The sequence below is a fragment of the Heterodontus francisci genome, unplaced genomic scaffold, assembly GCF_036365525.1.
Source record: "Heterodontus francisci isolate sHetFra1 unplaced genomic scaffold, sHetFra1.hap1 HAP1_SCAFFOLD_75, whole genome shotgun sequence".
Classification (NCBI taxonomy): Eukaryota; Metazoa; Chordata; class Chondrichthyes; order Heterodontiformes; family Heterodontidae; genus Heterodontus; species Heterodontus francisci.
This window is the reverse complement of record NW_027141820.1, coordinates 3,873,210-3,945,298: the sequence shown is the minus strand read 5'-3', so window position 1 is coordinate 3,945,298 and position 72,089 is coordinate 3,873,210. Positions and strand designations below refer to the sequence as shown.

Genomic DNA, 72,089 nt, shown 5'->3' with positions numbered 1-72,089 from the left:
ACATTCACCAAGAATAGACTGAGCTCAGACTCTTGTGACTTTGCCTTCTTCACATGGACAATACAGTAGTGGAATAGAGAGCCAAGCGTTTATTCACCACAAGGTTCTCCAGGATCAATCTCTTTAGCTGTGCATAGCAGAGACTCGGCCTGTCTGTCTAACGGGAATGCTGGACACAACACTCATGCATCCATGCACAGCAGTTCCTTGGATACTTAATAAACTTAATAAAACTTTTCAATAATTAAACCCAGAATTGTTGAGGTTTTGTTTTGCATATTAATTCACCGACTTTGCAACTGCACTTCAGATATTCAACTATGGTGGTGGGGGGGGTAGAGGGAGGGTGGGTGAAGAGGGGGAGGGGTGTGGAGTACGGGGAGGGGTGGGGAGAGGGAGCATGCAAAATGCAGGGTCCAAACAGTTGCAATGCCTGAAGTACTGAGGAGAAGTAGAGAAAGCAACTGGGTAGGGGAGAAAGCAACTGGATTGGGCATCCGCAGCTGGAGGGAACGGCTGAATGGAGAGGGCCGGAAGCGAGAGGCCGTAGAGAGCCGCGGGGAGCGAGGGTGCGAAGACCTTGGTGTCACCGGGTCCAGGGAATGGCCAGTAAGTATTGTGCTGTTGTGCTTATGGCGCTTGCACTGAAAAAGGCACTCCCCTTCCGTTCCGCTGCTACCCCCCACTCTCTCCCCTTCCTCCCTCTCCCCCAGCTCTCCCCCTCCCCACTCTCTCCCCTTCCTCCCTCCCCACAGCTCTCCCCCTGCCCCCTTCCTAACCCCTCCCTCTCCCTCTTTCTCCCCCTCCCCCTTCCTTACCTCTCCCTCTTTCTCCCCCCCTCCCCTCCCTCTTTCTCTCCCCCTCCCCTCCCTCTTTCTCTACCCCTCTCCTCTCCCTGTTTCTCCCCCTTCCTTACCTCTCCCTCTTTCTCCCCCCCCTCCCCGGCACCGTTACCGCTGCTCTCCCCGGCCCCCGCGCTGATCTCCCCGGCCCCCGCGCTGCTGTCCCCGGCCCCCGCGCTGATCTCCCCGGCCCCCGCGCTGATCTCCCCGGCCCCCGCGCTGCTGTCCCCGGCCCCCGCGCTGATCTCCCCGGCCCCCGCGCTGATCTCCCCGGCCCCCGCGCTGCTCCCCCCGGCCTCCGCGCTGATCTCCCCGGCCCCCGCGCTGCTCTCTCCGGCCCCCGCGCTGATCTCCCCGGCCCCCGCGCTGATCTCCCCGGCCCCCGCGCTGCTCTCCCCGGCCCCCGCGCTGATCTCCCCGGCCCCCGCGCTGCTCTCCCCGGCCCCCGCGCTGATCTCCCCGGCCCCCGCGCTGCTCTCCCCGGCCCCCGCGCTGCTCTCCCCGGCCCCCGCGCTGATCTCCCCGGCCCCCGCGCTGCTCTCCCCGGCCCCCGCGCTGATCTCCCCGGCCCCCGCGCTGATCTCCCCGGCCCGCTGCACTCTCTCACTCCGGCCATTGTATTCTACCACGTGTTTGTTAGGTTTCATCTCTGTGATTTTTTGAGCAGCGCCATATTTAGTCCTGGCAGCTGCTGCAGTCACACGCTGTGACGTTTTCGTGGCACATGCTGTATCTGCGCATGTGCCAAAACAGCGCCACCTACCGATCGCGTTGTCAACAATTGCTGTCATTCACAACAGTCAATTGACCGAACAATCTGCAAGTCTTTGGCTGTGCGAGGAAAACCACGCAGTCACAGGGAGAACTCAAATTGCGAACAGACATGACCCAGAACTGAACACGGGTCGCTGGAGCTGTGAGGCTGCGGTGCTAAACACTGATCGCCCAAAATGACCATGACAGGATTCGAACCTACAATCTTCTGATAACCTCGTAAAATCCACTGAAGTCAGACGCCTTATCCATTAAGCCACACAGCCAACACTGAAGGAGTGGAAAAGTGCTGAACCTCTCTGTTTTCGGTCTACACAAACCAAGTTCAAGGCCTGAATAATGAACCGATTGCCTCATTAGTTCTGTGAATAATACAATGATTTAATGGACAAAGTTTTGAAACATTCCTGCTCATAAATTTTGATAAAAGAGTGTGTATGGATCTCCTGACTCAGAATGTTTAATGGATACAGTCCTCAGATCCGACAAGGAAGCCCTGAATATCCACAGTAAAGACAGTGTGGATGAGGAAATGTAAGAGCCGGGAGCTGAAACTCAGGGACGGCCGAGCTCTCCTGTCATTGAGCTTGTGTGTCTGCACTGCTCGCCGCACTTCCGGCTCTACTTTGTTTCCAATGAAAAGATGAAAAGGGCCGTTCGGTTTTCCTCTCACTGAGAGCGTGTTTCACTCGGGTTAAAATAACCCGGGACTTTTGCTGCTGAAATGAATTCTGCAAGGTCCCAGCAAACACACCGGCTCCCTCCTTTCTCCCCTCTTTCTATCGGATTGTTTTACCAGGAGGGGCTCAATAATAACAAACCCCATGCAGGGAATGACCGCAAATTGAGCATCTAAATGGGGCAAGTGGGAAGCTTTCTGGGTTCGAGGTTCCCCCTACCCCGCCCCTCCCTCCCTCCAGTCCAAGCCCCTCTTCACTTTCTTTGGGACTTTGATGAGGGTGAAATGGGGAAAGTTCCCATTAATGTTCGAATGCTGAATTGCTGCAGGGTTCTGCGCACGCGCGAGATAGCCCCGCCACCCCCAGTGGGACGTCACAATGATGAGTGGAGCGCATGCGCATCCTTTCCCCAACCCAGTCTGTGAGGCCATTCACTCAATCAGGGGAAGATGCTTTAAATCAGCTGCTAATGGAGACTTCCCGGGCCCGGGGGAAGGGAACAAACAGCTTCTGCTTCCAGCAGCCACTGCTTTGGGAGCGTGTCCGCAGATGTGCTCAGAAATTAGCATTGAGTGGTGGGAAGTTGAGGGGGAGTCGGGGAGTGTTTGTAACAGACACTGTGGAGCAGGAGCTGCTCCGGAACATGGAGAGAGCCGGGGACACGGGGAAGGGAGAGTTTATTATCGGACAGTGTCTGTACAGGCTCAGGGAGACACAATGGGAAGAAATCACTATTGAAAATCACTGACAATTTCACCACCCAAAGGAGAGGGAATTTTCCTGCTTTAGTTCCAGTCTCTCACTGTTTGTTGGATTGTGAACAGTGGGGGGGGGGGGGGGGGGGGGGGGGGAATAGCCGCAAAATAACGATGTGGACAGTTAGACAAAGAACATTTATTGCAGACACCAGGTGAGAAGTGTGAAAGGCACATTTTAAATAGTGGCTGCTTGTTTTCTGTTGAAATAGAAATGTGACTGTGTGAAGGTCACTGCTCTATCGGACAGTCCCAGTCATTGAGCAGTGCAGGGCTTGTGTTGTTTCTGAATGTCACAAACTTGTTGCAAAACCACTGCAAACACCTGGTAAACAGAAGCTGAATGCTGCAGTACTGCAGTGGAGTCAGACACTGACACTGTTTGTGTTCCTGGTTTTCATTTCGCGATTGTTCATAATGATTATTATCGGGACGATTACATTAATCGCTTTTGCATCTTCTACCTCACCAGTTCTTTCATTCCAGCAGGAAAATACATGAAGGAACCTGACTGGATGTGGTGATTCTTGGACACAAAGAAAAGTGCAGCGAGCTCATTCCAACACACAGTCGGTACAGGATCACTCCCAAAGTACAGAGATACTGCCAGCTCATCAGTTCCACTGGAACAAATAAAAGAAGTAGTCAGACAGACACTGATCCCAAAGTCGAGAGACACATTTTCAAACCAACATTCAAACAACAGCAGGAGAGACAGAAGTTGTTTCCATTTCACTCCAATTCAGTACAACTGACAGGTTGATACATCAATCGCAGTCCAAAAACAGACCCACTATCAGATCTCAAAAAACTCTGTCACCATGGTTACATTTTAAATATAAAACTTGAAACAGAACAGACAAAATTTACCTTATTGAAAGGTACAGAATGAATGCAAGGAGGCTTCAAGGGGATTTGGACAGGGTACGTGAATGGGCAAGAACATGGCAAATGGAATATAATGTGAATAAATGTGAAGTTCTCCACTTTGGTAGAATAAACAGAAAGACAGAGTATTTCTTAAATGGTGAGAGGTTGAGAAGTGTCGATGTCCAAAGGGCCCTGGGTGTCCTTGTTCATGAGACACTAAAAGCTAGTGTGCAGGTGCAGCAAGCAATTAGAAAGGGAAATGGTATGTTGGCTTCATTGAAAGGGCATTTGAGTGCATGGTTAACCATGTATTGCTTCAATTGTATAAAGTCTAGCTGAGACTGCACCTGGAGTATTCTGTACTATTTTGGTTTCCTTATTGAAGGAAGGATAGACTTGTCACAGTGGCAGTGCAACAGAGATTCACCAGACTAAGCCCTTGGGATGGTGGGATTGTCTTATGATGAGAGACTGCAGAAACTGGGCCGAAATTCTCTGGAGTTTCGAAGAATGAAAGGTGATCTCATTGAAACTTACAAAATTCTTACAGGGTGTGACAGTGTAGATATGGATAGGATGTTTCCTCTGCCTAGTGAGTGTAGAACAAGGGGACACAGTCTCAGAATTAGGACAGGCCAGTTGAGACTGAGATGAGCAGGAATTTCTTTACTCAGAGGGTGAGAAATCTGTGGAATTCTTTATCCCAGAGGGCTGTGGAAGATCAATCATTGAACATATTCAAGACAGAAATCGATAGATTTCTAAATACTAACAAGATCAAGGGATATGGAGATAGCAGGGAAAATGGCGTTAGAGATAGATGATCAGTCACGATCTGTTTGAATGTTGGAGCAGGCTTGATGGGCTGAATGGCCTAATGCCCCTATTTCCTATCATCCTTTGAATCCCAATAATGTACATCAGAACGTTAGACCAAGTTATGCATTACATACCAGTTCAAAAATCCCACAGAGATTAAGACTGAAAGATACAGCATCAATTCCATTACTACAAAATGAAGGACTTGGAGCTTGCAGACCAGCCCATGTATATGATTGAAAGTTATATTTTCATTCACAATCGTTTTCACAGAGCTAAATATTAAACACCAATCCACAACTTGTACAGGACTACCAAATAAAACCTACAACTGTAAAATACAGTTAATCCATATTTTAAATTCAACACAAGGCAAATAAATATTGATACATTAAGAGAGCTGGAAACAGTGAGAGCAGAGTGGAGCATAAAGAGCCCAGGAGAGGGAGCAAGAGTTCACTCGGAGAGCAGGGAACAGCGAGAGCAGGCGTCAAAAAAGGCAAAGGAATCCACAATTAATGGGAGAACACTGAATGGTGTAGAGAAAGTGAGGGACGTTGTAGTGAATGTCCACAGATTCCTGAAGTAGCAGGACTGGTCAATAAGGTGGTTCAGCAGGTATATGGAATCCTTTCCTTTATTAACTGAGGTACAGAATACAAGGGTGACGTGGGTGCCCATGTCAATAAGTCACTGAAAGCTAACATGCGGGTGCAGCAAGCAATTAGGAAGGCTAATAGTATGTTAGCCTTTATCACAAGAGGATTTGAGTACAGGAGTAGTGAATTCTTGCTTCAATTGCATAGAACCTTGGTTAGACTGCACTTGGAGTACTGTGTGCAGCTTTGGTCCCCTCCCCTCAGGAAGGATATTATTGCCATCGATGGAGTGCAAAGAAGGTTCATCAGACTTGTTCCTGGGATGGTGGGACTGTTCTATGAAGAGAGATTGGGAAACTGGGACTGTATTCTCTGGAGTTTTGAAGAATGAGAGGTGATCTCATTGAAACCGACAAAATATTTAAAGGACAGTCAGGGTAGATGCAGCTAAGATGTTTCCCCTGGTTGGGGAGTCGAGAACCAGGGGACGCAATTTCAAAATAAGGGGCAAGCCACTTCAGACAGAGATGAGGAGAAATGTTGTTCCTCAGAGGGTTGTGAATCTTTGGAATTCTGTAACCCAGAGGGCTGTGCAAGCTCAGTCGTTGAGTATGTTTAAAGCAGAGATTGACAGATTTCTAAGTACAAATGACATAAGGGAATATGAGGAAAGTGTGGGGAAAAGGGCATTGAAGTGGATGATCAGCCATGATCATATTGAATGGTGGGGCAGGCTCGACGGGCTGAATGGCCGACTCCTGCTCCTATGTTTCGATGTTCCTAATTCCACATGATCGGCGAGACACAGCCTCAGGCCGACTTGTCCGGTGTTGCAAACAGATAACACTGCTTCTGATCTTCACCAGAACAGAGAGTGAGATGTAACATTGATGATCAAACAGACTGTGAGAGAATACAACAGAATAAAACACATGCAGAGACGCTGTGGAATAACAAATTGATTTGATTGGAATTTTGAATTTTGATTGGAATGGATAAAACACCAGAAACAGCAGATTAAATTGGGATTCTCATCATTATATTGATCTGAGACAGAAAAGAGAAACTGATGGGAAGAAGGAAAAGTGGAACTGTTCAGTTTTTTTGAGTTTTTCACTCACCCATGGAAGCTGATTAAAAAAAGATGCAAATAACAGAGAATTTCACCAAAAAGGGAGATTAAATGCTGCTGAAACCTTGGATCGAAGGATGCCCCAACAGGTCACCTGTTTAACTGTCTCCTCACTGGGGGATTTCAATCAGTGAGGAATATTATTCTCGACCTTTTTTTTGTTAAATGAACCCAGAACTGTCACTTGGAGTTAATATCTGCATTCCGACTCCTGAATATTTTCTGGACACATTTCCTGCTGAAAGAACGAAGAACTCTTTTCTAATTTACACAATACTATATACACATTCATCAAACCTCTTAAGCTAGCATCCTTGGTGCTGCTCTCTCTTCTCCCAAACCTCATCTCATGTGACTGTTACATCATCACTCTGACAGTGGGAGGGGTTGATCCCACTATCTTCAGCATTAACCCTTTACATCCTGATACTGCACTGTCTGTCCAAACAAATGGGTGGAGGCAACTTCCTTCATTTATTCAAACACTTGAAAATCAACTCAAAGCCATCAGAGAGAGAGAGAGAGAGTGTCAGAGAACTTCCTGCATCCAGTCCTGACCCTGTCACACTCAGCAGCTGCTCACCCAGACCCCACTCTCATCAACACTGAACATTGTTACAGAGACCCTTCAAATAATGTTTATAAAAGGCGGAAAAATACAAAGTTCATTGCAGCCGGATTGAATGTAACAAAGTTTAATATCTTCTCACCGTCTCTCAATACCCACGAGACAGAGGTTTTCTTATTTGGTTCCTTTGATTTTTCTTGTTCCTGATTGACAAATATTCCAAACCACGGATCAACCCTCCTGCTTGCGTCATGTCCCAGTCTCGGTTGAAAGCAACACATAACGACACAGACACTCGGAAACATACCACGCGGTCACACTTTCCTTCAGTGAGATTAATGTCGAGCTGTTTTCCAGATTGAATGTAACTGTGAAAAAATTTGTATCAAAGAATTTGCCTTTGGTGCATCAGCACTGAATTTCTGGACAAGGAGGAACAGCCATTCCCAACTCACATCCTTCACAAAGGCTGTTTTCTCCTGTGACTGAAATTCATCATGAAATTTGAATTCCAAGTTCAAGTTCACAAGACAGAGATGTGAATGATTGATAATGAAACTTTTAAAGCATATCACAAATGTGAAATAAGTCTCTGCTGGGAATTGAACCCAGTCTCTTCTGTTTTCTAGACAAGTGTGTTAACCAACTAAGCTACAGAACCATATCACAAATGTGAAATAAGGCTCTGCTGGGAGTTGAACCCAGTCTCTCCTATTTACTGGACAGGTGCTTCAACCAAATAAGCTACAGAGCCAGATCACAAATGCTTGCATTGTTTAAATCAGAGGAGGATCTGTTTATTCTCATCACACTTCTCCACTGGTCACAACATATTTTAACTTTTCGTACTTACTGATACAGTCATATATTCTATTTTTCCCAAAACTGAGAATGGAGTTGGAGGGGCGACATGATAGAGGTTGACAAAGTTATGAGTGGCAGAGACAGAGTGGATAGTCAGAAGCTTTTCACAGGGTGGCAGAGTCAGTTACGAGGGGACATAGGTTTAAGGCGAGAGGGGCAAAGTTTAGAGGGGATGTGCGGGGCAAGTTCTTTACACAGAGGGTAGTGAGTGCCTGGAACTTGCTGCCGGGGAAGGTGGTGGAAGCAGGGAAGATAGCGACGTTTAAGAGGCATCTTGACAAATACATTAATAGAATGGGAAGAGAGGGATACGGTCCCCTGAAGTGCAGAAGGTTTTAGTTTAGACAGGCATCAAGATCGGCGCGGGCTTGGAGGGCCGAATGGCCTGTTCCTGTGTTGCACTGTTCTTTCTACATAGATAACACGTTTATAGATGTGGTCACCCCACAGCTTAAGAGTATGCAGAGAGAGAGGGAATGGGTGACCACCAGGCAGTCAAAAAGAATCAGGCAGGTAGTGCAGGACACCCCGAGTGTGTCTCACTCTCCAGCAGGTATTCAGTTCTGAACACAGAGGACAATGATGCTTCACCTGGGGAGTGCAGCCGCAGCCAAGTCCATGGCACCATGGGTGACTCAGCTGCAAAGAGTAGTTCAGGGAAGATTGGAAAAGCCATAGTGATAGGTGATTCAATCGTCAAGGGAACAATCAGGTGTTTCGGTGGCCACAGACGTGAATCCAGGAATGGAGTGTTGCCTCCCTGGTGCCAGGGTCAAGGATGTCATTGAGCAGTTGCAGAGCATCCTGAAGGGGGAGGGTGAATAGCCAGCAGTGGTAGTCCACATCAGAACCAACAACATAGGTAGATATAAGGATGTTGTGCTGCAGTCAGAACTTAGGGAGCGAGGTAAGAAATTAGCAAGCACGACATCAAAAGTAATAATCTCCGGATTCCTCCCAGTGGCACATGCAAGTGAGTACAGGAATAGATGGATAAGACAGATGAATGCATGGCTGGAAAGAAGGTGCAGGAGGGAGGACTTTAGATTTTTGGGACAGGTTGGACGGGTTGCACCTGAACAGAGCTGGGACGGAGTTCCTTGCAGGATGTTTTGCTCGTGCTGTTGGGGAGGGTTTAAACTAGTTTGGCAGGGAGATAGGGACTGGAAGGTAGAGTCAGATGGGACAAAATCAGAAATAAAAATGGAAGGCAGAAAATTAATGGCGTCTGGAAGAGAGAGGAAACACTGATTAGAAAATTCAAAACAAAAAGTGTTGGCAGTGCTCAAGGATATCTAAATCAATGCAAGGAGTATAGCAAATGAAGCAGATGAGCTCAGGGCACAGTTAGACACATGGCAGTATGATATCATAGCTATTACAGAAACATGGCTTAAGGAGGGACAGGCATGGCAGCTCAATCTTCCTGGTTACAGGGTTTTCAGACGTGAGAGGGAAGGGGATAAAAAAGGAGGGGGAGTGGCAATTTTGCTCAAAGAATCTATTACAGCTGTGAGGAGGGATGATATATTGGAAGGTTTATCAAATGAGACCGTATAGATTGAGCTGAGGAACAAAAAAGAGGCAATCACACTGCTGGGAGTGTACTATAGACCCCTGAACAGTCAGAGGGAGATGGAAGAGCAGATATGCAGGCAAATATCTGAGAAGTTCAAGAACAATAGGGCAGTAACAGTAGGGGATTTGTACCACCCCAACATTAACTGGGATACTTTTTGTGTAGAGGGAATTCAGGGAGCAGAATTCTTGAGGTGCATTCAGGAGAACTTTTTTGGCCAATGTGTAGCAAGTCCAACAAGAGAGGGTGAAGTTTTAGACTTAGTTTTAGGAAATAAAGAGGGTCAGGTGGAAGGAGCGGCAGTGGGAGAGCATTTTGGTGGGAGTGATCATAATTCAGTCAGTTTTAATATAATTATGGAAAGGACAAGGACAGAACAGGAGTTAGAGTTCTCAATTGGGGCAAGACCAACTTTACTAAGCTGAGGAGTGATTTACCGAAAGTGGACTGGAAACAGGTACTTGAAGGTAAATCAGTGTCAGAGCAGTGGGAAGAATTCAAAGGGGAGATTCCAGGGGTTCAGAGTCAACATGTTCCCACAAATAAAAGGGGTGGGAAGGCCAAATCTAGAGCCCCATGGATGTCAAGGAGTTTACGGGTATAATCAGGTAGTAAAGGAAAGTTTATGCCCAACACAGAGAACTGAATACGACAGAAAGCCGAGAGGAGTATAGAATGTGGAGGGGGGAAATCAACATTGAAATTAGGAAAGTTAAGCGAGAGCATAAAAGAATATTGGCAATCAAAATTATGGTGAACCCAAAGATGTTTTATCAATACATTGAGAGTAAAAGGATAAATAAGGAAAGAGTAGGGCACAGAAAAGACCAAAAAGGTGACCTATGTGTAGAGCAGAAGATGCTGGCATTGTTCTGAATAAATGCTTTGCATCTGCCTTCACAAAAGAGGGGGAAGATGCATATATTGTAGATAAGGAAGAGGGGTGTGAAGTATGGATGTGATCAACAGAGGGACAGAGGACATATTAATGTGATTAGTGTATATGAAAGTTGATAAATCACGAGGGCCGGATGTAATGCACCTCGGCTGTTAAAAAGAAGCAAGAGAGGAAATAGCAGAAGAGCTGATCATCATTTTCCAGACCTCACTGGATACAGGTGTGGTGATGGAGGATTGGAGGACTGCTAAAGTTGTACCTTTGTTTAAAAAGGGAGTGAGGGAGACCAAATAATTACAGGCCAGTCAGTCTAACATCAGTAGTGGGCAAATTATTGGAATCTATTCTGAGAGACAGGATAAAATGTTACTTCGAAAGGCACAGATTAATCAAGGATAGTCAGCATGGATTTGTTAAGGGAAAATCTTGTCTAACCAACTTGATCGAAATTTTGAAGAATTAAGAAGGAAGATAGATGAGGGTAGTGCAGTTGATGTAGTCTACATGGATGTAAATGTAGGGGGCATGAGTTTGCAGATGTCACAAAGATTGGCTGTGTGGTAAATAGCAAGGAGGATAGCTGTAGGCTGCAGGACGATCTTCATGGTCTGGTCAGATGGACAGAAAAATGGCAAATAGAATTCAATTCAGAAGTGTGAGTTGATGCACTTGGGGAGGTTAAACAAGGCAAAGGAATACACGATTAATTGGAGAAGACTGAGAGGTGCAGAGGAAGTGAGGGACCTTGGAGTAAATGTCCACAGATCCCTGAAGGTCGCAGGACAGGTCGTTACGGTGGTAAGAAGGCATATGGAATTCTTTCCTTTATTAGCCCATGTAGAGATTTAAGAGCAGGGAGGTTATGCTGGAACTGTATAAATCATTAGTCAGGCCACAACGAATACTGTATGCAGTTCTGATCACCTTATTACAGAAAGGATGTAATTGCAGTAGAGAGGGTACAGAGGAGATTCATGAGGATGTTGCCGGGATTGGAAAAATGCAGCTATGAGGAAAGACTGAATAGGCTGGGGCTGTTCTCCTTGTCACAGAGAAGGCTGAGGGGAAATCTCATTGAAACATACAAAATGTTGAGGTGCATGGATAGAGTTGAAGTGAAGGGCCTATTTACCTTAGCAGAGAGGTCGGTGACTAGGGGAAATAGATTTAAAGTGATTGGTAGAAAGATTACGGGGGAGATGAGGAAAAGTATTTTTCAGCCAGAGGGTGGTGGGGGTCTGGAACTCACTGCCTCAATTCATTCAAAAGAAGTCTGGATATACACATCAAGTGCTGTAATCTGCAGGGCGACAGACCAAATGCTGGAAGGTGGAATTAGAATGGGTGGAAAGTTTTTCATCTGGCACAGACACGGGGTGGGCCAAGTGGCCTCTTTCTGTGCCTTAAACTTTCTTTGATTCCATGATACTATAATTACCCAGCTGTTGTAATGGAATTTGAACTTGTTTCTCTGGACCATTAGTGGAGACTTCAGGATTACTCGTCCTGTAATGTCACCACAAAATCACCATACCGCTGTACGAGATTTTTTACTGGTTTGTTCTGTGGATTTCAATCCACACAAATGGAATTGATAATCTATTTCACACTGATAATGTCTGAGATGTTTTTGGCTGGTAAATAATGTCTATCTCAGTCGACTGTATTTTTAAATTCCACAGTCTGGTTGAATTCAGGCATCTAATTTACATCACAGTTTGCACTTTCTGTCAGCATTACTTAATCTAATACTGTTTTATTTTTGGACTGGCAATGTTTAGATCAATCTACACTCATGGAATTGATACTGTATTTCAGTTTGATATTGTATGAGTTTTTAGAATGGTATATAATATTTAGATCAATCTACACGAATGGAATTGATTCTGTATCTTTCCATTTCACAGTGTGGGGGAGTTCTGAACTGGTATCGAATTTGCGTCTCAGGTTACAATATCTTTCAGCACCTTAGAAACTTTCTCTGTAATGAATGTTGAACTTGTATGTAACTTGTATCTCAGCGGACACTATGGGAATGTTTAAACATCCTTTGTCATGAATGGATGTGAGCTTTGAGTATGGTATTTAATTTAAATCTCAGGGTACAGCATTACGTTAGATGCTGTGCCATTCAATCAATACTGTGTGCCAATTCTATCTGATATTTAATTGATAGCTAAGTCTGCATTATATTTAGATTGACACATTGTATTTCAATCCGTTAATGAGGGTGACTTTGACCTGGGATTGAGGTATCTGACTGTCAATGGGACTGAATTGGGGTGAAATGGAAACAACTTATTTCTCTCCTGCTTTGTTTGATTGTTGGATTGAAAATGTGTCTCTGGAACTCGGGATCAATGTGGGCCTGACTACTTCTGCAGTCTGAGACTAGGGAACTGATGAACTGTCTATCCCTCTGTACTCTGAGTGATAATGTACCTACTGTGTGTGAGAGGAGCTGGCTGCACTGTTCCTTGTGCCTCGAGTGCAGCAACCATCACATTCATCACAATATCTTCAAGTATTTGCCTGTATGAAGAAAAAATATGTCTTAACTCAAGAACCGGGAAGGTGCAAAATATCAAAGAGGTGAATTTAATTTCGCAATTAATAATCATTAAAAACACCCACAAATGAAAACCAGTGTCAGTATCTGTCTCCACTGAAGTACTGAAGCTCCCAGCTCCTGCATCACAAGTGTTCTGGGCAGATCCATCCAGACAAAACACTGCACTGGGATCGTCCCAACTGCTCGATGCTCTGCACATATTTCCAGCCATCCTGCTTCATATGCACAAATAAAAAAAAATAAAGCCTCAATTCCTTTCTTCCCATACAGTTGTTCCACCTCCCCTTAAATGCAATGATATTATCGCCTCGACCTCTCCCTGTGGTTGCAAATTCCAGATTCTAACCACTCACTACATAAATACATTTTTCATGAATTCCTCATTGGTTTTATGAATGTCGATTTTATATTTTTGGCTCTTGTTTCAGACACCACCACAAGAGGAAACATATCTGCATGTATTCTATAGAAGCCCTTCACTATTTCCTCACTTTTTTCATTTGTTCATGTGATGTAGGCATCACTGGCTGTGCCAGCATTTATTGCCCATTCCAAATTGCCCTTGACAAAATGGTGGTGAGCTGCCTTCTTGAGCTACTGCAGTCCTTGAGATGTAGGAATTCCAACGGTGCTGTTTGGAAGGGTGTTCCAGGATTTTGACCCAGCGACAGTGCAGGAATGGTGATATAGTTCCAAGTCAGGATGGTGTGTGGCTTGGAGGGGAACTTGCAGCTGGTAGTGTTCCCATGCATCTGCTGCCCTTGTCCTTGTTGGTGGTAGAGGTTCCAGGTTTGGAAGGTACTGTCGAAGAAGCCTTGGTGTGTTGCTGCAGTGCATCTTTTAGCTGGTACGCACTGCTGCCACTGTGCATCAGTGGTGAATGGAGTGAATATTGAAGGTCGTGGATGTGGGCAATCACACAGGCTGCTTGAGTGTTGTTGGAGCTGCACTCATCCAGGCAAGTGGGCAGTATTCCATCACACTCCTGACTTGTGTCTTGTGAATGGTGGTCGGATGTGGGGAAACAGGAGGTCAGTTACTCGCCACAGAATTCCTAGCCTCTGACCTTGCTCTTGCACTTACAACATTTATATGGCTGGTCCAGTTCAGTTTCTGGTCAATGGTAACCAATGGTCAACGTTAATGGTGGAGGATTCAGTGATGGTAATGCCATTGAACATCAAGGGGAGATGATTAGATTCTCTCTTGTTTGAGATGGTCATTGCCTGGCATTTATCTGACGCGAATGTTACTTGCCACATATCAGCTCAAGCCTGGACGTTGTTCAGGTCTTGCTGCATCTGGACATGGGCTGCTTCAGTATCTGAGGAGTCATGAATGGTGCTGAACATTGGGCAATCATCAGAAAACATCCACACTTCTGGCCTTGTGATGGAGGGAAGGTCGTTGATGAAGCTGCTGAAGATGGTTGGGCCTAGAACACGAGCCTAAGGAATTTCAGCTGTAATGTCCTGAGACTGAGATGATAGACCTGAACAACCACAGCCATCTTCCTTAGTGCTAGGTATGACTGCAAACAGCAGAGCATTTTGCCCCGATTTCTATTTACATTGGTTTTGCTAGGGCTGCCTTGTTGCCATACATGTCAAAGGCTGCCTTGATGTCAAGGGCAGTCACTCCCACCTCACAATGCAATGTTTCTTTAACTCTAAAATAAAAGCAAAAGTCTGCAGATGCTGGTAATATGAAATAAACAAAAATGCTGGAAATATTCAGCAGTTCAGGCAGCATTTGTGGAGGGAGAAACACAATTAACATTTCAGGTCTGTGTCCTTTCATTTTACAATATGTTTTATGTCCTGGTAGATAACAGTGCATTCAGTTTGCAGTGATGGAATCAATACTGTATCCTCCAGTCTGACCACTTGTGAGATTTGTGGAGTTGTGTGTAACATGGAGCTCAGTCTGCAGTCTGGGTACATTATTGAGATTAATTCAGTACTTTACAATCAGGTACTGTTTGTCTGTTCTATCTGACATTGAATTTGTAGTTAAGGCTGCTGTCTTGTGAGAGTGACACAGTGCCTTGCAATCTGATAGTGGGTGTGATTTTGGACTGGGATTGATGTATCTACCTGTCAGTGGGACAGAGTTGGGGTGAAATGGAAACAACGTCAGTCTGTCATGCTCTGTGTGACTGTTGGATTGACTGTTAGTCTCTGGAACTTGGGATCAGTGCCAGACTGACTAGTACTGCTGGCAGTGATTGTGGAACTGATGTCTCTTTTCTCTCTGAATGATACTGTACTTACTGTGTGTGTGAAGCCGGCTGCACTTCCCCTTGTGCTGAGGCATCATTATATTTATTCAGCTTCCTTCAAGTATTTGCCTGCAGAAAGAAAAAGTATTTCTTATAATTCAGGAAGAGGTGTGGTGGAAGTTACGAGAGAGACCAAAACAATCTTTGAATGAATAATCATTATGAACAATCACAAAGGAAAGCCAGCAATACAAACAGAGTCAGTGTCTGATTCCACTGCAGTCCTTCCGCCCCCAGCTACTGCATACCAGAGGCTTTGGCCATTTTACAACAATTAAATGACATCCAGAAACAATCCACTGGGCCATGAATGGGACTGACCGACGGAACAGGGACTTTTACACTGGTCAGATTTCCAGTTCCCGCTCCCATGGTCTAACCGTTCAGGCGAAACCAAACAGCCGCTGTTTAAAATGTGTCCTTCACACTTCTCACCTGGTGCCGATAATAGATTCTCTTTGTGTAACTCCCCACATTCTGACTGTCCGCTTCTGCTTCCACACTTCACTGTCCAATAACAAGAAACTGTGGGATGAGGCTGGATCGCTCTCTTTGCGCTGGCACGGACCTGATGGGCCGAATGGCCTCATTCTGTGCCGGAATTTTTCCATGTTTCTGTCTGCGGAATTGTTGCCTGAATCTGCGCCTGCGCTCCCCTCCCCCAGCACTGCCTGTGAGCGGAAGAAGATGGTTTAAAACAGTCGCGAATGGAGAGATCCCGGTCCCGGTGGAAGGGAGCAAACAGCAGCCTCCTTGCAGCAGCACATCGCTTTGGGAGCATGTCCGCAGATAGACTCAGAGATCAGCATCGAGTCCGGGGCAAGTTCAGGGGCAGGCGGAGGCTGTTTCTAAGAGGCAGAGTGGAGAATCAACTGGTCCCGGAACATGGGGTGAGTGGGGGAAGGGAGAGGCCATTCTCAGTGTGTCGACGGGGAAAGGAGACAGAATGGGAAGAACCTGTTACTGCAGTGCAGTCAAACAATGATAATATTTGTATGACTGGGCTTCCTTTGTGGGGGCTCATTATTATTCGAGAGATTAAATTCATTAAAATCCTGTATCTTCTATCTCACCTGTATTTTAGTTACAAACATACTTTTGTTCAAACAGACAAATAATTGAATGAACCAGAATAAATGTGATGTTTCCTCCACCCAAGTTACAAGGAAGAGTGTCACCAGCTCTTTCTCACACACAGTCCATACATTATCTTTCACAGAGCGCAGAGACACAGACAGGTCATCAGTTCCACAGTCTCAGACAGCAGAAATAGAACCAGAGACACATTTTCAATCCATCAATCAAACAGAACAGGAGAGACAGACGTTGTTTCCATGTCACTCCAACTCAGTACCACTGACAGGTAGATTCATAAATCCCAGTCCAAATTCTCACCCACTATCAAATTATCAGTGTGTCAATCCCACAATCGAGCAACCTCAGCTACAAATTAAATACACATAGAACTGACACATGGTTCCCTTTTCAAAGTTATGGAATTAAGGGCGGTGCAGTGGTTAGCACCGCAGCCTCACAGCTCCAGCGACCCGGGTTCAATTCTGGGTACTGCCCGTGTGGAGTTTGCAAGGTCTCCCTGTGTCTGCGTGGGTTTTCTCCGGGTGCTCCGGTTTCCTCCCACATGACCAAAAGATTTACAGGTTGATAGGTAAATTGGCCATTATAAATTGCCCCCAGTATAGGTAGGTGGTAGGGAAATATAGGGACAGATGGGGATGTGGTAGGAATATGGAATTAGTGTCGGATTAGTATAAATGGGTGGTTGATGGTCGGCACAGACTCGGTGGCCGAAGGGCCTGTTTCAGTGCTGTATCTCTAACCTAAACTAATATAATCTGAGATTCAAGTTAAATACCAGCCCAATATTTACACATGTTATCAGTTTATTATCAGTATTAATTCCCATAATGTGTCCAGACATATACATTAGATACAAGTCCAAATCTCAAATGCATAATCAGATTGAGAGATTCTGATATATCGTATAACCTGAGATACAAACTCAGATTCCAGTTTAAAACTCATCCGGATTGTGAAACTAAAAGATACATTATAAATTTGATCAGTATAGTCGGAGCTATAAGTTACATACCAGTCCTAAAACCTCATAGTGTCAGATGGAAGATACTGTACAATTCCAGACTGAGCTCATTTTACACACAAGTCCAAGATTCTCCCTCAGAGTCAGACTGAATGGCATTAATCAAATTGATTAGTACAGCCTGAGTTACACTTGCACATCAATCTTGTATCAGATTGAAAGATACATTATCTTTCACAATTATGTTCACAGTGACAGATATTTAATACTTGGCAAAACTTCAAGCATATTGTCTGCTTAAAACCAACCACATCTGTGGCCTGTTGCTGTACTGACATTTTATGCAGAATGAATCCAGACTTGCAAACAGTCCCAGGGACGGAAGGTTATATAATGAATCCCCCACTCACAAAGAGCACCAGATACTGACAGATAAAGTGATTCTGATACACATGCTCAGTGCCAGATGCTGAAAAGTATAGGTTGATTATTGCACTCACTCACAGTACCTCAGCCTGAGTCATCTAAAGCAACCTAACACACAAATAGTAGCACTGAGAGATTGAGAAAGAGTCCAAAACTCACATAAAGTACCAGACACTGACAGACACAAACTGAAAACTACACACACATGGACATAGGATTGGCTAACTCACAGAAAACAGAGAGTGGGGATAAATGGAGCATTTTCAGATTGGCAATTGTAACTAATGGAGTGCCACAGGTACAGTGCTGGGGCCTCAACTATTTATGGTCTATATTAATAACTTGCATGAAGGGACCAAGTATATTGTTGCCAAATTTGTAGATGGTACAAAGATAGGTAGGAATGCAAGTTGTGAGGAGGACACAATGTGTCTGCGAAGAGATATAGATAGGTTAAGTCAGTGGGAAAACATTTTGGCAGATGGAGTATAATATGGGGAAATGTGAGATTGTCTACTTTGGCAGGTAGAATAGAAAAACAGAATATTATTTACATAGAGAGACTGCAGAATGCTGCTGTACCAAGGAATCTGGGTGTCCAGGTACATGATTTACAAAAATGTTAGCATGAAGCTATAGCAAGTAATTAGGAAGGCAAATGGAATGTTGGCATTTTTAGCAAGGGGAATGGAGTTTAAAAGTAAGGAAGTTTTGCTATAACTTTACAGGGCATTAGTAACATCCCAACTCCATACAGTTTTGGTCTCCTTACATAAGGAGGAATATACTTGCATTGGAATCAGTTCAAAGAAGGTTCACTGGACTGATTGCTGGGATGTTGGATTGTCTTATGAGAAAAAGTTGAGCAGGTTGGGCCTATACTCACTGGAGTTTAGAAGATTGAGTGGTGATCTTATTGAAACCAGTAAGATTCTCAGTGGGCTGGACATGTAGATGCTGAGAGGACGTTTCTCCTTGTGGGGGATTATAGAATTAGGGGCCAGAGTTTAAGATAAGCAGTCTCTCTTTCAAGAAGGAGATGAGGACGAATTTCCTCTCTCAGAGGGTTGTTCATCTTTGGAAATCTGCTCTCCAGAGGACTGTGGAGGCTGTGTCATTGAATATATTCAAAACAGCGATAGACAGATTTTTGATCTACAACAGAGTCAATGGTTATGGGGGCAGGCAGGAAAGTGAAGTTAAGGCTACAATCAGAACAGCCATGATCTTATTGAGTGGCAGAGCATTCTTGATGGGCGAAATGGTCTACTCCTGTCCTATTTCGTATCTTCTTATGTTCTTACACACACACACACACAACCAATGTGTGGCAGATCTAGAGTTAATCCCACTTTCATACACAACACCAGTGACTGAAAGGTACAGAATTAATCCCACAGATAGATACAGTAACACCGACAGGTACAGAATGAATCCCATGCTCAGAGTCAACACCCGGGATAGAAAGATACACGTGATTCCTACCCTCACATAACAATATCAGACTGAGTTACAGAATGATTTCCACATTCATACTGGGCACCAATGACTGCGAATTAATTCATCCCACAATCACACACACTACCAAAGGCTGACAGATACAGAATTAATCCCACACTCCTATGTAGTAGCAAAGACTGACACATACAAAATCATTCTCAAATACTCCTACAGTACCTGGCAGATTCAGTGACTGCCAAACTCACATAAGTTACCAGAGACTGACAGATAAAGAATGAACTCACACACACACTGAGATGCTGACAGATAGCTTGAATTCCACATATACAGAACCACAGACAGATTCAGACTAAGCCCCAAATCACATAACATTCCAGAGACTGACAGAATGAATCAAATACTCACACACAGTGCCACTGACAGAATGTATTCCACACTCACATACAATACCGAAGACTGACAGATACAGAATGTATCTCACACTTACACAAAGTACCAGTGAGTGACAGGTACAGAATGAATCCCACATTCACACATGACGTTAGAGATGGACAGCCAAAAAACAATAAGACTGCCAGAATAGATAGAATTCACATAAAAATTCTAAAATATGGCAGAGAAGCACTCTTGACACAAATACATGTCTCATTTCCCTCATCTGGAAGGAGGAGAGCATGACAGGGGATCTCCGCGATGCGGTAATTGTGATCATCTTTAAAACAAGTTGACAAGACCGACTGTGTTGCCGATAGAGGGATATCCCTGCTGTCCACCACAGGGAAGGTCATCACAAGAGTCCTTCTCAACTGCCTCCTCCCCGTGGCTGAGGAGCTCCTACTGGAATCACAATGTGGATTCTGTCCATCAACAGGCACAGTGAACATAATCTTCACAGCAAGACAACTTCAAGAAAATGTAGGGAGCAGCAGCAACCTTTATACATGGCCTTCTCTGACCTGACAAAGGCCTTCGACTCTACCAACCGAGAGGGATTATGGAATGTCCTCCTCAAACATACTGCACTACGACATGTACGCTGTAATCCTTGCCAACGGATCTATCACTGACCCAATCCGAGTGCAAACTGGGGTCAAGTAAGGCTGTCATCGCACCAATGCTCTTTTCCATCTTCCTTGCTGCAACACTCCACCTCATCTCCTCACACTCAAACACAGTACCTGACAGAGACAGAATGAATCCATACAGCACCAGAGACTGAGTTACCAAATTACATAAAACACTCAAACACAGTAGCCGAGACTAAAAATGAAATTAATTGCACACTCACATGCAATAGCAGAGACACAACGACACAGAATCAGTCAATAAGTGTCCTCCCAACAACAGCCAGGACATTTCCAGGAAGCTCCACACAGGGAGCAGCTCTTTCAATAGAAACTGGGGCTGGAGAGAGTCTTTGTGAAATATACTTCCTGATTGCAGTAAGGGGATTTGTGATTGGTTGCAAATATTTAGTATGATTGGATGGCGAAAGAGACTAAATGTCGAATTACAATATTAAATCGTTGGGACATCATTCCAAATCACCCAATCACAATCTTTACTTTCCCCCATCCCTCATTAGCATGGAGCTGTGGGATTGTCTATTTGATCCGCACTCGGAAAGGGGTTTGGTTTATTTCTGTGTCTGAAATTGAAACTGAAGATGGTTGAGGAGAAGAAGAAAGCAGCTGCTAAGAAGGGCGCCAAGAAAACCTTAAATAAAGCGTCAGCAAAGGGCGGCAAGAGGCGGAGAAAGTCGAGGAAGGAGAGTTACTCCTTCTACATCTACAAAGTGATGAAGCAGGTTCACCCCGACACCGGCATCTCCTCCAAGGCCATGAGCATCATGAACTCGTTTGTGAACGATATTTTCGAGCGCATCGCGGGTGAGGCTTCCCGCCTGGCCCATTACAACAAGCGCAGCACCATCAGCTCCCGGGAGATCCAGACCACCGTGCGCCTGCTGCTGCCCGGGGAACTGGCCAAGCACGCCGTGTCGGAAGGGGCAAAGGCGGTGACCAAGTACACCAGCTCCAAGTAAAACTGCACAATGGACTGAAAAACATCCCAAACACAACGGCTCTTTTAAGAGCCACCCACAATCTCTCTGAAAAAGCTGCATCCGAACATCTCTATGAAATCATTTTAAGACAATGTGTAACATAATAAATGTCCCACTGCTGTGTTTTTGTCTGCTGCCCCATAAACCGACCTCAAACGCATAATCCGCTCATCCGCCTTTCCTTTTTTGTCTTAAAGCTGTTATTCTGGTTTTGCACAGCCCCTGAATGACCGCATTAACAGCTGCTTTCAGCGGTAAGTGTCAGACCTCACACCCTTCACTCCATTCCTGAAATGTGAACTGATTCATCATTTTATCAACAGCAACTCTCCGCACTGTAACAGCGCGGAATGGGATTATTACACAGCAGACTAAGGGCAGTTTGAGGACTCGATCCGGCTCCCTCTTTTCAGAGAAGGACACTGGGCTCTGATTGAAGATCAACTGAATGTTTCCCTTCAGGGAAATGCTGTGAACAGGGACAGTTTGAAAGCAATCGTAGAAAGATCCACAATTTAAATAACATTTTAAACCCGCGTCTGTAATTCGTGACGGAAAAAGTTGAATAAAACAAAATAAGGACAAGGGATTTTAAATATTTGACTAAGGATGACATTTATTTTAATCCGCTCCTTTCTGACAATGAAATTGGCGGTCTTGTTGAAATTGACAAATTTTCTGATTCTGATGTTGTGGCGGGTAAATCCCGCCCACTTTTGTTGTCAGTGACCTGATTGGTGAAGAATATAGGCAAATGAGGTGAATTAAGTACCGACCAATGGGGAGAGTTTTCAGTCTATAAGTAAAGTACATGCGGCGGAAATTATCCATTCTTTGTGAGATTGTGGAAATGTCTGGAAGAGGAAAGACCAGCGGGAAAGCTCGGGCCAAGGCCAAGTCTCGCTCCTCCCGGGCTGGGCTGCAGTTCCCGGTGGGCCATGTTCACAGGCTCCTGAGAAAGGGTTACTATGCTGAGCGTGTGGGTGCCGGAGCCCCGGTCTATCTGGCTGCTGTGCTTGAGTATCTGACCGCTGAAATCCTCGAGCTGGCCAGTAACGCGGCCCGGGACAACAAGAAGCGCCGCATCATCCCCAGACACCTGCAGTTGGCCGTCCGCAACGACGAGGAGCTCAACAAGTTGCTGGGAGGAATGACCATTGCTCAGGGCGGGGTGCTGCCTAATATCCAGGCTGTGCTGCTGCCTAAGAAAACCAGCGCTCAGAGCTCCCAGAAAAAGTAAAGCGGCCAAAATGTCACCTAATAAACCAAAGGCTCTTTTCAGAGCCACCCACAGTCTCTGTGAAAGGGCTGGTTACTGTCTGATTCCAAAATGTCAGTAACAGGACCGAATGAGAACTATTTCAAATGTTTAAGCATCTGTTTCAGTGATTTCCCACTGTCACCCCAAAGCTTGTCTAATTTATTACTTCCACACTGAGTGAGTTATTTGTCCCGTTACAGATTGCTGAAGAGAGTCTTCCAGCCATGTACAGATAAGTAGACAAATAAATTACAGATTAAAACTTCGTAATATATATAATCCATCAAAAGCATTTTTTATTCCGCTTTTATCAGCACAATGTTCTGGCCCGATTTTACGAACAGCTTTAAACTAACGGCAGATTTACCATTAATTCGCTTCTTTCCGACACTGAAATTGGCGCCTTTTTCGAATTCAAACTTTCTGCCAATTTAAGCCAGTGATTTGCTGCATTTTCTAATTGGAGGCTCTGCGATTGGTTAAGACATGTGAATGAGACGTGGGTGACCAATCAGAAATGGGCTCTGGATAGCTCGGGCGAAAGCTGTGGGAATTCCAGGTCCCTGAATGATTGAGCTGAAACTGATCAGTTTCACAAACCCTGTCAGTTTCAGTGCAGGAAACACCGTCTCGGGGGAAATAACATCACAAGTGGGTCTGGTTCCAGTGACCGATTCAACAGCTGCTGCAAAACTCCCGGATTCCCTCATTGCAGCGAAATCATTTTGAAATTCTATGAAAACAATGAGTGATTCTGGAGGAGTGATGTGGCTTTTCACTGAGGGCATGTGTCGACTGGGGAAATAACGAAGTGTAGAGCCTCGGGCACTGTTTACACAGCCCGTTTAGAACATCAAATCCACTGCACATCCTTGCTGCAAATGAAATGTAAAATTCGGGGATTCCAGTTTTTTTTATCCCGAACACAGCAGATTGATTGAACAAAAAAATAAAAGCAAAGTACTGCGGATGCTGGAAATCTGAAATATTTTAGATTGATTGAACTGTTCTGAACAGTCTATCCCAGCTCCCGTTTCTCGGTCACTGCTCTCTCTGTGAGGCGGTGGGTGGCTCTTAGAAGAGCCTTTGTTTTGTGTTTGCTGGAAAGGGTCAAATTGTTCAACCGCCGAATCCGTAGAGAGTGCGGCCCTGCCGTTTCAGAGCGCACACCACATCCATGGCAGTGACCATCTTGCGCTTGGCGTGCTCAGTGTAGGTGACCGCATCCCTGATCACATTCTCCAGGAAAACCTTCAACACCCCGCGAGTCTCCTCATAGATCAAACCCGAGATCCGCTTGACCCCGCCACGGCGAGCCAGGCGGCGGATTGCTGGTTTGGTGATGCCCTGGATATTATCACGAAGCACTTTGCGGTGCCGCTTTGCTCCGCCTTTGTCCAGTCCTTTGCCTCCTTTACCTCTGCCAGACATGATGATTCTTCACTCAGATCACTACACAATATAAGAAGCAGACTCTTGCAGGCTCCACTTTACACAGACCGCCCGGACCTGCCTGAGAATGGCAGAGAGAGAGCAGGAAGGGGAGGAGACAGAGTGAAGATTGAACAGAGAGCAGGAAGGGGAGGAGACACCCAGAGTGACAGACAGAGAGAGAACGGCCCCTCATCTTTCAGCTCCACCTCCAGTTTCCTCTGGTTCGCCAATTTCAAACCCTTTATTAACAGTGGAGCCGAAACCCAGCTCTCCACACAAACCCTTCCAGTCTCGGCCTTCATAGTCAAAGCTTTCCAGAAAGCCGGAGCTTTTAAATATGGTTCCGCTACAATTAACACTCAGTAATATTCCCACCTAAACACAGTCCATTCTATAACAAATAACCTACTCAGTAACGTCACCATTTCCACACACATCCGCTTCCAGCAGTTTACAAACACCTTATTGCAGCTGTTTGGGGAATCTCCTGTGTTAAGATTGGAGTTGGAAAGCGGCCTTTACCCGGCAGTGTTACCGTCTCACACTGAATCTGCCAGACATCCTGTTGATCTGCCTCGTTCCCCACTGTCTCTCTTGACTATTACATGGCACGGGTAGTATTTCAGAAAGTACTGCAATGGAGGGAGTGCTGGGGACTCCAGGCCAATCCTGGAGGGATGGGGAAAATATCTTAAGAAATTCCCTGGAGAGAATCGTGATATGGCAGGTCTCCAGGGACAGACCAAGGAGAGAGTGTGGACATTGAATGGAAACATGGCAAAAAGAGTTGGGGATTCAGGAACACAAACCTCTATGGGTTACAGCCTCCCCTCTGCTCCTGCTCTTTACGAGACACTTTTCCAGTTTAAATTTATGGACAAGGTGGGTTAGTTGCTCTCAGGGTGGGTGGGGGGAGAGGATCCTCAGTGGCCATGGGTGGGACAGGGAAAATGGAGACAGAGAACCAGGACTCCAGTCACTCCCCAGCAATGTCTGCTGGAAAGTATTTGTGGATCGGATGATGCCGGGGGCCCATGGAGAGGGGAAGGGGGTGGCGTGATGGAGTGAGGAGGTGGAGAGGGAGTGTTCGTGATGTCACAGCCAACCCCCTGCCCAAACCAAACTCCCACACCCAGCATTATATTGTCCAATTCCTGGAGGCGGAGGATGGCGATTCCCGTTGGATGAATTTCTAATTTTCGGCATCTTATCCTGATAAAATCACCAGTTCTGAAGGAGGCCATTCTGTACTTATTCTCAGGTCATCGAGGGGTCATCTTTCCCTTTTCAGCTCCTGACTGATGGTATTTTTGCTGTTAAAGGTGAAATGCAACGTATGCTCGCAGCTGTTTCTGCCCTGTTGCAGCCATAGGAACATAGAAATGGGGATCGGCCATTCAGCCCCTCGAGCCTGCTGCACCTTTCAATTAGATCCTGGTTCACCTGTTTCTTAACTCCAGCTACCTGCTGTAATTTCATAAACCCTCAGACCGTCACTGGATAAACATCTCTCAATCTCAGGTTGGAAATTGTCAATTGACCCTCAGGTTTATCTGATTTTTCGGAGAGAATTCCAGGTTCCCGCTACCCTTTGTGTGAAAAAGTGTTCCCGGCAATATTCCTGAAAGGCAGAACTCTAATTTTTGAGTTCTCTCCCTTTGTTGTGGAACTGCTTGTTAACAGATCTGACCGAAGTCCACACTGCAGAACAAACAGCTGTTCCTCTGATCCTGTCACTTCAGCTTTGGATTTGAAGCTCATGCCTCTTTTCATGATGATTCTTTGTGCCCTATCTGTGTAAATGGTTATGCCTGTCTTTTTGTGGGGTATGTCAAACATTCTTTTTTCCAGTCCTACTCAGGACCCCACCCCCAGCTCTATTTCCGGTACAATGATGACTGGATCAGTGTCATTTCCTGCTCCCGCTCCGAACTGGAAAATTTCATCAACATCGTTTCCGATTTCCCCCTCACTGAGGTTGACAGGGCTCTCAACCCTTTTTATTATTTTATTTTATCTTTTTTTTTTAACCATGTGCCTGCCTTAAACTTGGTTTTTCAAGTATGTGCTTTTGGACAGAACTATTGATTATTCTGTCATTAACACTCTCTCTGCACTAATATTTTGTCTTTCACTACACCATTAGCACACTCCCTTTGCCTTTGCCCCATGACCTCCTTGTCAGTTAATCTCTCCTGCCCTCTGCCCTATTACACACCTTCCCTTTTCTTCTCTTCCCCACCTCCCCCCACCCCCGCTTCACTTGCTTAAAACCTATTACATTGAGTGTGAGACAAATTCAATCCATCTTTTGTACTGTATGAGATTAATTTTGATACACTTTCTGGTACATTATGTGACAGCGAGTTTAATTCTACATCTATCTGTCTGTGGTACTGTGTCTGAGTGTGAGATTATTTCAGTGTCAGTCTATTAAACTAAATGTGATTGTGTGATTCATTCTGTATGTCAATCATGAGTATTGTATGTGAATGTGTGGCAGCTTCTGTATCTATCTGCTATTGTGGCTGAATGTGGATATCATTCGGTATCTGTCAGTGTCCAGAGCTAAATGTGAGTGTGAGATTCAATGTGTATGCATCAATCTTACAGTCAGAATGTGACTGTGTGGTTCACTCTCTATGTGTCAGTCTAAGGTACTATATATGCCAGTGGTTTTAATTATGTGTCTGTCATTTTTGTGAGTCATTTTATGGTCTCACTGTACATCTGTCAATCTCTGGTTCTTTCTGTGAGAGTGAGATTAACTCTCTATCTGCTGGTCTCTGAAATTAATTGATTTTGTGACTCACTCTGTGCCTGTCAGTCTATGATACTGTGAATAAGAGGGGAATATATATGGTGTCTGTCTGAAGTTGGTATCGAGTATGATTGTAGGATTCATTGTGTATCTATTAGTATCCAGACTGAATGAGAAATAAGGTTCATTCTGTCCGTGAAAACCTCTGGTATTCTATGCAAGTGAACTCGAATGTGCCTGTCAGTCTTTGACACTGTATCTGATTATGGGATTGACTCAATACCTTTCAGACTTTGGAACTATGCATATGTGTGGTTCAAGTTCTGCATGTCAGTCTCTGTTACTCTATGTGAGTGTGGATATCCTTTGTGTATCTGTCAGTCTCTCGCAATGAATGCAAGTGTGGGATTAACTCTCTTTTCAACAGTATCTGGTACTGACTGTGAGCATGTGACTCCTACAGTATCTGTCAGTGTTTTCTATTGTATGCGAATGTGCAATTCCTCCTATGTCTTTCAGTGCCTAGTACAGTGTGTATGGGATTCATTCTGTACCTGTCAGTATCTGGTACTGAATGAGATTGTGGGATTCATTCTGTTGTCTGTCAATCTCTGCTAATGTACGTGAGTGATATCTGTTATACATATATTATTTTCTGGTACTGGAAGTGTATATTGTATTTATTGTTTACTTGTTAGCCTCTGGTACCGCGTATGAGTATGGGTCTCATTCTGTATCAGTCAGTTTCTGGTGCAGTCTGCGTGTGCATATCCAGGGCTCATTTAGCATTTGGCAGTCTCTGGTGCTGAATATGCGTTACAATTCATTTTTTATGTGTCTGTCTCTTGGACAGTCCATTACAGTGGGATTAATTTTGTATCTCTCAGTTGCTGGTTATGTCTGCAAATGTGATACATTCTGTATCTATGTGACGCTGGTGCTGTATGAGTGTGGAATTCTTCTGTACCTGTACTTAATATGTATCTCAGGGATGGTATTGAGAACTATTTGTTTAATGCCATAATTTATCACCATTTTCTTGTCTCACTAGTATTTTAAAATATAGATCACTGCACATTTTAACTGTGTGTATTACTGAGTTGTGGTTTGAGCTTTTTGGACTAGTATTTAGTCTGGAACTGTATGAACACATTTGTGAATGAAAACATATATTTCAAACTCACACATGGCATGCTCAGTATAATCAGAATCATTCAATTGATAAGATATCATTCAGTACAGCTCTTAGAGAGATTATTGGATTGGTATGCAATGTGTAGTGCAGTGTGCACTAATTGACATCAGACTGTAACTTTCCTTTTGATACTGCATCAGATGTTTATACCACATTGTAATCTGTCACTCATTCTGCAGTCTGGGCTACATTATTAGGATTCATTCTGTACCTTTCCATCAGCTGCTCTACTTCATATTTAATTTGTAGCTTAGGCTGCACTCTTGTGGGATTGATCCGGTGCCTTTCAATCTGATAATGGGTGTGATTTTGAACTAAGATTGATGGACCTACCTTTCAGCAGTACTGAGTTGGGGTGAATTGGAAACAACTTCTGCCTCTCCTGCTTTGTTTGATTGTCTGCTGGATTGAAAATGTGTCTCTGGAACTTGGGATCAGTGTGAGTCTGACTGCTTCTGCTCTCTGTGACTGTGGAACTCATGGCCTGTCTGTGTCTCTGAGCTCTGGGAGTGATAATGTACCTACTCTGTGTTAGAAGGAGTGGACTGTACATATCCTTGTGCTGGGGAATCATCACAATCCTTCTGGTTCCTTCAAGTATTTGCCAACAGAAAGAAAGATAAATATTTCTTGTAACTCAAGATCAATTGAAGTGGAAGCTAGAAAAGACATGGATGTAATATTTCAATTAATAATCATTATGATCAACCACAAAGGATGATCAGTAATACAAAGAGTGTCAGTGTCTGATTCCACTGCAGCACTCAGCTTCTGCTGATCAGGTTTTCTTTGGTAGTTTTATAACAATTTAGTGACATCCAGGAACAACCCAACATCTGCACTGCTCCATGAATGGGAATACCTGCTGGAGCAGGGATATTTGCACAAGTCAGGTTTTTAATTCCACCTGGCATTATAATGCAAGAACATAATAACTAGGAGCAGGATTAGGCCATTCTGCCACTCAAGTCTGTTCCACCATTCAATAAGATCATGGCAGATCTGATCATAGTCTCAACGCCACTGTCCTGCCTGCCCCCATAACACTTCACTCCCTTGTAGATCAAAAGTCAGTCTAACTCAGCCTTGAATATATTCAATGACCAGCCTCCACCATCCTCTTGGGTCGAGAATTCCAAAGAACAACAACCCTTTGAGAGAAGAAATTCCTCTTCAATTCCATCGAAAATGGGAGCCCCCTTATGTTGAAACTGTTCCCCCTTGTTCTTGATTCCCTCATGAGTTTAGTTTTAGTTTAGTTTAGTTTAGAGATACAGCACTGAAACATGCCCTTCGGCCCACCGAGTCTGAAGGGAAACATCATCCCCACTGAGGGGAAACATCATCTTAGTAAATACCCTGTCAAGCTCCTTCAGTATCTTATATGTTTCATAAGATCACCTCTCATTCTTCTAAACTCCAATGAGTGTAGCACAACCAGGTCAAACGTTCCTCACAAGACAACATCTTCATCCCTGGAATCAAGCCAGTGATGTTTGCCTGAACTACCTCCAATGCAAGTATTTTCCTCCTTAAATAAGGAGACCAAAACTGTATGCACACTCAAGGTGTGGTCTCACCAACACGCTGTACAGTTGTAGCAAGACATCCCTACATTTCTACTCCATCCCCATTGCAATAAAGGCCAAAATTCCAATAGCCTTCCTAATTACTTGCTGTACTTTCATGCTAACTTTTTGTGATTCATATAAGAGGACACCCAGATCCCTCTATACCACAGCATTCTGCAATCTCTCCCTATTTAAATAATATTCTTCTTTTCTCTCCATCGTACCAAAGTGGATAACTTCACATTTTCCCACATTACACTTAAAATGCCAAATTTTGCCCACACACTTAACCTGTTTTTATCTCTTTGCAAACTCATTGTGTCCTCCGCACAACTTGCATTCACACCTTTCTTTGTATCAACAGCAAATTTAGTTACAATGCACTCGATCCCTTCATCCAAATCATTAATATAGGCTGTAAGTAGTTGAGGCCCCAGCATTGATCCCTGTGGCACTCCACGAGTTCCAGTTTGCAAACCTGAAAATGACCCATTTATCCTAATTCTCTGTTTCTTGTTAGTAAGCGTGCACCAGCGACCTGGGTTCGATTCTGGGTACTGCCTGTGCGGGGTTTGCAAGTTCTCCCTGTGACCGCGTGGGTTTTCGCTGGGTACTCCGGTTTCCTCCCACAGCCAAAGATTTGCAGGTTGATAGGTAAATTGGCCATTATAAATTGCCCCTAGTATAGGTAGGTGGTAGGGGAATTGAGGGAAGTTGGGGATGTGAGAGGGTAATGGGATTAATGTAGGATTAGTATAAATGGGTGTTTGATGGTCAGCATAGACTCGGTGGCTGAAGGGCCTGTTTCAGTGCTGTATCTCAAAATAAATACAATAAATAATATATTACCCGTTAACACCACGAGCTCTGTCCAGATTCTTAATAGAAACAGTAAAATATGCCAAACTGCACGACGTCTTCAGCAAACCTGCAGACGGAGCACAGCGTAGATACACATGGTCAGGAACGGACGGGTCTGCCCATTCCAGGATTGATTTCCTATTTGTGTCCCGTGTTTTCACGGTCAGATCCACCGACGTCAAGCCAGTGTTCTTCTCCAAGCATTGCCTTTTACTGGCTGACTTTCACTTACAGGATGACCAGCGGGTTGGCAGGGGGACATGGAAGCTCAATGCTACACTGCAAACCCCAGAGAATGTTGAGGAACTCAAAAAGGATTACAAAGGTTGGAGGACCGTGAAACCCCACCTTTGAGTCTCCAGTTCACTGGTGGGAAGCGATCAAGGAGAACATCAAGAGGTTCTTTATCTTCAAAGGGGTTCAGAGGGCGAGAGAGAGAGACAGATGGAAATGTCACGACTCCAGATGAGTCTGCAAAATCTGCTCTGGCTTCAGTCGATGGGGGTCAAGGTCAAGGAGGACCTTCATGAGGTGAAAAGCCAGCAGGCCTCGCTCTTTGCCACAGAGGCCGACAAGATCATCTTCCGGTCCAGCGTCCGCTCCATTGAGCAGGATGAGATGTGCTCGTCTTACTTCTTCCAAAAGATACACAGAGAGAGCTCTGTTATCAGCAACCTGAAGGAAGAGGATGGCTCAGTAACGTCTTCACAGTACGACATACTAAGGATCAGCAAATCCTCTTATGCTGGGCTGTATGACGCGAAGCTCACAGACAGCAGAGCCTCCCAGTCCTTCCTGTCATCAATCACAGAGGTCTTAGATGACAGCAGGAGGGAGAGACTGGACAAACCGCTAATTCTGGATGAGCTGACTAAGGCCGTCAAGTCCTTCGAGATAAGTAAAACTCCTGGAAGCGACGGCTTACCAGTTGAGTTGTATTTGGTCCTGTGGGACTGGGTCGGTCCGGACCTGCTGGAAGTATACGAGAGTATGCTCCTCGCCGGCAGCATGTCAGAATCCATGAGGAAAGGCATCATCACCCTCATCTACAAGGGGAAGGGGGAGAGGGCAGAAATCAGAAATTGGCGACCCATCTCACTGCTTAATGCTGAGTACAAGATACTGTCAAAAGTCATAGCCAGTCGAGTCAAGTCTGCTCTGGAGTTGGTGATCCACCCTGATCAGACCTGTACTGTACCTACTCAGGGACACGAACACTCACATATGGGACAGGAAGGTGGACACCTGCCTCATCAGCCTGGACCAGGAGAGGTTTTTGACAGGATATCGCACACACACATGATGGACGTACTTTCCAAAATGGGGTTTGGGGAGGGAATCTGCAATTGGATCAAACTGCTCTGCACAAACATCAGCAGCACAGTCTCAATCAATGGGTGGGAATCAGAAAGTTTCCCGATCCAATCTGGAGTCAGACAGGGCTGCCCTCTCTCCCGTCTTGTTTATTTGCTGTTTTGAACCCTATGCTGAGTCTATTCGGAAGGATGCGAGTATAAGAGGGGTGACAATCCCAGACAGTGGAGGCACTCAGGTTAAAACCTCCCTGTACATGGATGACGTCGCCGTCTTCTGCTCGGACCCGCTGTCTGTGCGCAGACTGATGAGCATCTGCGACCAGTTCGCACTGGCCTCGGGAGCCAATGTTAACCACGGCAAGAGCGAGGCCATGTTCTTTGGGAACTGGGCTGACCGATCCTTTGTCCCCTTCACCGTCAGGTCAGACTACCTGAAGGTGCTGGGGATATGGTTCGGAAGGGCCGGGGCGTGCACCAAAACATGGCAGGAGCGAGTAGCCAAGGTACGACAAAAGTTGGGCATGTGGGGGCAGCGATCTCTCCATTGTGGGTAAGAACCTGGCCATCAGGTGCGAGGCGCTCACGTTGTTGCTCTACGTGGCGCAGGACTGGCCCATATCCCACTCCTGCACTGTGGCAGTCACCCGAGCCATTTTCTGCTTCATCTGGAGATCTAAAATGGACCGGGTCCGGGGAGACACGATGTTCAAATCTCTGGACAAGGGCGGGAAAAATGTACCCAACGTGGCCCTCATCCTGATGACTACCTTCGTGTGTGGCTGCATCAAGCTGTGTGCAGATCCCCAATACACCAACACCAAGTGTCACTACGTGCTGAGGTTCTATCTGTCCCCAGTGTTGTGAAGGAAGGGCCTGTTCACATTGCCGTGGAACGCTCCATCTAGTTGGTCTGTGCCGTACCACCGATCCTTCGTGGAACAGTTTCAGCGGAAAACACCTTTGACCACCAATCCATCAGGCAGTGGTCTGCACGGAATATCCTCAAGGCCCGACGGGAAAAGGAGACGGGGGATCCTGTCGGATGGTTCCCCGAGCAGACCGCCAAAGTCATTTGGCGGAATGCAACATCACCAGAACTTTCAAACAAGCACCAAGATGTAGCTTGGCTGGTGGTGAGAAGAGCCCTCCCCGTCAGATCCTTCCTGCACGCCCGAAGTCTCACCCCCTCCGCACAATGCCCTCGAAGTGTCTGCGGTGGGGATGAGATGGTTGCCCAGCTTCTTCTGGAATGTGTCTTTGCAAAGCAGGTGTGGAAAGAGATGCTTTGGTTTTTGTAGAGGTTCATCCCAAGCAGCTCTGTAACACAGGAGCCTGTGCTCTACGGGCTGTTCCCAGGGATGCACACCGAGATAACCACAACTGCTGCTGCACGACGATCAATTCGGTGAAAGACACCCTTTGGTCTGCCCTAAACTTGCTGGTCTTCCAGCGCAAAGAGTTGTCCACAACCGAATGTTGCAGACTGGCACACTCCAAGGTCCAGGACTACGTGTTGAGGGACGCACGAAAGCTTGGGGCAGCCGCAGCAAAGGCTCAATGGGCAAAGACCATCATGTAAGCTCCCCCCACCAAGCTGAACATAGGGGCTAGATCCATGGAAAACCCCTCAAACTGTAGCGGGATAATTTTCGTTTGCCAGAAAATGTATATGGCATGAAAAATGAAATGGAAGGGTTGTGAGGCAACTCACTCCTGTATTGAAGGAAACTGACCTCCTTTGCACTGTTTGTATTTTTTAACTTGGTGCTGTTTGGAACTGTTTTGTAATGTATTTTTTACAGATCTTTATGAATAAAGTATAATTTGGAAATAAAAAAAATATTGTGCAAGTAAGTATTGTCAATTGCGGCTGCTTGAGCTCTGGGTTTGGAACTTGAGCAGCAGCTGGATACACTGCTGTGCATTCATGAGGAAAGTTACATGGAAAGCATATTCATAGATGTGGTCACCCCACAGCTTAAGAGTTTGCAGGGAGAGAGGGAATGGGTGACCACAAGGCAGTCAAAAAGAATCAGGCAAGTAATGCAGGACACACTGAGCGCATCTCACTCTCCAACAGGTATTCAGTTCTGAATACGGAGAACAGTGATGCTTCACATGAGGAGTGCAGCCAGATCCAAGTCCATGGCACCATGGGTGACTCAGCTGCAAAGGTGGGTACAGGGAAGATTGGAAAAGCCATAGTGATAGATGATTCAACAGTGAAGGGAACAATCAGCTGTTTCTGTGGCCACAGACGTGAATCCAGGAATGGTGTGTTGCATCCCTGGTGCCAGGGTCAAGGATGTCATTGAGCAGTTACAGAGCATCCTGAAGGGGGAGGGTGAACAGCCAGCATCTGTGGTCCACATCGGAACCAACAACATAGGTAGAAATAAGGATGTTGTCCTGCAGTCACAATTTATGAAGCTTGGTAAGAAATTAGCAAGCAGGGCATCAAAAGTAGTAATCTCCGGATTAGTCCCAGCGCCACGTGCAAGTGAGTACAGGAATAAAAGGATAAGACAGATGAACGTGTGTCTGGAAAGATGGTGCAGGAAGGAGGGCTTTAGATTCTTGGGACAGGTCACACGGATTGCAGTTGAACAGAGACTGGACAGAGTTCCTTGCGGGACATTTTGCTAGTGCTGCTGGCGAGGGTTTAAACTCATTTAGCAGGGGGATGGGAACCGGAAGGTAGAGTCAGATGGGACAAAATCAGAAATGAAAATGGAAGGCAGAAAATTAATGGATGAGTCTGGAAGAAAGAGGAAACAAAGGTTAGAAAATTTAAAAAGAGTTTGGCAGTGCTCAAGCATATCTATTTCAATGCAAGGAGAATAGCAAACAAAGCAGACGAGCTGAGGGCACAAATAGACATGTGGCAGTATGATATTAAAGTTATTACATAAACATGGCTTAAGGAGGGACAGGAATAGCAGCTCAACATTCCTGGTTACAGGGATTTCAGATGAGATAGGGAGGGGTATAAGAAAGGAGAGGGAGTGGCAGTTTTGCTCAAAGTAACTATTACAGCAGTGAAGACGGATGATATGTTGGAAGGTGTATCAAATGAGGCCGTATAGATTGAGCTGAGGAACAAAAAAGGGGCAATCACACTGCTGAGAGTGTGCTATAGACCCCCAAACAGGAGATAGAAGAGCAGATATGTAGGCAAATCTCTGAGAACTGCAAGAACAATAGGGCAGTAATAGTAGGGGATTTTAACCACCCCAAGATGAACTGGGATACTTTTAGTGTGAAAGAAATTGAGGGAGCAGAATTCTTGAGGTGCGTTCAGGAGAACTTTTTTAGCCAATATGTAGCAAGTCCAACAAGAGAGGGTGCAGTTTTAGATGTAGTTTTAGAAAATGAAGATAGGCAGGTGGAAGGAGTGGCAGTGGGAGAGCATTTTGGTGGCAGTGATCATAATTCAGTCAGTTTTAACATACTTATGTAAAGGACAAGGCTAGAACAGGAGTTAAAGTTTTCAGTTGGGGCAAGGACAACTTTACGAAGCTGAGGAGTGAGTTAGCAAAAGTGGACTGGAAACAGCAACTTGAAAGTAAATCAATGTCAGAGCAGTGGGAAGCACTCAAAGGGGAGATTCCAGGGGTTCAGAGTCAATATGTTCCCACAAAGAAAAAGGGTGGGAAGGCCAAATCTAGAGCCCCATGGATCTTATAAGGTAGTATTATAAGGCAGTAACGGAAAGCTTATGCCCGACTCAGAGAACTCAATACTACTGAAAGCCGAGAGGTGTATAGAATGTGGAGGGGGGAAATCAATATTGCAATTAGGAAAGCTAAGAGAGGGCATGAAAGAATATTGGGAATCAAAATCAAGCTTCGCACAAAGATGTTTTATCAATACATGAACAGAAAAAGGATAACTATGGAAAGAGTAGGGCCCATAAAAGATCATGAAGGTAAACTATGTGTATGGGCAGAAGATGTTGGCACTGTTCTTAATAAATACTTTGCATCTGTCTTCACAAAAGAGGGTGATGATGCAGATATTGGAGTTAAGGAAGAAGGGTATGAAGTATTGGATGTGATCAACAGAGGGAGAGAGGACATATTAGTGACAGGACATACAAATAGCATATTTGTAAGTTGATAAATCACTAGGGATGGATGAAATGTACCCCACGCTGTTGAAAGAAGCAAGAGAGGAAACAGCGGAAGGTTTGAACATCGTTTTCCAGACCTCACTGGATACAGATGTGATGCTGGAGGATTGGAAGACTGTTAACATTGTACCTCTGTTTAAAAAGGGAGTGAGGGATAGACCGAATAATTACAGGACAGTCAGTCTAACCTCAGTAGTGGGCAAATTATTGGAATCTATTCTGAGTGACAGGATAAAATGTCACTTAGAAAGGCACAGATTAATCAAGTATAGTCAGCATGGATTTGTTAAGGGAAGATCTTGTCTGCCCAACTTGATTGAAATTTTGAAGAATTAACAAGGAAAATAGCTGAGGGTAGTGCAGTTGATGTAGTCTACATGGATGTAAATGTAGGGGGCATGATCAAGAAGTTGGCAGATGACACAAAGATTGGCTGTGTGGTAAATAGCAAGGAGGATAACTGTAGGCTGCAGGAAGATCTTCATGGTCTGGTCAGATGCACAGAAAAATGACAAATGGAATTCAATCCAGAGAAGTGTGAGGTGATGCATTTGGGGAGGTCAAACAAGGCAAAGGAATACACGATTAAGAGGAAAATGCTCAGAGGTGTAGAGAAAGTGAGGTACCTTGGAGTAAATGTCCACAGATCCCTGAAGGTAGCAGGACAGGTCGATAAGGTGGTAAGAAGGCAATATGGAATCCTTTCCTTTATTAGCCGAGGTATAGAATATATGAGCAGGGAGGTTATGCTGCAACTGTATAAATCATTAGTAAGGCCACAACTTGAGTACTGTGTGCAGTTCTGATCACCTCATTCCAGAAAGGATGTAATTGCACTAGAGAGGGTACAGAGGAGATTTACGAGGATGTTGCCGGGACTGGCAAAATGCAGCTTTGAGGAAAGATTGGATAGGCTGGGGCTATTCTCCTTGGCACAGAGAAGGCTGAGGGGAGATCTGACTGGAATGTACAAAATTTGTGGAGTCTGGATAGAATTGAAGTGAAGGGCCTGTTTACCTTAGCAAAGAGATCAGTGACTCGGGAAATAGATTCAAAGTGATTGGCAGAAAGATTACAGGGGAGAAGAGGAAAAGATTGTTTAGCCAGAGGGTGCTGGGGGTCTGGTGGAATTGATACTGTATTTTAGTTTGATATTACATCACTTTTTAGAATGGTATGTAATGTTTATATCAATCTACACTGATGGAATTGATTCTGTCTCTTTCAATTTCACAGTGTGGGCGAGGTCTGAACTGGTATCTAATTTGTGTCTCAGCTTACAATATCTTTCAGCACCTTTGAAACATTCACTGCAATGAATGTTGTACTTGTATGTAACTTGTATCTCAGGGTACACTATGGGGATGTTGTTTAAACATCCTTTATAATGAATGGGTGTGAGCTTTGGGTATGATATTTAATTTAAATCTCAGGGTACATCACTAGGTTAGATTCTGTGCCATTCAATCAGTAGCGTGTGCCAATTCTATCTGATATTTAATTGCTAGCTCAGTCTGCATTATATTTGACGGGCAGAGAGATCTGGGCGTACAGGTCCACAGGTCACTGAAAGTGGCAACGCAGGTGGATAAGGTAGTCAAGAACGCATATGGCATGCTTTCCTTCATCGGTCGGGGCACAGAGTATAAAAATAGGCAAGTCATGTTGCAGCTGTACAGAACTTTAGTTAGGCCACACTTAGAATATTGCATGCAATTCTGGTCGCGACACAACCAGAAGGACGTGGAGGCTTTGGAGAGGGTACAGAAGAGGTTTACCAGGCTGTTGCCTGGTCTGGAGGGCGTTAGCTATGAGGAGAGGTTGGATAAACACGGATTGTTTTCACTGGAACGACGGAGGTGGAGGGGCGACATGATAGAGGTTTACAAAGTTATGAGCGGCATGAACAGAGTGGATAGTCAGAATCTTTCTCCCTGGGTGGAAGAGTCAATTACTGGGGAACATAGGTTTAAGGTGAGAGGGGCAAAGTGTAGAGGGGATGTGCGAGGCAAGTTCTTTACACAGAGGGTGGTGAGTGCCTGCAACTTGCTGCCGGGTGAAGTGGTGGAAGCTGGTACGATAGCGACGTTTAAGAGGCATCTTGACAAATCCATGAATAGGATGGGAATAGAGGGATACGGACCCCGGAACTGCAGAAGGTTTTAGTTTAGGCAGGCAGGCTTGGAGGGCTGAATGGCCTGTTCCTGTGCTGTACTCTTCTTTGTTCTTTGTTAGATTGACACATTGCATTTCAATCTGCTAGTGGGTGTGATTTTGACGTGGGATTGAAGTTTCTGACTGTCAGTGGGACTCAATCGGGGTGAAATGGAAAAAACTTCTTTCTCTCCTGCTTTGTTTGGTTGTTGGATTGAAAATGTGTCTCTGGAACTTGGGATCAATGTGAGCCTGACCATTTCTGCAGCCTGAGACCAGGGAACTGATGAACTATCTGTACCTCTGCACTCTGAGTGATAATGTACTTACTGTGTGTGAGTGGAGCTGGCTGCACTGTTCCTTGTGCCTCGAGTGCAGCAACCATCACATTCATCACAATATCTTCAAGTATTTGCCTGTATGAAGAAAAATATATATCTGATAACTCAAGAACAGATGCGGTGCATAATATCAAAGAGGTCAATTTAATTTCTCAATCAATAATCATTAAGAACATCCACAAATGAAAACCGGTGTCATTATCTGCCTCCACTGAAGTACTGAAGCTCCCAGCTCCTGCATTGCAAGTGTTCTGGGCAGATCCATCCAGACAAAACACTGCACTGAGATCGTCCCAACTGCTCTATGCTCTACATATATTTCCAGCCATCCTGCTTCACATGCAAAAATGTTTTAAAATGAAGCCCGATATGTATATCCCTCGATTCCTTTCTCCACATACAATTGTTCATTTGTTCCACCTCCTCTTCAGTGCATCGATACTATTCACCCCAACCTCTCCCTGTGATAACAAATTCCAGATTCGAACCAGTCACTGCGTAAATACATTTTTCATGAATTCCTCATTGGTTTTATGAATGACGATTTTATATTTTGGCTCTTGTTTCAGACGCCACCACAAGTGGAAGCATGTCTCCATGTACTCTATAAAAGCCCTTCACTATTTCCTCACTTTTTTCATTTGTTTGTGGAATGTAGGCATCACTGGCTATGCTAGCATTTATTGCCCAATCCAAATTGCCCTTGACAAAGCGGTGGTGAGCTGCCTTCTTGAGCTGCTGCAGTTCTTGAGATGTAGGAACACCAACAGTGCTGTTTGGAAGGGAGTTCCAGGTTTTTACCCAGCGACAATGAAGGAATGGCGATATAGTTCCAAGTCAGGATGTTGTGTTGCTTGGAGGGGAATTTGCAAGTGGTAGTGTTCCCTTGCAACTGCTGCCCTTGTCCTCCTCAGTCGTAGAAGTTCCAGGTTTGGAAGGTACTGTCAAAGGAGCTTTCGTGTGTTGCTGCAGTGCACCTTGTAGATGGTACGCACTGCTGCCACTGTGCATCAATGGTGAATGGGGTGATTGTTGAAGGTCGTGCTTGGGGGCAATCAAGCAGGCTACTTGAGTGTTGTTGGAGCTGCACTCATCCAGGCAAGTGGAGAGTATTCCATCATACTCCTGATTTGTGTCTTGTGAATGGTGGATAGGTTTGGGGAGACAGGAGGTAAGTTACTCACCACAGAGTTCCTAGCCTCTGACCTGCTCTTGTAGCCACGGCATTTATGTGGCTGGTCCAGTTCAGTTTATGGTCAATGGTAACCCCCCCGCCCCCAATGTTGATGGTGGGGGATTCAGTGATGGTAATGCCATTGAACATCAAGAGGAGATGATTAGATTCTCTCTTGATTGAGATGGTCATTGCCTGGCACTTATCTGACGCGAATGTTACTTGCCACTTATCAGCCCAAGGCTGGATGTTGTTCAGGTCTTGCTGCATCTGGGCACGGGCTGCTTCAGTAGCTGAAGAGTCATGAATGGTGCTGAACATTGTGCAATCATCATTGAACATCCCCACTTTCGGCCTTGTGACGGAGGGAAGGTCATTGATGAAGCAGCTGAAGATGGTTGGGCCTAGAACACGAGCCTAAGGAATTCCAGCTGTAATGTCCTGAGACTGAGATGATTGACCTGAACAACCACAGCCATCTTCCTTAGTGCTCGGTATGACTCCAATCAGCAGAGAGTTTTGCCATGATTCCCATTTACACTAGTTTTGCTAGGGCTCCTTGGTGCCATTAATGGTCAAAGGTTGCCTTTATGTCAAGGGCAGTCACTCTCACCTCACAATGCAATGTTTCTTTAACTCTAAAATAAAAGCAAAATTCTGCAGATGCTGGAAATATGAAATTTAAAAAAAACAAAAATGCTCAAAATACTCAACAGTTCAGGCAGCATATGTGGAGAGAGAAACAGAATTAACATTTCAGGTCTGTGTCCTTTCATCTTACAATATGTTTTCTGTCCTGGTATGTAATGGTCAGGTTCATTCAGTTTGCAGTACTGGAATTAATACTGTGTCTTCCACACTGACTATTTGTGAGATTTGTGGAGTGGTGTGTCACATGTAGCTCAGTCTGCAGTCTGGGTACATTATTGAGATTAATTCTGTATTTTACAATCAGGTACTGTTTGTCTGTTCCATCTGACATTGAATTTGTAGTTCAGGCTGCTCTCTTGTGAGAGTGACACAGTGCCTTGCAATCTGATAGTGGGTGTGATTTTGGACTGGGATTGATGTACCTACGTGTCAGTGGGACTGAGTTGTGGTGAAATGGAAACAAGTTCAATCTTTCCTGCTCTGTCTGACTGTTGCATTGACTGTTGGTCTCTGGAACTTGGGATCAGTGCCGGTCTGACTAGTTCTGCTGGCGGTGATTGTGGAACTGATGTCTCTGCTCTCTGTGAGTGATACTGTACTTACTGTGTGTGAGGAGCTGGCTGCACTTCCTCGTGTCGAGGAATCACGACATTTATTCTGCTTCCATCAAGTATTTGCCTGTAGAAAGGAAATGTATTTATTATAATTCAGGAAGAGATGTGGTAGAAGATACAAAAGTGACCAAAACAATTTTTCAGTTAATAATCATTATGAACAATCACAAAGGAAACCCAGCAATGCAAACAGAATCAGTGTCTGATTCCACTGCAGTCCTGCAGCCCCCAGCTACTGCATACCAGGGGCTTTGGCCATTTTACAACAATTTAATAACATCCAGAAACAATCCACTGGGCCATGAATGGGACTGACCGACGGAACAGGGACTTTTACACAGGTCAGATTTCCAGTTCCCGCTCCCATGGTCTAACCGTTCAAGTGAAACCAAACAGCCACTGTTTAAAATGTGTCCTTCACACTTCTCACCTGGTGCCTATAATAGATTCTCTTTGTGTAACTCCTCACATCCTGACTGTCCGCTTCTGTTCCCACACTTCACTGTCCAATAACAAGAAACTGTGGGAACAGGCTGGATCGCTCTCTTTGCGCTCGCACGGACATGATTGGCCGAATGGCCTCATTCTGTGCTGGAATTTTTCCATGTTTCTGTTTGCGGAATTGTTGCAGAAATCTGCGCCTGCGCTCCCCTCCCCCAGCACTGCCTGTGAGTGGAAGAAGATGGTTTAAAACAGCCGCCAATGGAGAGATCCCGGTCCCGGTGGAAGGGAGCAAACAGCAGCCTCCTTCCAGCAGCACATCGCTTTGGGAGCGTGTCCGCAGATAGACTCAGAGATCAGCATCGAGTCCGGGGCAAGTTCAGGGGCAGGCAGGGGCTGTTTGTTTGAGGCGGAGTGGAGCAGGAACTGGTCCCGGAACATGGAGTGAGTGGGGGAAGGGAGAGGCCATTCTCGGGTTGTGTGTGGACAAGGGGATGGAGACAGAATGGGAAGAAACTGTTACTGCAGTGCAGTCAAACAATGATAATATTTGTCTGGCTGATCTTCCTTTGTGGGCGTTTATAATTATTATGAGAGATTAAATTCATTAAAATCCTGTATCTTCTGTCTCACCAGTATTTGAATTATAAACATTCTTTTGTCTAAACAGACAAATAATTGAATGAACCAAAATAAATGCGATGCTTCCTCCACCAAGTTACATGGAAGAGTGTCACCAGCTCCTTCTCATACACAGTCCGTACATTATCACTCACAGAGCGCAGAGACACAGACAGGTCATCAGTTCCACAGTCTCAGACAGCAGAAACAGATCCAGAGACACATTTTCAATCCATCAATCAAATGGAGCAGGAGAGACGCACGTTGTTTTCATGTCACCCCAACTCAGTATCACTGACAGGTAGATTCACAAATCCCAGTCCAAATTCTCACCCACTATCAAATTATCAGTGTGTCAATCCCACAATAGAGCAACCTCAGCTACAAATTAAATGCACATAGAACTGACACATGGTTGCTGTTTCAAAGTTACAGAAATAACCTCAATGAAGTGCTCCGAGATTCAAGTTAAATACCAGCCTAATATTTACACGGGTTTTGACTTTATTATCAGTATTAATTCCCATAATGTGTCCAGACATATACATTAGATACAAATCTCAAGTGCATAATCAGATTGCAGAGGTACAAACTCAGATTCCACTTTAAAACTCATCCGGATTGTGAAACTAAAAGATACAATATAAATTTGATTAGTATAGTTTGAGCTATAAATTACATACCAGTCCTAAAACCTCATATAGTGTCAGATGGAAGATACTGTACAATTCCAGACTGAGCTCATTTCACATGCAACTCCAAGATTCTCACTCAGAGTTAGACTGAATCAAATTGATGAGTACAGCCTGAGTTACACTTGCACACCAATCCTGTATCAGATTGTAGGATACATTATATTTCACTATTGTGTTCACAGTGACAGATACTATTTAATACTAGGCAAAACCTCAAACAGGATTTATGTATCTACCTATCTGCTTAAAACCTACCACATCAGTGGCCTGTTGCTGTGCTGAATTTTTATGTAGAATAAATCCAGACTTGCACCAGTCCCAGTGACGGAAGGTTATATAATGAATCTCACACTCTCACAGAGTACCAGACACTGACAGTTAGAGAGTGATTTTGAAACCCATGCTAGGTGCCAGATGCTGAAAGGTATAGGTTGATTACTGCACTCACTGACAGTACCTCAGCCTGAGTCATCTAAAGCAACCTAACACACAAATAGTAGCACTGAGAGATTGAGAAAGAGTCCAAAACTCAGAGTAACAGACACTGATAGACACAATCTGAAAACTGCACGCACATGGATACAGTTTTATCTAACTCACAAGAAACAGAGTGGGGATAATTGGGGAATTTTCAAATTGGCAAACTATAACTAATGGAGTGCCACAGAGATCAGTGCTGGTGCCTCAATCTTTATGGTCTTTATTAATAACTTGCATGAAGGGACCGAGTGTAAATCCAAATTTATGGATGGTACAACGGGAGGGAGGAAAGCAAGTTGTGAGAAGGACACATAGTGTCTGCAAAGAGATATAGCTAGGTTAAATCAGTGGGCAAAAGTTTGGCAGATGGAGTATAATATGGGAAAATGTCAGATTGTCTACTTTGGCAGGAAGAATAGAAAAACAGAATATTACTTACATAGAGAGAGACTGCAGAATGCTGCTGTACCAAGGAATCTGTGTGTCCAAGTACATGAATTACAAAAAAGTTAGCATGCAGCTATAGCAAGTAATTAGGAAGGCAACTGGAATGTTGGCATTTTTAGCGTGGGGAATGGAGTTTAAAAGTAGGGAAGATTTGCTGTAACTGTACAGGGCATTAGTGACATCCCAACTAAAGTACTCCACACAGTTGTGGTCTCCTTACTTAAGGAGGGCTATACTTGCATTGGAATCAGTTCAGAGAAGGTTCACTCGGCTGATACTTGGGAAGTTGGATTGCCTTATGAGAAAAAGTTGAGCAGGTTGGGCCTATACTCACTGGAGTTTAGAAGATTGAGAGGTGATCTTATTGAAACCTATAAGATTCTCAGTGGGCTGGACAGGTAGATGCTGAGAGGATGTTTCTCCTTGTGGGGGAATGTAGAATTAGGGGCCACAGTTTCAAGATAAGTGGCCTCCCATTCAAGAAGGAGATGAGGAGGAATTTCTTCACTCAGAGGGTTGTTCATCTTTGGAATTCTGTTCTCCAGAGGACTGTGGAGGCTGGGTCATTGAATATATTCAAGGCTGTGATAGACCGATTTTTGATCTACAAGGGAGTCAATGGTCATGGGCGCAGGCAGGAAAGTGGAGTTAAGGCCACAATCAGAACAACCCCGATCTTATTGAATGGCAGAGCAGGCTCGATGGGCGAAATGGCCATCTCCTGCTCCTATTTTGTATCTTTTTATCTTCTTACACACACACACACACACACACTCAACCAGTGTGTGGCAGTGGATCTCGAATTAATCCCACTTTCGTACAAAATACCAGAGACTGAAAGGTACAGAATAAATCCCACAGATACGTACAGTATGACTGACAGGTACAGAATGAATCCCATGCTCACACACAGCACCAGGGATTGAAATATACATGTGATTCCTACCCTCACAGAACAATATCAGACTGAGTTACAGAATGATTTCCACATTCACATCGAGCACCACTGACTGCTAATTAATTCATCCCACAATCACACACACTACCAGAGGCCGACAGATACAGAATGTATTGCACACTTTCACAAAGTACCAGTGAGTGACAGGTACAGAATGAATCCCACATTCACAAACTGTACTAGAGAATGGCAGATCCAGTACCAATGACCAATTCAGAATGAACTCCAAATTTACACATGACACTAGAGATGGAGAGATACAAAATTAATTCCACATTCACACTGCGCGAGAGACTGATAGTTACAAAATGGATCCAGAACATGCAGACAGTGCCAGAGACTGACAGTTACAGAATGAAGTAAACACTCACATACAGTACCAGAAATGACAGAAATGGAATTGATACCACACATATATGTGATACCAGAGATGGAGCATATAGAATGAATCACACACACAACAAGAACAGAGATAGAGTTATACAGAATGAATCTCACGCTCATGTACAGGACAACAGATTAACAGGTAAACAATTACCCTCAAACACACATACATTACCAAGGGTCAGTTCAGAATGACTACAAAACTCAAATAATGTGTTCGAGGTTGAAAGATACAGATGAATACAAAACTCACACACAAGATACTAATAGATACAGCCTGAAAACTGCACTCAAACACAGTACAAGGGACCGACAGATACTGAATGAATCCCACACTCATATTCAATACCAGAGACCGACAGATGCAGAATGGATGTCACACTAAACTTCTTCTTCGGAACTCCCTTGGGAATGAGGATGACTTTCTTCCACTCCAGGGTTGTGGGTCCTTAGGTAACTGAATAGTCCAATTCTTGATCCACACACTCAGCCACAGGTGGGGCAGATGGTGCTTGGTGAAGTGGGTGAATGGGATTCTCCAATTTCCAAATACTCCTTCCACTGTTTGCATTTCGTTGCTTCCTGGGCATGTCGACGAATTTCAAACTGGCTGGCACCTTCGCGGATGCTTCTTCTCCATTTTGGGTGGTCTCAGGGCAAGAGATGCCCATGAATCAGTGCAGATATCACGTTTTTTCAGGATGTCTTGAAGGAAATTCTTGTAATGTTTCCTCTGCCCTCCTGCTGGCTTCTTGCCCTGATGGAGTTCAGAGTAGAAAGCTTGTTTTGGGACTCTGGCGTCAGGCATGGGGATGATGTGGCCCATCCAACATAACTGACTAGCCATGACCAGTGTTTCGATACTGGGGATGTTGGCCTGAGAGAGGACACTGATATTGCAGCGCCTGTCCTGCAACTGAATTTGTAGGATCTTGCGGAATCACCACCGGTGATATCTCTCCAGGACTTTGAGATGTCTGCTGTACAGTATCCATGTTTCTGACACATACAGGAGGGCAGGTAACACTGCAGCCATGTCAACCATGAGCTTGGTGTCTGATTTGAGTTCTTTGTCATCAAACATTCTTTTCCACAGATGACTGAAGGCTACGCTGACACACTAGACGTGATGCTGGGTGTCATTGTCGATATCTGCCCTTGGTGACAGGAGGTTCCCAAGGTATGAGCAGTGATCCACATTGCCCAGTGGTTCGCTGTGGATCTTGATAGTTGAGGGGCAGTGTCGGGGAGCAGGCTGGTAGAGGACCTTTGTCTTCTGGATGTTTTGCTTAAGGCCAATTATTTCATACACCTCCGTGAATGCATTGATCAGGGTTTGACGCTTGGCCTCTGAGTGTGCGCATACGCAGGTATCGTCAGCATACTGCAGCTTGATGACAGAGGTTGGAGTGGCCTTACATCTGGACTGGAGGCAACATAGGTTAAATAGTTTCCCTCTCGTCCTGTAGACTAGATCTACACATGCAACCTAAAGAACAGCTGATGGGCTGAAAGAACACTGGAACAACAAAAACTTGCTGAAAGCCACGACATGTGTGGATTCTTCAGCACAGTCAAGACCATTCACGGCCCACGTACCCAAGGACCTACCCCACTGAGAGCAAAAGAATGGAGTGACACTGATCAAGGACAGATAGGCAGTCTGCACTCGTTGCAAGGAGCACTTTGAAGATCTCCTCAATCGTGACTCAGTCCTTGATGCGAGTGCCCTTGACCGCATTCCACAGCATGCTACCCACCGTGCTGTCAGCACAATTCCATGCTGACAGAGGTTGAAAAGGCCATCTGACAGCTAAAAAACAATAAGGCCGCTGGCATAGATGGAATTCCCATCAAAATTCTAAAATCTGGCAGAGACGTACTCTTGACACAAATACATGGTCTCATTTCCCTCATTTGGAAGGAGGAGAGCATGACAGGGGATCTCCGAGGCACTGTAATAGTGATCATCTTTAAAGAAGGTGACAAGACTGACTGTGGTAACTACAGAGGGGTATCCCTGCTGTCCGCCACAGGGAAGGCCATCACAAGAGTCCTTCTCAACTGCCTCCTCCCCGGGGCTGAAGAGCTCCTCCTGGAATCACAATGTGGATTCTGTCCATCAAGAAGCACAATGGACATGATTTTCACAGCAAGACAACTCCAAGAAAATGTAGGGAGCAGCAACAACCTTTATACCTGGTTTTCTCTGACCTGACAAAGGCCTTCGACTCTCCCAACCAGGAGGGATTATGGAACGTCCTCAAATTTGGCTGCCCAGAGAAATTCATCATCATCCTCTGACGACTGCATGATGACATGCAAGCTGTAATCCTTCCCAACGGACCTACCATTGACCCAATCCCAATGCAAACTGGGGTCGAGCAAAGCTGTGTCATCGCACCAATGCTCTTTCCCATCATCCTTGCCGCAACACTCCACCTCATCTCCTCACACTCACAGTCCTAGAGTCTGATAGATACAGAATGGATGTCACACTCACAGCACCAGAGACTGACAGATACAGAATGGATATCACACTCACAGTCCTAGAGTCTGATAGATACAGAATGAATCCACACAGCACCGGAGACTTCTTTTCTTCTTCTTCTTCTTTGGCCTCCTTGTCTCGAGAGACAATGGGTAAGCGCCTGGAGCTTGTCAGTGGTTTGTGAAGCAGTGTCTGGAATGGCTATAAAGGCAAATTCTAGAGTGACAGACTCTTCCACACGTGCTGCAGATAAAATTGGTTGTCGGGGCTGTTACACAGTTGTCTCTCCCCTTGAGCTTCTGTCTTTTTTCCTGCCAACTGCTATGTTCCTTCGACTCACCGTACTTTAGCTCCGCATTTATGGCTGTCCGCCATCTCTGGCGATCACTGGCAACTGGCTCCCACGACCTGTGATCAATCTCACAGGACTTCATGTCGTGTTTGCAAACGACTTTAAAGCAGAGACATGGATGGTCGGTGGTTCTGATACCAGTGACAAGGTTGCTGTACAATGTGTCCTTGGGGATCCTGCCATCTTCCATGCGGCTCACATGGCCAATCCATCTCAAGCGACACTGGCTCCGTAGGGTGTATGTGCTGGGGATGTTGACCGCCTCAAGGACGTCTGTGTTGGAGATACGGTCCTGCCACCTGATGCCAAGGATTCTCCAGAGGCAGCAAAGATGGAATGTATTGAGACGTCACTCTTGGCTGACATACGTTGTCCAGGCCTCGCTGCCGTAGAGCAAAGTACAGAGGACACAGGCTTGATATACTTGGACTTTTGTGTTCCGTGTCAGTGTGCCATTTCCCCACACTCACTTGGCCAGTCTGGACATAGCAGTGTTCTCGCACCTACACTGTTTGGGATCTTCTTCTCCCTGCTGCTCTCACATGCGTTCAAGTCTTCAGAAGAAGGAATTTTCCTCCACACAAGATCAGATGGCAGTTTGTTCAACCTTGCCCGTCTAAGAGCGAAGAGCAAAGTACAGAAAGTCTGCATCAGGGAACTCCTCTTTGCTGACGATGCTGCATTAACATCCCACACTGAAGAGTGTCTGCAGAGACTCATTGACAGCATTGCGGCTGCCTGCAACGAATTTGGCCTAACCATCAGCCTCATGAAAACGAACATATTGGGACAGGTCATTATAAATACTCCATCCATCAATATGGGCGAACACGCTCTGGAAGTGGTTCAAGAGTTCACCTATCCAGGCTCAACTATCACCAGTAACCTGTCTCCCGATGCAGAAGTCAACAAGTGCATGGGAAAGGCTTCCACTGCTATGTCCAGACTGGCCAAGAGAGTGTGGGAAAATGGCGCACTGACACGGAACCAGAGACTGAGAGCGACCAAATTACATAAAACACTCAAACGCAGTAGCAGAGAGTAAAATAAACGGAATTAATTGCACACTCACATGCAATAGCAGAGACACAACGACACAGAATCAGTCAAAAAGTGTCCTCCCAGCAACAGCCAGGACATTTCCAGGGAGCTTTACACAGGGAGCGACTGTTTTACTATAAACTGGGACTAGAGAGAGTATTTGTGAAATATACTTACGGATTGCAGTAAGGGTGTTTGTGATTGGTTGCAAATATTTATTCTGATTGGATGGCGGAAGACACCAGTTAGAGAATTACAATATAAAACCGTTTTGACATCATTGCCAATCACCCAATCACAATCTTAACTTTCCCCCATCCCTCATTAGCATAGAGCTGTGGGATTGTCTACTTAATCCGCACTCGGAAGGGGTTTGGTTTATTTCTGTGTCTGAAATTGAATCTGAAGATGGTTGAGGAGAAGAAGAAAGCAGCTGCTAAGAAGGGCGCCAAGAAAACTGTGAGTAAACCGTCAGCAAAGGGCGGCAAAAGGCGCAGAAAGTCGAGGAAGGAGAGTTACTCCATCTACATCTACAAAGTGATGAAGCAGGTTCACCCCGACACCGGCATCTCCTCCAAGGCCCTGAGTATCATGAACTCGTTTGTGAACGATATTTTCGAGCGCATCGCGGGTGAGGCTTCACGCCTGGTCCATTACAACAAGCGCAGCACCATCAGCTCCCGGGAGATCCAGACCGCCGTGCGCCTGCTGCTGCCCGGGGAGCTGGCCAAGCACGCCGTGTCGGAAGGGACAAAGGCGGTGACCAAGTACACCAGCTCCAAGTAAAACTGCACAATGGACTGAAAAACATACCAAACACAACGGCTCTTTTAAGAGCCACCCACAATCTCTCTGAAAAAGCTACAACATCATCTCTATGGTATCAATTTGGTTTTTTTTATACGAAGAGTCTGGAACTTTCTAATTGCCTTTGTGATATCTGTTTTAACCCCATGGATTCTGGGTGATTCACGTTCACTTGAGATCTTTGTGTCTCTACTTCATAATGCCGTGTAAATTAATTACTGATCACTGACCCCATGTGCGCGTTCATTTTCGCTGTTGTACTATTTCGTCAATAAGCTGACAGATCAGTTCTCAGTCACTTGTTTCCCTTGTTCAAGCTCGACCTCAATAATTAATAAGTACATTTTCTAGAAACCCCGCTGTTGTAGGAAACCTCAGTCTCACATTTCAACTCCTGACACTTTCTCTCCGCTTTTGTCTCCCACAAATAGGTTCAATCTAGAATCAGTGATGCGGTATCTTGACAAAGATTGACCTGAAATGTGTCCGCTTCCAGAATGCTGTGAAAGAGACTTTCTGCCGCCGCTTACAGACTGTTAAAAAAAGGACGGAGAATAGTCCGAGATCAAAGCGCACATGGGCTCAGTGATCAGTAATTAATTTACGCGGCATTATTAAGTAGACACAAAGATCTCAGACAGTGAAACTGAATCACCCAGAATCCATGGGGCTAAAAGAGATCAGAAAGGCAATTAGAAAGTTCCAGACTCTTCGTATAAAAAAACAAAACAAATCAAAACCAGAGAGATGATGTTGTAGCTTTTTCAGAGAGATTGTGGGTGGCTCTTAAAAGAGCCGTTGTGTTTGGGATGTTTTTCAGTCCATTGTGCAGTTTTACTTGGAGCTGGTGTTCTTGGTCACCGCCTTTGCCCCTTCCGACACGGCGTGCTTGGCCAGCTCCCCGGGCAGCAACAGGCGCACGGCGGTCTGGATCTCCCGGGAGCTGATGGTTCTGCGCTTGTTGTAATGGGCCAGGCGGGAAGCCTCACCCGCGATGCGCTCGAAAATATCGTTCACAAACGAGTTCATGATGCTCATGGCCTTGGAGGAGATGCCGGTGTCGGGGTGAACCTGCTTCATCACTTTGTAGATGTAGATGGAGTAACTCTCCTTCCTCGACTGTCTCCGCTTCTTGCCGCCCTTTGCTGACGGTTTACTCACAGTTTTCTTGGCGCCCTTCTTAGCAGCTGCTTTCTTCTTCTCCTCAACCATCTTCAGATTTAATTTCAGACACAGAAATAAACCAAACCTCTTCCGAGTGCGGATTAAATAGACAATCCCACAGCTCTATGCTAATGAGGGATGGGGGAAAGTAAAGATTGTGATTGGGAGTGATGTCACAATGGTTTAATATTGTAATACTATAATTGGTGTCCTTCACCATCCAATCACATTCCAACTTTGCAGCCAATCACAAACATTCGTACTGCAATCAGGAAGTATATTTCACAAAGACTCTCTCCAGCTGCAGTTTACATTGAAAGAGACGCTCCCTGTGCCAATCTTTCTGGAAATGTTCTGCGTGTTGTTGACAGGACGCTTATTGATGATTCTGTGTCGTTACTATTGCATGTGAGTGTGCAATTAATTCCATTTCTTTTATTCTCTGCTCCTGTGTTTGAGAGTGTTCTGTCATTCAGCAGTTCTTCATCTCTGGTGCTGTATGGATTTATTCCGTATTTATTTATTTCGAGATACAGCACTGAAACAGGCCCTTCGGGACGCCGAGTCTGTGCCGGCCAACAACCACCTATTTATACTAACCCCGCAGTAATCCCAACCTACACACGGGCAATTTACAATGACCAATTTGCTGATCAACCTGCAAGTTTTTGGCGGTGGGAGGAAACCGGAGCACCCGGCGAAAACCCACGCGGTCACAGGGAGAACTTGCAAACTCCGCACAGGCAGTACCCAGAATCGAACCCGGGTCATTGGAGCTGTGAGGCTGCAGTGCTAACCACTGCACCACTGTATCTGTCAGACTCTGGTACTGTGTTTGAGTATGACATCCATTCTGTATCTGTCAGTCTCTGTTGCTGTGTTTGAGTGTGAGGAGTTGAGGCGGAGTGTTGCGGCGAGGAAGATGGAAAAGAGCGTTGGTGAGATGACACAGACTTAGTTGACCCCAGTTTGCATTGGGATTGGGTCAGTGGTAGGTCAGTTGGGAAGGATTACAGCTTGCATGTCATCATGCAGTCGTTGGAGGTTGGTGACGAATTTTTCCGGCAGCCAAATTTGAGGAGGACGTTCCATAATCCCTCCTGGTTGGTAGAGTCGAAGGCCTTTGTCAGGTCAGAGAAGACCAGGTAGAAAGGTTGCTGCTGCTCCCCACATTTTCTTGGCGTTGTCTTGCTGTGACGATCATGTCCACTGTGTCTCTTGATGGACAGAATCCACATTGTGATTCCAGTAGGAGATCTTCAGCCACGGGGAAGAGACAGTTGAGAAGGACTCTTGTGATGACCTTCCCTGCAGTGAACAGCTGAGATACCCCTCTATCATTACCACAGTCGGTCTTGTCACCATTTTTGGTGATGATCACAATGATAGCATCTCAGAGATCCCTGGCGTACTCTCGTCCTTCCAGCTGAGGGAAATGAGACCATGTATTTGTGTTAAGTGTTCTTCTCTGTCGTATTTTAGATTTTCAGAGGGAATTCCATCGATGCCGGTGGCCTTCATTTTTTTTACCTGTTAGATTGCCTTTTCAATTTCTGTTGGGCTGGGATTGTGCTGACGTCATGGTGGGTAACATGTTGTGGGATGTGGCACTTGCATCAAGGACTGAGTTGCGATTGAGGAGATCTTCAAAGTGCTACTTCCAACGAGTGCTGACTGCCTCTCTGACCTTGATCAGTGTCACTCCATTCTTTACTCTCAGTAGGGTAGGTCCTTGGTAATTTGGGCCATAAATGGTCTTGACGGTGCTGAAGAATCCACACATGTCGTGGCTGTCAGCAAGTTGCTGTATTTCCTGCACTCTTTCAGCCCATCAGCTGTTCTTTAGTTCGTGTAAGCAGATCTACTCGACAGGACGAGTGGGAAACTATTGAAACTACATTGCCTGCAGTCCTGAAGTAAGGCCACTCCAACATCTGTCATCGGTCTGCAGTGTGCTGACAATGCTTGCATATGCGTACACTCAGAGGCCAAGCTTCAAACCCTCATCGATGCATTCATGGAGGCGTATGAAAGAATTGGCTTGAAGCAAAACATCCAGAAAGCTAAGGTCCTCTGCCAGCCTGCTTCCCGACACTGCCCCCAACTATTAAGATCCACGGCGAATCACTGGACAATGTGGATCACTGCTCATACCTTGGGAACCTCCTGTCACCAAGGGCAGATGTCGACAATGACACTCAGGATCGCTTCCAGAAGGCCATGTGGCCCATAAATCCTGCTCTGCCATTCAATAAGATCATGCCTGTTCTGATTGAGGCCTTAATTCCACTTTCCTGCCTGTGCCCATTGACCAATGACTCCCTTGTACATCAAAAAATCTGTCTATCACAGCCTTGAATATATTCAATGACCCAGCCTCCACAGTCCTCTGGAGAACAGAATTCCAAAGATGAGCAACCCTCTGACAGAGGAAATTCCTCTTCATCTCTTTCTTGAATGGGAGACCACTTATCTTGAAACTGTGGCCCCGAATTCTACATTCCCCCACAAGGAGAAACATCTTCCCAACATCTACCTGTCCAGCCCACTGAGAATCTTATAGGTTTCAATAGGATCACCTCTCAATCTTCTAAACTCCAGTGAGTAGAGGCCCAATCTGCTCAACTTTTTCTCACAAGTCAACCCTTCATCCCAGGAATCAGCCTAGTGAACATTCTTTGAACTGATTCCAATACAAGTATATCCCTCCTTAAGTAAGGAGACCAAAACTGTATGGAGTACTTTAGTTGGGATGCCACTAATGCCCTGCACAGTTACAGCAAAACTTCCCAACTTTTATACTCCATTCCCCTTGCTAGAAATTCCAACATTCCATTTGCATTCCTAATTCCTTGCTGTACCTTCATGCTAACTTTTCTGTAATTCATGTACCTGGCACCCAGATCCCTCAGTACAGCAGCATTCTGCAGTCTGTCTCTATGTAAGTAATATTCTGTTTTTCTATCCTTCCTGCCAAAGTAGACAATCTCACATTTTCCTATATTATACTCCATCTGCCAAACTTTTGCCCACTGACTTAACCTATCTATATCTCTTTGCAGACACTTTATGTCCTCCTCACAGCTTTCTTTCCTACCTATCTTTGTACCATCTATAAATTTGGCAACAGTACACTCAGTCCCTTCATGCAATTATTAATATAGACCATAAATAGTTGAGGCACCAGCACTGATCCCTGTGACATTCCATTAGTTACAGTTTGCCAATCTGAAAATGCCCCATTTGTCCCCACTCTCTGTTTCCTGTGAGTTAGCCAATCCTATATCCATGTGTGTGTAGTATTCAGTTTGTATCTATCAGTGTCTGGTACTCGATGTGAGTTTTGGACTCTTTCTTACTCTCTCACTGCTATTTTTTGTGTGTTAGGTTGCTTTAGATGACTCAGGCTGAAGTACTGTGAGTGAGTGCAGTAATCAACCTCTATCTTTCAGCATCTGGCACTGAGCATGTGTTTCAGCATCACTCTCTATCTGTCAGTATCTGGTACTCTGTGTGAGTGTGGGATTCATTATATAATCTTCCGTCCCTGGGACTGATGTCAAGTCTGGATTTATTCTCCATAAAATGTCAGCACAGCAACAGGCCACTGATGTGGTCGGTTTTAAGCAGACAATATATTTGAAGTTTTGCTTCGTATTAAATATCTGTCATTGTGAACACAATAGTGTAAGATAATGTATCCTACAATCTGATACAGGATTGGTGTGCAAGTGTAACTCAGGCTGTACTGATCAATTTGATCAGTGCCATTCAGTCTGAGTGAGTATCTTGGACTTGCATGTAAAATGAGCTCAGTCTGGAATTGTACAGTATCTTCCATCTGCCACTGTACCAGGTTTCAGGACTGCTATGTAATTTAGAGCTCAGACTATACTGATCAAATTTATAATGTATCTTTTAGTTTCACAATCCGGATGAGTTTTAAACTGGCATCTGAGTTTGGATCTCAGGTTATACGATATTTCAGAATCTCTCAATCTGATTATGGACTTGAGTCTAATGTATATGTCTGGAAACATGATGGGAATTAATACTGATAATAAACTCATAACCTGTGTAAATATTGGGCTGGTATTTAACTTGAATCTCAGAGTACATTATTGAGGTTAATTCTGTAACTTTGAAACAGGAACAACGTGTCAGTTCTCTGTGTGTTTAATTTGTAGCTGAGGTTGCACTATTGTGGGATTGACACACTGATAATTTGATTGTGGGTGAGTTGTTGGACTGGGATTTATGTATCTACCTGTCAGTGGTAATGAGTTGGGATGACATGGAAACAACGTCTGTCTTTCCTGCTCTATTTGATTGATGGATTGAAAATGTGTCTCTGGATCTATTTCTGCTGTCTGAGACTGTGGAACTGATGACCTGTCTGTGTCTCTGCGCTTTGTGAGTTATAATGTACGTATTGTGTGTGAGAAGGAGCTGGTGACACTCTTCCTTGTAACTTGGGTGGAGGAAATAGCCCATTTATTCTGGTTCATTCAATCATTTGCCTGTTTGAACAAAAGTATGTTTGTAACTAAAATACAGGTGAGATCAAAGAGATAGAGTTTTAATGAATTTACTCTCTCAAATAATAATCATTATGGATACCCGCAAAAGAACCACCGCAACACAAATATTGTCAGTGTTTCACTCCACTACAATAAGTTTCTTCCCATTCTGTCTCCATCCCCTTGTCCACACACAACCGGAGAATGGCCTCTCCACTCACTCCATGTTCCGAGACCAGTTCCAGATCCACTCCGCCTGCCCCTGAACTTGCCCCGGACTCGATGCTGATCTCTGAGTCTTTCTGCGTACATGCTCCCAAAGCGATGTGCTGCTGGAAGGAGGCTGCTGTTTTCTCTTTTCCCCCAGGACCGGGATCTCTCCATTCGCGGCTGTTTTAAACCATTTGCTTCCGCTCACAGGCAGTGCTGGGGGAGGGGAGCGCAGGCCCAGATTTCTGCAGCACTTCAGCCAGAAACGTGGAAAACTTCCGGCACAGAATGAGTCCATTCGGCCCATCATGTCCGCGCCAGCGGAATGAGAGGGATATAGCCTGTTCCCACAGTTTATTGTTATTGGACAGTGAAGTGTGGAAACAGAAGCGGACAGTCAGGATGTGGGGAGTTACACAAAGAGAATCTATTATTGGCACCAGGTGAGAAGTGTGAAGGACACATTTTAAACAGCGGCTGTTTGGTTTCATTTGAACGGTTAGACCATGGGAGCGGGAACAGGAAATCTGACCTGTGTAAAAGTCCCTGCTCCGTCGGTCAGTCCCATTCATGGCCCAGTGGATTGTTTCTGGATGTTATTAAATTGTTGAAAAATGTCCAAAGCCCCTGGTATGCAGTAGCTGGGGGCTGCAGGACTGCAGTGGAATCAGACACTTACTCTGTTTGTATTGCTGGGTTTCCTTTGTGATTGTTCACAATGATTATTCATTGAAAAATTGTTTTGGTCTCTCTTGCAACTTCCACCACATCTCTTCCTGAATTATAATAAATACTTTTTCTTTCAACAGGCAATACTTGAGGAAGCTGAATAACTGTAGTGATTCCTCGACACAAGGGGAAGTGCAGCCAGCTCCTCACACACAGTCAGTGCAGTATCACTCACAGAAAGCAGAGACATCAATTCCACAATCACCGACAGCAGAAGTAGTCAGAACATAAAAACACACACAATAGGAGCAGGAGTAGATCATGTGGCCCGTGGAGCCTGCTCCGCCATTCAGTACCATCATGGATGATCTTAGGCTTCAATTCCACTTTCCCGCCTGCTCGCCTTATCCCCTGATTCTCTGAGAGATCAAAAATCTGTCTATCGCAGCTTTACATGTATTCAATGATGGAGCATCCACAATCCTCTGGAGTAGAAAATTCCAAAGTTTCACAACCCTTTGAGTGAAGTAATTTCTCCTCATCTCAGTCCTAAATGATCAGCCCCTTATCGTGGGACTGTGTCCCCATGTTTTAGATTCTCTGACCAGCAGAAACAATCTCTCAGTGTCTCCCCTATCCAGCCCCTTCGGAATTATGCATGTTTCAATGAGATCACCTCTCATTCTTCTAAACTCCGGAGTATAGGCCCAGTTTACTCAGCCTCTCATCATAGGACAATCCCCTCATCCCAGGGACTAATTTAGTGAACATTTGCTGCACCGCCTCCAATGCACATATATCCTTTCTTCAGTGTGCAGACTCAAACTTCACACTGTATTCCAGATGTGGTCTCACCGACATCCTGTACAATTGTAACTCACTTCTTTATTGCTGTATTCTAATCCCTGCGCAATAAAGGCCAACACGCCATTTGCCTTCCTAATTGCTTGTTGTACCTGCATGCTAACTTTCTGTATTCCTTGGACAAGTACACTCAAGTCTCTTTGAACACCAACAGTTACAAGTTTCACACCTTTTATCAAATATTCTACTTTTCTATTCTTCTGACCAAAGTGAAGAACTTCACACTTCCCTACATTATACTCCATCTACCATCTTCTTGCCCACTCACTGAACTTGTCTATATCTCTTTGCAGCCTCTCTATGTCCTCCCACAGCTTCCCTTTCCACCTACCTTTGTATCATCAGCAAACTTAGATACATTACTCTCTGTCTCTTCATCTAAGTCATTAATTTAGATTGTAAATAGCTGAGACCCCAGCACTTCTCCTTGCGACACTCCATTATTCACTGCCTGCCAATCTGTTTATACCCACTCTTTGCTTCCTGTCCATTAACCAATCCTCTATCCATGCTAATATATTACCCACAATTCCATGAGTCCCTTATCTTCTCTATTAACCTTTTATGTAGCACCTTATTGAATGCCTTTTGGAAATCCAGGAATACGACTAGTTTCCCTTTACCCTGCTAGTTACATCCTCAAAAAACTCTCATAAATTTGCCAAACAAGATTTCCCTTCAGGAAAATCATGTTGACTTGTTTGAATGCTTTTCTCTGCATTGTTCAGACTTCCTGGATTTTCCCAAGGACTGATATTAGGCTAACTGGCCTGTAGTTCACAGTCCTCCTGATTAGGCACCCTGTTCCCCATGGAGGGCCACCCTCAAAGCTCCAACCACCCCGATTGGGCACCTCCGGACCCTGTATCTGACCCCCCCCATTGCCTCAGATTTAAAGGTAACATTATATATTCTATCATAACAGACTGAATGACAGATAACATAGCACTCCACAAAACTATAGTGTTAGAGTGACAGATATTGTCTCAGTTATTTATTGCAGCCTGAGCTACACATTATATGCCAATCTAAAATCACATACAGTTTCAGACTGAGATACAGTATTTATTCCATAAATGCAAACCGAACTATATGTTCCACAGGACTTCATACTATTGAACAAGCCTGGGCTCTTTTCTCTGAGTGGTCACCTAATAGAAGCATTGAATAATATGAAGGGTTTTGTGAGGATAGAGGTAGAGATGTTTCCCACTTGTGGTGGAGTCCGAAGCTGTCGATATGAAATAGTCAATAATAAATTAAATAAATAACTCAGGGGAAACTTCTTTACCCTGCTTTGACAGCACTTGAGCTGCTGAACATTGTTACATTTAACGTCAAGCTAAATGATTAAATGAGGCAGAAACAATTTGAGAGATTTGCTGATAGGATTAGATGAAGTAGGGTTGGAGTAACCTCATTGGAACTACCAGCACTTGGGCAGAAAAGCCTGTCACTGTGCTGTAAATACTATGTAATTCTGTGTAGAGTGAATCCAGAATGACAAACTAACCCAGAGATTAATGGCTACTGAATGCATCCCACACACAGGCAGTACCAGAGACTGACAGATACTGAACAAAACCCACACTCACAGGAAGTACCAGAGACTGACAGATGCTGAACAAAACTCACACTCACAGGAAGTACCAGAGACTGACAGATACTGAACAAAACCCACACTCACAGGCAGTACCAGAGACTGACAGATCCTGAACATAACCTACACTCACAGGCAGTACCAGAGACTGACAGATACTGAACAAAACCCACACTCACAGGCAGTACCAGAGACTGACAGATACTGAACAAAGCCCACACTCACAGGAAGTACCAGAGACTGACAGATACTGAACAAAACCCACACTCACAGGCAATACCAGAGACTGACAGATACTGAACATAACCTACACTCACAGGCAGTGCCAGAGACTGACAGATATTGAACATAACCTACACTCACAGGCAGTACCAGAGACTGACAGATACTGAACAAAACCCACACTCACAGGAAGTGCCAGAGACTGACAGACATTGAACATAACCCACACTCACAGGCAGTACCAGAAACTGAAAATATTGAACAAAATGTACACACGCGGACAGTACCTGAGACTGACAGATATTGAACAAAACACACACACACAGGCAGTACCAGAGACTGACAGATGTTATGTTCATCCCAAATTCACAACAGAAACAATAACTGAGAGATCCAACAGAAATCCAACACTTACATATAATACCAGTGACTTAAAGGTACAGAATTAATCGCACTCTCAAATATAGTGCATGTGACTGGGATACAGAATGAGTCTATACTGACACATAATACCAGGGAATGACAGATACAGAATGAATCACACAGTCACATACAGCAACAAGGACATTTTGGCACAGTATGAATCTGACAGTCGTGTACAGAAACAAAGGCTGACAGATATCAAATGAAACCCACACACACATACAGTGACACTGAGAGCTATAACATATATGCCACATTCATATATAGTACCAGAGATTGACAGATACAGAATGAATTCCACACACACAAACAGTTCCAGAGCCTTATACATTCAGAGTGAATATGACACTTTGTACCAGAGACTGACCAATGCAGCATGAATCCCACACTCCCACTCAGTAATAGACACTGACAGCCACAAATACAGAATGATTCTCATTCTCATGTACAGGACAACAGACTGATTTGCCACAATGCTGTCTCTAATCTTTGGGCAAACTCAGTGCAATAACAACTCATCTCCATTCCCAGTATTTCTAAATCCCACCTGTCCTCCATAATCTGAACAATTATTGCATGTCGTGTTGACTGTCTGATCTGTAAACTGCACTGTATCACAGATTGCTGACATTTGCTAGCTGAAAGGGAGAACTGCAACATAGAAGCAGAAATTGGCACAGCCTGTCAGGGTTAATAAACAGGTAATGTGAGCTAATAAACTTTGTAATAAACTCATATTGCTTCACATTTTTATACTGAAAATAAAAGTAATCAATTCTTAATAAAAATGTTTACTACATTGATCTGATATTTGTAAATGTGCCCTGTTATATATTACACTACACTGAGCAGTGTTTCTGTCTGATTTTTCAGGATACTATTTGCATTACTTCAAATAAAGAAAACATAATGACACAAAGAACTGAGCACAATGCTGAAAGTTTCACAGCAAACAGTCAAAAGGGAAAGAGATAACATATAGAAAGAAAAAAAGCTAAAATACTGAAAACACTCAGCCAGTCCGGAAACAACTGTGGAGAAGAGAAGCTCGGGTTAATGGTCCAGTTCTGTGACCCTTCTATAGACCTGAAACATTGCTCCTCCCTTCCTCTCTCCACAGATACTGCTGGAACTGCTGAGTGTTTCCAGAATCTTCTGTTATTCAGATTTCTAGCGGCTGCACTGTTTCTCTTTTTGAAGAATAAAACAATCCCTGGGAGGGAATGAAAGTTTACATAAGAAATAAGAGCAGGAGTGGCCACTCTGCCCATCGAAATAGTTCCACCATTCAATAAGATAACAGCTGATCTCCTACCTCAACTCCATTTTACCACACTGGCACAGCCCCCTTGATTCCCTTAGTATCCAAAAACCTATCGATCTCCCTTGAATATACACAATGATTGAGGATCCAGAGCTCTCTGGGATAGAGAACTCCAAAGATTCTTAACCCTTTGACTGAAAAGAAAATCTCCTCTTCTCTGTCAAATATGACCAAGCCCTTTATACTGAGACTGTAACCCTTCATTCGAGATTGCCCAGCTAGAGGAAACATCCTCCCAGCATTTACCATGTCAAGCCACTGAGCATTTTATCTGCCAGTGAGATTACCTCTCACTCTTCTGAATTCTGGGGAATAGAGGGCTAGTCTATTCAATCTCTTCTCATAGGACAATCCCCTCATCCTAGGAAGCAGCCTAGTGGCACGTCTCTGTACTCCCTCTAAGGAAAGTATATCCTTCCTTAGATAAGGGGACCAAAACTGCACAGCACTCCAAGCGTGATCTCACGCTGTATAATTGCAATAAATACTCATACTCTAATCTCTTTGCAATAAAGACAAACATATCATTTGCTTTCCTAATTGGTTGAGTACCTGCACGTTAACTTTCTGTGATTCCTGGACAAGGACACTCGGGTCCCTCTGAATGTAAACATTTCCCAGTCTCTCACTAATTTCAAAAATGTTCTGTATTGCTGTTTTCCTGCCAAAGTGTGTAACTTTACACTTCTCCCCATTATATTCCATCTCTCACATTCTTGCCCACATACTTAGTCTGTCTAAATCCCTTTTCTCCCCCTTTGCATCCTCCTCACAGTTTACTTTGCCACCTCACTTTATATCATCGGCAAACATGGATAACATTACATTCGGTCACCTCATCTAAGTCATTGATACAGAATGGAAATAACTGAGTCCCGAGCACCAATCCTTGCAGTATCCAATTACTTACAGCTTTCCTGCCGAAAATGACTCGGTTATTCCTACTCTCTGTTTTTTGTCTGTTAACTACTACTCAATCTATACTAATATATTATCCCCAAATTGCATGGGACCTACATTGGTGTAATAACCTCTTGTTTGATAACTTATTGAATGCTTTTTGAAAATCCAAACAGACTACATCCACTGGTTCCCCTTATCTACCCTGGCAGTTACAACATCAACAAATTCTAATAATTTATCATTGACAATTTCCTTTTAATAAATCCATGTTGACTCTGCCCAACCATATTCTGATATTCCACATCACCATTTACAATGTCTGTAATAATAGATTGTAGCATATTCCCCATTGCTGATGTCAGGCAAACTGGCCTCTAGTTCCTTGCTTTCTCTCTCCTTCCTTTCTTGAATAGTGTGGATATGTTTGTTACCCTCTAATCCACAGCTTCCAGAATCCAGGAATTGTTTCTTCCAAGGAACGGGAATAGCTGTGGGAAAATGAATCTGAGTAATTCTATTCTGAGTCCACTGTATGATTCAGGTCAAATAATAATTATCAATAAAAAGGAGTAAAATCAGAGTTCAATTTAACTATAATTTGAAGGAAATCAGCGTTGGAAATATGTTTATTCAAATTATACACTTCTTGCTTTGGGAAACAAAATTCCTTTGAGACAGCACCCAACTGAGTTCCTGTCTTTCAGTTTCTCATCTGAGGAATTTAAGGAACGCCAAACTGTAATGGCTGGGAATCAAACCCGGGCACAGCTGCTTGGAAGGTCATTGACCTGAAACATTAACTGTTCTCTCTCCACAGATGCTGCCTGACCTGCTGAGTATTTCCAGCATTTTCTGTTTTTGTTCCAGCTGTTTGGAAGGCAGCTATGCTCACTGCTCTAACAGCATCGCTCACATGGAGCAATACATTGAGTCTTTCTGTGGACTTTGGGACTGGGCCGCTGTCTTTTGGTCTCTGATGCTATAATCACAGCCAATAAAATACTCAGCTCAGTTCCAGGTGTTCAAAACTGGTGAACTGAAAGGCTCATGATGTTTCAGGATGTGTCAGGATGTTTCTGAACAGCAATAATCACAATTTTTGCAACACAGAAAGAGTTCATTTGAACAATTGTGCTGCTCTTTGAAAGATCTATCCAATCAGTCGCACCTCCCTGTCATTTTCACATTGCCCTCTAATTTCCCCATCAAGTAATGATCCAATTCCCTCAGGAAAGTTATTATTGAATCTGTTTTCACCTCCCTTTTCAAGCAGTACATTTCTGATCATCAGAACGCGTGTTAAAATATCACCTGATCTTCCCCTGATTCTTTTAACAATTCTGTGTCCATTGGTTACAGACCCTTCTGCCAGTGGGAACAGTTCCTCTTCAACCCATTAGAATGTAGAACACAACTATTAACTATTACATTAACATCTCTGCACCAAGAAGAATGACCCTAGATTTGCTATCCTTTCACGCATCTCTTGAACCATTCTAGTCAATCTCCTCTGCACTCTCTCTCAGGCCTTGATATCCCTGCTAAAATGTGGAACCTAGAATTAGACACAATACTCCAGCTGAGGCCGATAACCAGTGAGATTTATAAAGGTTCAGCACAAACTCCTTGTTTGTGACCCGTATTGCCATTTCTGGTTTCTAACCCAGTGTCGGCTCTGAGCTGTTGAAACTGCCTGAATAAATATTTCCGCCCAACAAAGCGCTCAACTTAGAGGCCGGAATGTGAGAAGCTGCTGAGAATAAGAGACCCTCCAGCCAGGCGTCATTTCCCGGTGGATTTTTCAATAGAAACTGGGGCTGGAGAGAGTCTTTGGGAAAGGTCATTCCTGAATGCAGTGAGGGAGTTTGTGATTGGTTGCAGATATAAAACTATTCTGACATCACTGCCAATCACCCAATCACAATCTTTACTTTCTCCCATCCCTCATTAGCATAGAGCTGTGGGATTGTCTATTTAATCCGCACTCGGAAGGGGTTTGGTTTATTTCTGTGTCTGAAATCGAAACTGAAAATGGTAAGGTCCCCCCACCAAGCTGCACTGAGGGGCTGGACCCCTGGGAAACCCCTCGAACTGTATCGGGAAAATTTTCATTTGCTGTAAATGTAAAAATGTAATTGGCATGACAAATGTGAAATGGAAGGGTTGTGAAGCAACTCATGATTGTATTGAAGGAAACTGATCTCCCTTGCAATGTTTGTATTTTTTGGTGCTGTTTGAAACTGTTTGGCAATGTATTTTTAACAGATTTTTATGAATAAAGTATATTTTGGAAATAAAAAAAAGAGAAGAAAGCAGCTCCTAAGAAGGGCGCCAAGAAAACCTTAAATAAACCATCAACAAAGGGCGGCAAGAAGCGGAGGAAGGAGAGTTACTCCATCTACATCTGCAAAGTGATGAAGCAGGTTCACCCCGACACCGGCATCTCCTCCAAGGCCATGAGCATCATGAACTCGTTTGTGAACGATATTTTCGAGCGCATCGCGGGTGAGGCTTCACGCCTGGCCCATTACAACAAGCGCAGCACCATCAGCTCCCGGGAGATCCAGACCGCCGTGCGCCTGCTGCTGCCCGGGGAGCTGGCCAAGCAAGGGACAAAGGCGGTGACCAAGTACACCAGCTCCAAGTAAAACTGCACAATGGACTGAATAACATCCCAAACACAACGGCTCTTTTCAGAGCCACCAACAATCTCTGAAAAAGCTGCTTCCGACATCTCTATGAAATCACTTTAAGACAATGTATAATATAATAACGATCCCACTGCTGTGTTTGTATCTCCTGTTATTAACCGAACACGAACCCATAATCTGATCACCCGCCTTCACTTTTTTTGCTTAAAGCTGCTCTTATTCTGGTTTTTCACAGCCCCTGAATGACCGCATTAACAGCTGATTTCAACGGTAAGGATTAGACCTTAATCCCTTCACTGATTAATCATTTTATTAACAGCAACTCTCCGCAGTGTAACAGCCTGGGATGGGATTATTGCAGAGCAAGTTAAGGGCCGTTTGAGGACTTGATCCGGCTTCCTCTTTTCAGAGAAGGACACTGGGCTCTGATTGAAAACTAAACTGAGTATTTCACTTCAGGCCAATGCAGTCCCCACCCGGGACAGTTTGAAAGCGATTGTAGAATGAGTCACAGTTTAAATAACATTTTACAAGTTGAATAAAACAAAATCAAGTGATGGGATTTTAAATCTTTGACTAAGGATGACATTTATTTTAATCCGCTCCTTTCCGGCAATGAAATTGGCGGTCTTTTTGAAATTGACAAATTCTCTGCTTCTGATGTCGTGGCGGGTAAATCCCGCCCTCTTCTGTTGGTCACATGACTGGGGAAGAATATAGGCAAATGGAATTAAGTACCGACTATTGAGGAGAGTTCTCAGTCTTTAAGTGAAGTAAATGCTGCGGAAATTATCCATTTGTGAAAGTATTTGTGAGATTGTGGAAATGTCTGGAGGAAAGACCGGCGGGAAAGCTCGGGCCAAGGCCAAGTCTCGCTCCTCCCGGGCTGGACTGCAGTTCCCGGTGGGCCGTGTTCACAGGCTCCTGAGAAAGGGCAACTATGCTGAGCATGTGGGTGCTGGAGCCCCGGTCGATCTGGCTGCTGTGCTCGAGTATCTGACCGCTGAAATCCTCGAGCTGGCCGGTAACGCGGCCGGGACAACAAGAAGAGCCGCATCATCCCCAGACACCTGCAGCTGGCTGTCCGCAACGAGGAGGAGCTCAACAAGCTGCTGGGAGGGGTGACCATCGCTCAGGGCGGGGTGCTACCCAAGAAAACCAGCGCTCAGAGCTCCCAGAAAAAGTAAAGCAGACAAAATGTCATCTAATAAACCAAATACTCTTTTCAGAGCCACCCACAGTCTCTGAAAGGGCTGATTACTGTCTGATTCCAGCATGTCAGTAACAGAACAGAATAGGAACTAATTAAAATGTTTATGAGCAACTATTTCAGTGGCTTCTCACTGTCCCCCTGATCCCTGTGTGAAGTGGAATTACCAAGAGTCTAATGTATTCCTTTCCACACCGAGTTTGAGTTATTGGTCCCTGAAGGATTGCTGAATGGAGTCTTTTACCGCCGGTTACAGATAAGAAGTGGGGGAAAAATGACAGGTTAAAGCAGTGCGTAAAATAGCGCCAGGAATTTGTGGCGATAATAGCGGAATAAAGAAAGGTTTTTAAAGGTTGGTGGAAAATATTTTACGAACAACTTTAAATAGATTTTCCAGTAATTCGCTTTTTGCCGACACTGAAATTGGGGCCTTTTTCGAATTCAAACGTTCTGCCAATTTCGACAATTTAAGCCAATGATTTGCTGCATTCTCCCTAATTCGAGGCTCTGCGATTGTTTAAGAAATGCGAATGGGAAGAGGGTGACCAATCAGAAGTGAGCGCGGGCTCAAGCTGTGGGAATTCCAGGTCCCTGAATGATTGAGCTGAAATTGATCAGTTTCACAAACCCTGTCAGTTTCACTGCAGGAAACACCGTCTCGGGGGAAATAACATCACAAGTGGGTCTGGTCCCAGTGACCGATTTAACGGCTGCTGCAAAACTCCCGGATTCTCTCATTGCAGCGAAATCATTTTGAAATTCTATGAAAACAATGAGTGATTCTGGAGGAGTGATGTGGCTTTTCACTGAGGGCATGTGTCGACTGGGGAAATAACTAACTGTAGAGTCTCGGGCACTGTTTACACAGCCCGTTTAGATAATCAAATCCACTGCACATCCTTGCTGCAACTAAAATGTCAATTTCGGGGATTCCAGTTTTATACCCGAACACAGCACAGATTTATTCCAGTCAGTTCTGAACAGCCTATCCCATCTCCCGTTTCCAGCTCACTCCTCTCTCTGTGAGACGGTGGGTGGCTCTTCGAAGAGCCTTTGTTGTGTGTTTGCTGGAAAAGGTCGAGTTGTGCGGCCCTGCCGTTTCAGAGCGAACACCACATCCATGGCAGTGACCGTCTTGCGCTTGGCGTGCTCAGTGTCGGTGACCGCATCCCTGATCACATTCTCCAGGAAAACCTTCAACACCCCGCGAGTCTTCTCACAGATCAAACCCGAGATCCGCTTGACCCCGCCACGGCGAGCCAGGCGGCGGATTGCTGGTTTGGTGATGACCTGGATATCATCACGAAGCACTTTGCGGTGCCGCTTTGCTCCGCCTTTGCCTAGTCCTTTCCCTCCTTTACCTCTGCCAGACTTTCTTTTATTAACTTCCAAAATATACTTTATTCATAAAAATCTGTAAAAAAAAATACATTACAAAACAGTTCCAAAAAGCACCAAGTCAAACAATACAAAGAGTGGAAAGGAGATCAGTATCCTTCAATACAGGAGTGAGTTGCCTCACAACCCTTCCATTTCATTTCTCATGCCATGTACATTTTCCAGCAACCACAAATTTCTGGCTACAGTTCGAGGGGTTTCCCATGGATCCAGCCCCTCAGTTCACTATGGTGGGGGGACCTTACACAGTGGTCTTTCCCCATTGAGCCTTTGCTGCAGCTGCCCCAAGCTTTAGTGCGTCCCTCAGCACGTAGTCCTGGACCTTGGAATGTGCCAGTCTGCAACATTCGGTCGTGGACAACTCTTTGCGCTGGAAGACCAACAAGTTTCAGGCAGAGCAAAGAGCATCTTTCAACGAATTGATAGTCTTCCAGCAGCAGTTGATGTTTATCTCGGTGTGCGTCCCTGGGAACAGCCCGCAGAGCACAGACCCCTGTGCTACAGAGCTGCTTGAGATGAACCTCGACAAAAACCATTGCATCTCTTTCCACGCCTGCTTTGCAAAGACACATTCCAGAAAGAGGTGGGCAACCGTCTCTTCCCCATCACAGCCACCTCGAGGGCATTGTGCAGAGGGGGTGAGACTTCGGGCGTGCAGGAAGGATCTGACGAGGAGGACTCGTCTCACCATCAGCCAAGCTACATCTTGGTGCTTGTTTGAAAGTTCTGGTGATGGGCCATTCCGCCAAATGACTTTGGAAGTCTGCTCGGGGAACCATCCGACAGGATCCACCATCTTCTTTTCCCGTAGGGCCTTGAGAACATTCCGTGCAGACCAGTGCCTGATGGATTGGTGGTCAAAGGTGTTTTTCCACGGAAACTTTTCCATGAAGGATAGGTGTTACAGCACAGTCCAACTGGATGGAGCGTTCCAGAGCAATGCGACCAGGCCCATCCTTCGCAACACTGGGGACAGATAGAACCTCAGCACGGAGTGACACTTGGAGTTTGTATACTGGAGGTCTACACACAGCTTGATCCAGCCACACACAAAGGTAGCCATCAGGATGAGGGCGATGTTGGGTACATGTTTCCCGCCTTTCTCCAGAGGTTTGAACATTGTGTCCCTCGGGACCTGGTCCATTTTGGATCCCCAGATGAAGCGTAAAATGGCTCAGGTGATCACTACAGTGCAGGAGTGCAGTATGGGCTAGACCTGCACCACGTACAGTAACCTGACACAATGGAGAGAGATCGCTGCTCCCACATGTTCAGCTTACGTTGTACCCTGGCTACTCATTCCTCCCAGGTTTTGGTGCACGCCCCGGCCCTTCCAAATCATACCCCAGCACCTTCAGGTAGTCTGACCTCATGGTGAAGGGGACAAAGGATCGGTCAGCTGAGTTCCCAAAGAACATGGCCTCGCTCTTGCCGTGTTTAACATTGTCTCCCGAGGCCACTTCGAGCTGGTCACAGATGCTCATCAGTCTGCGCACAGGCAGCGGATTCAAGCAGAAAACGGCGACGTCATTCATGTACAGGGAGGATTTAACCTGAGTGCCTCCACTGCCTGGGATTGTTACCCTTCTGATACTCGCATTCTTCCTAATAGACTCAGAAAAGGGTTCAATACAGCAAACAAAGAAGACAGGGGAGAGAGGACAGCCCTGCCTGACTCCAGATTGGATTGAGAAACTTTCTGATTACCACCCATTGATTGAGACTGCGCTCCTGATATTTGTGTAGACCAGTTTGATCCAATTGCAGATTCCCTCCCCAAACCCCATTTTGGAAAGTACGTCCATCATGTAGGTGTGCGATATCCTGTCAAAAGCCTTCTCCTGGTCCAGGCTGATGAGGCAGGTGTCCACCCTCCTGTCCCATACATAGGTGATCGTATCCCTGAGTAGCGCAAGACTATCAGAGATCTTCCTGCCTGGTATAGTACAGGTCTGATCAGGGTCAATCACCAACTCCAGAGTAGATTTGACTCGACTGGCAATGACTTTTGACAGAATCTTGTAGTCGATGTTAAGCAATGAGATGAGCCGCCAATTTCTGATTTCTGCCCCCTCCCCCTTCCGCTTGTAGATGAGGGTGATGATGCCTTTCCTCATGGACCATACTCTGGTATACTGCCAGACTTTTTTTTTAAATTTGCAAAATATACTTTATTCATAAAAATCTGTAGAAATTACATTCCCAAACAGTTTAAAACAGCATCAAGTCAAAAAATACAAACAGTGCAAAGGTGATCAGTTTCGTTCCATATAATCACGAGTTGCCTCACAACTCTTCCATTTCATTGTCATGCCATATACATTTCTGCATTTACAGCACACAAAATTTTCCCGAGACGGTTCGAGGGGTTTCCCATGGATCCAGCCCCTCCGCTCAGCTTGGTGGGGGGACCTAACACAGTGGTCTTTCCCCATTGAGCCTTTGCTGCGGCTGCCCCAAGCTTCAGTGCGTCCCTGACCACGTTGTCCTGGACCTTGGAATGTGCCAGTCTGCGACATTCGGTGGTGGACAACTGTTTGCGCTGGAAGACCAGCAAGTTTCGGGCAGACTAAAGGGCGTCTTTCACCGATTTGATAGTCCTCCAGCAGCAGTTGATGTTTATCTTGGTGTGCGTCACTGGGAACAGCCCGTGGAGCACAGACTCCTGTGTTATCGAGCTGCTTGGGATGAACCTCGACAAAAACCACTGCATCTCTTTCCACACCTGCTTTGCAAAGACACATTCCAGGAAGAGGTGGGCGACCGTCTCTTCCCCACCACAGCCACCATGATAATTCTTGCCTCAAATCAGTGCACAATAAAAGAGACTGATTCCGTCAGCTTCCTTTTTTTACAGGCCGCCCGGACCTGGCTGAGAAAGGCAGAGTGAGAGCAGGGAGGGGAGGAGACAAGAGTGAAGATTAAACAGAGAGCGAGAATGAAGGAGACACCCAGAGTGACAGACAGAGAGAGAACGGCCCCTCATCTTTCAGCTCCACTTCCAGTTTCCTCAGGGTTGCCAATTTCAAACCCTTTATTAACAGTAGAACCGAAACCCAGCTCTCCACGCAAACTCTTCCAGACTCGACCTTCATAGTCAAGGCTTTCCAGAAAGCCAGAGTTTTTAAATATGGTCCAGCTACAATTAACACTCAGTAATATTCCCACCTAAACACAGTCCATTCTATACTAAGAAACCTCCTCAGTAACATCACCATTTCCACACACATCCGCTTCAAGCAGTTTACAGCACCTTACTGCAGCTGTTTGCGGAATCTCCTGTGTTAAGATTGGAGTTGGAAAGCGGCTTTTACCCGGCAGTGTTATTGTCTCACACTGAATCTGCTGGACATCCTGTTCTCTTATTGCGAGAGAGAAAGCACATATTTAGGAAATGTTCATTTGAAATGATCTCTATTGAGAACGAGCCCGGCCGTGGGACAGGTATTCCAGTGCAAAGAGCTGTCCATGACCGAGTGTTGCAGACTGGCACATTGCAACATCCAAGACTATGTGCTGTGGGACGGCATTAAAGCTTGGGGAAGCCACCATGGAGTCTCAATATAAAAGGGACAGTCTAAGGCCCTAGTGCAGCGAGAGGCTGGAACCTGTGTAAAACCCCTCGGGCTGTTTGCACCAGAGAATGTTTGATGTGTAATGTAAATACTGTAAATATAACCTGTGCAGGCAGGGATAGTGAGATACCTCATGTACTTTATTGAAAGAAACTGATCTGTATTGTACCTTATGTAATATTAAAATTGAACTGCTTTGCAATGTAATTACACAAATTTTATGAATAAATTACATATTGTGCAAAAGAAAGCAGCTTTCCTGTCAATACGCATCTTGTCTCAGGGCACAACTTTCCTGTGATCTTGTCACGCCCAACTTCGCTCTATATCTTCTGACACACACACTTTACAGTCTGTCATTTCCAAAAACAAGCATTCTAAAATCAAAAGACCTTTTGTTTATTTCTCCTTTCTTTTCATTTCTCCTCTATTCTTCTCAATCACTCCCTTCAACAGTCCTATTCAGATCAAGGTGGAATGTGAATAGTGTCACAACTCACCTCTGACTTATTATTACCCTTCTCTTCTCTTGTCTTATTCAATGTGAATGTTTTATTCACCAGTCTGTTGCTGTTTTACACTCTTGCCATACCATCTGGTATTGCATCCATCTGAATTCTGTGCTTTCATGGCCTTACATATCTTTTCCTCTTCCGAATGATTTGTTTGCTTCAGTTCCATTCAACCAGGCTGGACCACAGGGAAGCTCAGAACAAAGAACAAAGAACAGTGCAGCACAGGAACAGGCCATTTGGCCCTCCAAGCCTGCGCTGATCTTGATGCCTGCCTAAGCTAACACCTTCTGCACTTCCGGGGCCCATATCCCTCTATTCCCTTCCTATTCATGTATTTGTCAAGATGTCTCTTAAACGTCGCTATCGTATCTGCTTCCACCACCTCCCCTGGCAGCAAGTTCCATGCACTCACCACCCTCTGTGCAAAAAACTTGCCTCGCACATCCCCTCTAAACTTTGCCCCTCGCACCTTAAACCTATGTCCCCTAGTAACTGACTCTTCCACCCTGGGAAAAAGCTTCTGACTATCCACTCTGTCCATGCCGCTCATAACTTTGTAAACCTCTATCATGTCGCCCCTTCACCTCCGTCGATCCAGTGAAAACAATCCGAGTTTTTCAAACCTCTCCTCATAGCTAATGCCCTCCAGACCAGGCAACATCCTGGTAAACCTCCTCTGTACCCTCTCCAAAGCCTCTATGTCCTTCTGGTAGTGTGGCGCCCAGAATTGCACGCAATATTCTAAGTGTGGCCTAACTAAAGTTCTGTACAGCTGCAACATGACCTGCCAATTTTTATACTCTATGCCCCGACCGATGAAGGCAAGCATGCCGTATGCCTTCTTGACTACCTTATCCACCTGCGTTGCCACTTTCAGTGACCTTTGCCTTGGACGGGTCCACGTCGATCCATTACATTCAGAATCACCTCCTTGAAATAACTCCATAGTACAACGACAGTAACCACACATAATCTGCTTCAAATACTCCTGCACATTTTATCTGTTCTGACTGTCAACACCTCCAGCTCTTTTGTTTAAGTGGAACCCATCAGGTTTGTTTAGGCTCCTTCTATTCTGAAAGCTGCAGCACTGGTTCAGGGAATTCAGCCCTGTTTCTCTACTCTAAAGGCTCAGCCATGCTTGAACTGCGTGGTATTTCGCTTTTATTGCAACGTTACAAGACCTCCAATCCTCTGGAAAACGATGGTCAGACCTTCCACTCTTTCTTCCCTGGCTTCTTTCAACAGCCTGGGGTACATTTCATCTGGTCCTGGTGATTTATCCACATTCAAGGATGCTCATTCCATTAAGACTTCCTCTCTCCTTAAGTTGTCACGTCCAATACTTCACACTCCTCCTCCTTCATAACAATATCTGCATCACCCTCTCATTTGAGAAGACAGTAATGTATTCA

The 72,089-nt window shown here is 44.9% G+C and overlaps 1 protein-coding gene across 1 annotated transcript; it reads left to right on the top strand.

Annotated features, from left to right (window-relative positions):
* Positions 1 to 22,094: 22,094 nt before the first annotated feature.
* On the top strand, positions 22,095 to 66,530 carry LOC137364737 (histone H2A-like). Its single transcript, XM_068027768.1, has 3 exons — positions 22,095 to 22,460; positions 25,201 to 25,273; positions 66,409 to 66,530. Exons 1-3 carry the CDS (start codon positions 22,095 to 22,097, stop codon positions 66,528 to 66,530), a joined length of 561 nt encoding a protein of 186 aa, XP_067883869.1.
* Positions 66,531 to 72,089: the final 5,559 nt, after the last annotated feature.

Bases quoted from the DNA above. Each gene is read 5' to 3' on its own strand.
- LOC137364737 (XM_068027768.1), top strand. From the start codon at position 22,095: ATGTCTGGAAGAGGAAAGACCAGCGGGAAAGCTCGGGCCAAGGCCAAG. The intron at 22,461-25,200 runs GCTCAGAGCTCC...ACTTATTCTCAG, and splicing joins TGCTGCCTAAGAAAACCAGC to GTCATCGAGGGGTCATCTTT. The intron at 25,274-66,408 runs GTATGCTCGCAG...GTCTTCTCACAG, and splicing joins TGTTAAAGGTGAAATGCAAC to ATCAAACCCGAGATCCGCTT.